The 72,089-nt window shown below is 33.1% G+C and overlaps 5 protein-coding genes and 1 pseudogene across 7 annotated transcripts in view; 3 read left to right on the top strand and 3 right to left on the bottom strand.

Moving 5' to 3' along the window:
* Nucleotides 1-5,329: 5,329 nt before the first annotated feature.
* On the bottom strand, nt 5,330-7,685 carry LOC132044426 (protein TERMINAL FLOWER 1-like). The gene is made up of 4 exons (XM_059434903.1): nt 7,362-7,685; nt 7,159-7,220; nt 6,362-6,402; nt 5,330-5,700 (listed from the first exon to the last, which is right to left on the bottom strand). Exons 1-4 carry the CDS (start codon nt 7,560-7,562, stop codon nt 5,474-5,476), a joined length of 531 nt encoding a protein of 176 aa, XP_059290886.1. The 5' UTR covers nt 7,563-7,685; the 3' UTR covers nt 5,330-5,473.
* A 17,667-nt stretch (nt 7,686-25,352) lies between these two features.
* On the bottom strand, nt 25,353-28,017 carry LOC132044422 (F-box/LRR-repeat protein At1g67190-like). Its single transcript, XM_059434899.1, has 4 exons — nt 27,821-28,017; nt 27,636-27,686; nt 26,291-27,301; nt 25,353-25,929 (listed from the first exon to the last, which is right to left on the bottom strand). The coding sequence occupies exons 2-4, from the start codon at nt 27,660-27,662 to the stop codon at nt 25,684-25,686; spliced, it is 1,284 nt and encodes a 427-aa protein (XP_059290882.1). The 5' UTR covers nt 27,663-27,686; nt 27,821-28,017; the 3' UTR covers nt 25,353-25,683.
* Nucleotides 28,018-32,869: 4,852 nt separating this feature from the next.
* Nucleotides 32,870-41,657, top strand: LOC132044450 (cell division protein FtsZ homolog 2-2, chloroplastic-like). Of its 3 annotated transcripts, XM_059434928.1 has the most exons (11): nt 32,870-33,111; nt 33,397-33,432; nt 33,708-33,792; nt 34,016-34,723; nt 34,940-35,239; nt 35,913-36,003; nt 39,147-39,271; nt 39,846-39,938; nt 40,699-40,764; nt 40,883-41,014; nt 41,120-41,657. In XM_059434928.1, the coding sequence occupies exons 4-10, from the start codon at nt 34,106-34,108 to the stop codon at nt 41,012-41,014; spliced, it is 1,425 nt and encodes a 474-aa protein (XP_059290911.1). In that variant the 5' UTR covers nt 32,870-33,111; nt 33,397-33,432; nt 33,708-33,792; nt 34,016-34,105; the 3' UTR covers nt 41,120-41,657. The 3 variants fall into 3 exon arrangements, with proteins under 3 accessions (XP_059290911.1, XP_059290910.1, XP_059290909.1); XM_059434927.1 differs by lacking the exon at nt 33,708-33,792; XM_059434926.1 differs by lacking the exons at nt 33,397-33,432; nt 33,708-33,792.
* Nucleotides 41,658-43,151: 1,494 nt separating this feature from the next.
* LOC132044445 (pentatricopeptide repeat-containing protein At3g57430, chloroplastic-like) lies at nt 43,152-46,733 on the bottom strand (annotated as a pseudogene).
* Nucleotides 46,734-52,685: 5,952 nt separating this feature from the next.
* Nucleotides 52,686-55,287, top strand: LOC132044429 (cytochrome b-c1 complex subunit 9, mitochondrial-like). Its single transcript, XM_059434907.1, has 3 exons — nt 52,686-52,972; nt 54,026-54,073; nt 55,008-55,287. The coding sequence occupies exons 1-3, from the start codon at nt 52,853-52,855 to the stop codon at nt 55,056-55,058; spliced, it is 219 nt and encodes a 72-aa protein (XP_059290890.1). The 5' UTR covers nt 52,686-52,852; the 3' UTR covers nt 55,059-55,287.
* Nucleotides 55,288-68,897: 13,610 nt separating this feature from the next.
* Nucleotides 68,898-72,089, top strand: part of LOC132044420 (serine/threonine-protein kinase D6PKL2-like) — a 5,711-nt gene continuing 2,519 nt past the window's right edge. The window contains exons 1-2 of the mRNA XM_059434896.1: nt 68,898-69,061; nt 69,884-72,030. Coding sequence (XP_059290879.1) covers nt 70,100-72,030 — 1,931 coding nt within the window. The 5' untranslated portion in view covers nt 68,898-69,061; nt 69,884-70,099. The remainder of the gene's footprint in view (nt 69,062-69,883; nt 72,031-72,089) is intronic.

The raw sequence follows: 72,089 nt of genomic DNA, 5'->3' as shown, positions 1-72,089 counted from the left end.
TCTGAGCAGTTAAGTAGTACTGACACTTCACTAATCCTTCTGGACTCTTCCTTTTGCAAATTGGGCTAACCTAAACAGTAGAAAAGCCTGGTACAACTCTACTAAGCCTATTAATTCATGCAGATGGGCTTTCAATCTGATCCAATTGGAAATGAACTTAACAAGATCAGCTCCATTTGTTTCATATCCCAAAATTGATAAGCTTTACTCTATTATTATGGGGTGCCAGATTCGGTAAAATTCAAAAAGAGAAAAACATATCCTGCATCTGCATGCACGAACTAAGATAAGACTAAAGAGTCTTTTTGAGTTGGTCAATTAAAAGTAACTGAAAAACATTAACTGTTGAATATTACTTTTAGATGGTGTAGATTATTTTTGTAAGTAAATAGTCATGTACTTAATTAAAATGGTTTAAATTAATAATAAATAGTTGATTGGTTTGATAAAAGTCTCAAAATGTCGTGTCTTAAAATGTATTCCCTCCGTCTTAATTTATGTGATATTTTTCGCTTCTCGAGATTCAAATTGTGTGAATCGAACATTTTAAAATGTATTTTTCATTATATTGACATGGAAAGAATTACAACTTATAAGTTATAATACTTATCGTTAGTTTTTTTTAATATTTAAGTTTTAATATTAAAATGTTGATCTAATCCAATTTAGTATCGAAGATTAGTCAAATTCATAAATTGAAACGGAGGGAGTAATGCTTATCGTTAGTTTTTTGAATATTTAAGTTTTAATATTAAAATGTTGATCTAATCCATTTTCAGAGGCACATGTTACAACACAGTGTCCTATATTTTTTCACAGGCACATGTAGCATTACAGTGTCCTTTATGATGGAGCTAGGAAACACTCGTGAGTACTCGATCGTCAAAAGATTTCTATAAAGAACCAAAAGTGCTTCTTATCAATTTGTCAAAAATGTGTACGATGAATTCATGGATAATTCAATGGTTAAGATGTCATAATTTATTTAATCTATATTATTGCGGGTTCAATTTAATAGCCATCCAAAATCCAGTGAAATCTTCCTCTTTTCTCATTAACAATCTATATTTAAAAATTGAAATCTTCTTCTTTTCTCATTAACAATCTATATTTAAAAATAAAAATCAAACAACATAGTACATAACTGGTAATTCGTCTAAAAGTTTTCAAAAGCTCAAGCAAAGCAGATTGGTTTTCAGAACAAAAATGGTTTTCGCAACGTGCAGTTCATAATAGTCATCTTGACAATAATTAAAAGCCTGACTGATGTACAATCGTAGAGAAATTTCTCCCCATAATAGTAATAATAATAATAATAATCATAAAAGACAAATTAATGAGTCATCAAAATTCAAAGATATACTTATCGCCTTTAATGGAAAGGCTAGACTCGACTGGTACGTCGTACAAATAAGGAAGGAATCTCTTACAACTATGACATTATTTTTCATGGATTCAGGGTAGATCCGTGGGATTATTTTTCATGGATTCAGGGGTAAATCTGTGGGCGATCCGTGTCGGTCCGATATTTTCAAATGTCCGATTCTAATAATTCGATAATTGAAAGTAGAGTAAATCTGTGGGCGTTCCGTGTCGGTCCGATATTTTCAAAAGTTCGATTATGATAATTCGATAATTGAAAGTAGATAGCAAATACCGAACTTTTAATGTTCGGTCTGGTACATTAAATCAAATTTGGTTACGGTAACTCGGTAATATGCATTGAAGAAGAGATATTTTGATAAGATATGTTCATAATTTGTCTAATAATTGACTTGTTAGCTTTTAGAGAAATCACATATAGAGGTTAGATCTCCACTCTCAAGCCCATTATGAATTTGGCGTCATAGGTCAATCAAGACATCTAAATCACTCGTTAATGTTACTCATATATATGGTAAACAATTCTAGGGGTGGCCGTTCAATATCGGCTTGGTATTTCCAAATTCGATTTCAGTAATTCGATAATCGGTAATTGAAAATAGATACCAAATACCAAACTTTTAAAATATTCGGTCCAGTATGATAAATCAAACTTCCGTACGGTAAATCTGATTAAACTTGGTAATTCAATTTTCCGTTATTTATGTCCACCCTTATCAGGGGCGGATGCACCTTAGACACTAGTTATTCGTTGGATACTTTTACTAATTATATTATGAATATCGTTAAAACATATATATAAAATTAAAGAATATTAATCATATTAAAATGTGATTTATGAGATACTTTTCACTTTTCGAGGGTCAAATTGATTAAACTTTGAAAAAATTGGAATAGATATATAAGATTTGAAAATTACATGAAATATATAAGTTATAACTTTTACCATATCAATTTGGTAAAAAAATATATTTCAAGACCCCTTATCAAAATTCATGCGCACCACCCAATGTTAGGAGAAGTGAAAAGTCGATACATAAATTGGGATAGTTAGGAAGTTTAAACTTTTGTATCCAAATCAAGCATTCACCAAACTTACAAACTATCAACACTATGAATAATTCAAATCATTCAAGACAAATAATTTTTTTTGTTCCAAACATAAGTTTGAATTCAAATTCAACCTCCATTAACTCTTATTTTGAATTATTTGTCCTTGAGAAAACTTCTCATCAACATTCTTGATCTCCTACTCTACCAAAACCTAGTGTTGAAAGGATAAAAAAGAAAAAGATCAAGAAAGTCAATCACCTTTATATCATAATTATGCAAAACAACATAAATCAAGAAACTAAAGATGTAATACAGATTATAAACATTGAAAATTTTAAGCAATGAAAAGCAAAAGTAAGGAGGATGTTTGGAGAGTTGGTTGATGGCATAGATAGAAAGATTCCAGAAATTTATCACCCTTTTTTTGCTTAATAGTTTGCAAAAACATAAATATAATAATTATGTATCATTATTGATTGATATTTTATTATTTCATACCTTATTTATGTCCCGTATCATTTTTATAACTTCCAAAATCCTTCTTAATGAAGTTCTCTTTAAATCTCTCTTAATTTTATGTAAGATTACTTAATTATCTCCACAAATTTCGAAATTTTCAACTCATATAAGGCGTCGGTTGTTTTTTTTTCTAATTAGTGATTGTTTTTTTAATTATTTATTTAAATAAGATATAGGTTAGATCTCCACTCTCAAGCATAATAAAAGAGAATGCAAAATAAAAATATATATAAATAGAGAAAAGCCGATATAAAGGAGATAATTTTTTAACCATTTTTCCACATAAATATATGGCTAACTACTTCAAATTCAAGACATTGAATTAAACATTTTAGAATTTATAATCGCTAAACTAAATTTTAGGGGGTATAATCAATTTTAAATTTTTATTGCATTATAAATTCATTACAAGGATAACCCAATCTACGGGGGGGAAATTCTAATATTCCTTATATGATGATATTTGAATTGCACATGTTTTAACTTTTAATTCAAATTCAAATTTTTTATTTCAACCGATTAAATATTTGTATTAGAATATTTTCTCTATATAGAAAGAGAAATATAGAAAAGGAAATCGATATTTATTTATAAAATTTAGTTCATCGAGCCATAAAACTTGTTGATTTGATTCTTACTATATTTGAAAAAAAAATCTTCTTCTTAAAACATATATAAAAAAACTTTGATGTGTTCATTTTTTTATTTTTAGGAAGGATAGTCATTTGATTAGTTTAAAAAGGTATATATATATTAATTCAAATCCTATTTTTTATTTATTTATTTTAAGTTTATATATTTATATATATATAGTATATGAACTTGGTTTAAAATTCAAAGTAGCATAATTTGTCTAATAATTGACTTGTTAGCTTTCAGAGAAATCACATATAGAGGTTAAGATCTCCACTCTCAAGCCCATTATGAATTCACATAGTCAATCAAGACATCTAAATCACTACAATGTTACCATATATGTGGTAAACAATTATAGGGGTTTAGCGTTCAATATCGTTCGTATTTCCAAATTCGATATATTGGATGTATAAATTCAATAATTTAAAATTGAAAATAGATAAATAAATACCAAACTTTTGATCTCAAAATATCTAATTTCATCCACTAATTACAATAAATCAAACTTAAAATTTTTGATTAATGGTTATTCGTTGGATACCTTTACTAATTATATTATGAATATTGTTAAAACATATATATAAAATTGTATGTATGAATTAACATGGCGGTAGATCCGATAGTAACAGAACAAGAAGTCGTACAACCTAGTAGAGGCAGAGTTACAAGCTTTAGTCTACGAGTTCGACGGAATTTATTAGCTTTGGTCCATACCTTGGACGTACTGGTGTTTAAAAATTCACTTAATATGTATAAATAATCTGTCTAAAATTTATAAACTCAAAATTCTAATTTCATCTCTGCAACCTTGTAGGCTGATGTTGTTTTTGATTGCTAAAGGCTGGGTGTTCAAGTCTTCCTGAATGTGCTTTTGTAGTTTTTTAAACCTAGCCTAATTAGCTATTTGTCAAAAAAGTAATTAGTTGTGGAGTGTCGAACCAATCAATGCTCTAAACCATTTAAACGGCAATTGAGCAATAATATATTTATTGAGCTAAAGTAATAGTAATAAGTCATTTCAATTTTATTTAGCATCATAAGTAACGCTATTGTGAATAAATTTCTAGCTATGAAAACTTGTCAAAGAAAGTTATAGTAATGAAAACTTGTCAAAGAAAGTTACATACTTTTTGGCGAAACAAGGAATCAAGAACGCAACAGTTAATCACCATGGTTGCATCAACAAATAGGTAAAGCCAAACAAAAAGAGCATTATATCACTAAAAAAATCTCTTCTTAATTATATCACTAAAAAAAATCTCTTCTTATGTAAGTCATAATCTAGAAAACATGGTAACTTTTAGAGTGAGTTAGAGTTCCATATATGCACATTGGTTGGGAAATAGATTGGTGGTCTATTTATATGAATTCGAACAATCCTTCCTTCATAATCTAACTTTTGGGATTGAGTTAGGTCCAAGTGTCATATTTTTACATTATATCAGAGTCAAGTCCATCCGTATTTGGGTTGCCGAATGCTCCAGTTGGCTTGGGCGTGAAGGGAGTGTTAGAGTGGGTTAGAGTCCTACATTGATTGGGTTTATATGGTCTTGGACAATCATCACCTCACGAGCTAGCTTTTGGAGTTCATTAGGCCCAAATATCATATCTTTGCATTAACCTTGGCATTATCTAAAGCAATGTAAGGACTGCTTAATATCAATAAATAACTCTTTAACCAAAAAAAAAAAAAAAAAGTACACTAGAATTATGCTTTTTAATATGATGTCATAGTGATTTTTATTTGTTCATCTTAACATTAATGCCGCTTATAAAACATCCTGCATATCTATTAATCATATACCACCGAACAAAATAAAATATATAAGTCATACATCCGATGTTTATATCAAACTTATTAGGGACAGAAAAGCAAACTGCGTTAGCGCTTCCTGGAGGCTGTTTCTCGTTGTGCATTGAAGAAGACGACGGCGACAGGCGGACCGAGATCGTTAACGTTGGCAAAGTTGCGAGTGTTGAAGTGATCCCTTGAAGCAGCCGGTGATGGGCTAACTACTGATTGTCTGCATTTTTGCTTAAAGAGAACAAACACAAACCTATGTATTCCAATATTAGGCTCTGGGGTCTCATAGCTGACCAACTCTTTTCCTGCTCACATTTAAAATAAGTATACAATATCATGTCAAAAATCAACCTAAAGAAACCAAAAAAGAAGTTGAATTATATAATCCCTCCTTTTAAAATCAATTTATGTATCTTTCTTTCATTTTTAGTCCGTTTAAAAAATATTGCGTCTTCTATGTTTAGTAGGCGTTTGGCCATGAAAACCAAATATTTTTCACTTTATTTGGTATTTTGGATTTGGAGTTGAAGTTGGAATTGTGTTTGGTTATAGTTTTTGTATGAAAAAAGTGAAAAATAAGTTTTGGTTGTTTTTCAAATTCCAAATACAACTTCAAGTAGTATTTGGAATTTTTATGGCCAAACACCATAAAGTGAAAAAAGTTTTCGGAATGACACTCCGTTATAGGAGTGACGCGCATGTTGAAGATCAGAAGATTCAAAGAGTGTTTTTCTTATATGTTATACAAATCTTTTGTTCAAAATTACATGATTCAATTTTTAAATTTTATTTTATATTCTTAAAATTTGGTACCAGTGAAATTAAAACGCATAAAATAAAACGGAGGGAGTAGTAGCAGTAATATATAGTAGTAATGATACTACTACGATATCCAAGCACGCATCTTCTTAATCGCTCTCCAGTTGTAATATACTATCGAGACCAAGATAGTGATAGTGATGATACCGAAAGTGGAATCTGTTGTTCCTGGAATATCAGTTACGATCCTGCAAATTATAATATAGTAAAACAGTATCAACAATTATCCTTCTGAACTGTGGTTCCATATATAACATAGTAAATCCTATAACATATTGTTCCCAATTGAGGCACTCTTAGATTCAACTTATATACTGACTGTGTTAAAGAATTTTCACTTAGGGGTTCAAAAATATAAAGAAGTAAATACACGAAGAAGTCAGGGGTTTCAACATCTACTATATATACATAAAAAAATAATTTTAATCTTGTATATACATATATATTTTTTTGGCTCAAAAATAAGATTTCAATATCAGGATGAACCCCTGGAGCCTACCTAGCTCCGCCCCTGCTTCCCGAGTGTATGATAAATTATACCATCAATGAGACTTAATTTATATACACTAGTAGTGTTAAAGAATTCAATATATCAGCAGTATATTATTTTTAACTTGTACCAACTCTTATTTTTTCAAGTTTCGGTTCCCATGGGGATAATAACGTTTGTGTGACTACAAAAGCTTAAAATGTATCATTAATGTAAAATGAAAAGTTACAATCAACTATTTTCAAATATTAAAATGTATCATTCTTTTTGCAATGAGCTAATAAGAAAATAGTATCAAATAAATTGGTACGGAGAGAGTCCTAGTTTATGATGAATAACAGGCATATATGCAGCGGAGTTATTCTAATCTAGAATTCTAAATCGAAATTCCTCTTCTTTTTTGGCTTATTTCGTCTAGTTTTTTTTCATAGATTTTCTTGAACATAGCACGTACCAGTGAAGGTGTTCTCTTAGGAAAGGATCACTAGGGCCAGGAACATCAGGGTCTGTCATGACCTACAACAATATAATAAGGAAATTATGATGATGGATTTATCAAACTATATGTCTAAATATATATACTATATACACATATATATATTTAGACAATGAGAAGTACTCATAGAAATCTCCGGATGGAAAACTTAGAAATGTTACCAAAGTGAAGAAAGTTCTCAAATCAGCTCCTTGAACCTCAACCCTAGGTCTAGCAATGACTACAGAAGGGAAGAGCTCTTGGCCACTGTAAACTTGTTTATTGTTGTAAGTTATTGTCATTTTTAGTGTGGGAGTGAATGAATCAACAACATCTCCTATTACTCTCCCCAAAACTAGAGTCTCTATATTCTTAACTGCCATGAGAGAGAGAGAGAGAGCTTTTTTGGATTGCTAGGAACTTTGAGAGAGATTTTGATTGAATAGCTACTGAAATTAGAGCCTCCTTATATAAATGTTTGGAGTATCTACCCTGTATAGTTTAGTCCAGCCTCAAAGATATGGAGAAATCAACAACAGTAGCAGCCTGAAAAAAAAAAAAAAAAAAGGAGAAATGAAATTTGCGTTTGTTTTATACAGTACACACGTAGTAAGTATTGAGAATATATAACTAAGTAAATAAAAGTATCTCTCTCTAGCAGCTTAAATTTTTAAATGAGATATGGACACACATTTTATTCAGCATAGTATCAGAGTAGGTAGAGGTCTTTGGTTTGAGCCTCACTATGCCACACATTATTAAAAAAATGGATTTTCATGTGTTTGGCCCATAAAAAGAATCAAACCTGAACAGGGGCGTGCTTATAATATATAAATGAGTAACTAAAAATGTGTTTTCTAACATTCAAGCTTTTAGATAAGATGGTCACATAGAGAATGTCGTTTTGAGGTTGAAAATATACATTACAAATTCTTCTGGGTAGTATACTGTAATTCATCTTGGTACATGTATTCCTTATAATCATTTCCTTTTGCTACACCTTAAAATTGAGTCATTCTTCTTTCCTTAAATCTATACACTATATGTACACATAAATTTGATAACTCTAAGTAGAAGTACATATAAATTTCAGTGTTATAAAAGGCGTTTTTGGGAGAGCTCTAGAGACCAAAAACGTAGAGGCAGACAAAAAGGGCCGTAAGCCCCAACCTTCGGGGCGTTCGCCTAGGCATAAGCCCCAACATTTGGGGCGTTCATTTGGGGCGTAAGCCCCGGGAACTTTACAAATTTGAGCCAAAATTGCTTGATATTTTTTTAAAAAAGTTAAATACCCAGTAAATTCTCAAACTAAATATCTCCAAAAGTCAAAAGTTTTTTCTAATCGTTTATCCTAAATTCATAAGCTTTTCTCATTGTTGTTTATGGAATAACATATACACTTTACACCTTTGTATGCAAAGTAAACTACAAAGCAAATACACTACAAGAGAACATGAAGTTAGCTACGGCATTTGTCAGTAATCCCTAGCTAATCCATCACTAAATAGCTCCTCGCTAATTAGATTTTTCTTATAATCCGTTGCTAATCCGTAGCTAAATGATATTAGCATGGGATTTTGCTGTTTAGCTACGAAATTTTGTCCATCGCTAATTCCATGTTTTCTTGTAGTGATAGTTTTGTCCTCCAATTCTTACTATCTTCCATGTTTGCATTTTCCTTCTTTATGATTTATTTTCTTCAAGATTTTCTTAGCATTCTTCAATTTATCTTTTTCAAGATAGTTTTTAGTTTTAGAATTTCTTTTGATATCACTCTCTTTAGATAATGTTTTGAAGACTCTACTCACACTATTTGTATTATAATGAGTATTAATTTGTATCTACATTTTAGGTTTTAAAATAATAACTTTATACTATTGTCAATTTTATCTTTGAATTATTAGGACAGAGTATCGTTTTGTCAACTCTAATTATGTTTCATCATAGTCATGTTATTGTGTAATGCATCTTTACATTCACTTTTTCAAGATTTTTTTAATAGTTCATGCATATGTTAGCATGTTAATAATAAATATATACATTTTTATAATAATTCTTTTTGATTTATATAATTTTAATATATTTTTTACTTATATTTTTATTTTATTAATTTAGAAAATATTAAAAATTAAGTACACATGGGGCTTACGCCCCGTTCCTTAAATTTATAGTACATTTACACAAATGCAAAATGCCTCGCCTTACGCTTGCGCCTTTTAAAACACTGATAAATTTAGCAACTCTAAGTACAAGAAGAAGTACAGTAAGTTCCTTCCAAAATTTTGTGAATGTCAATGGTCTTAATTCTAATATAATAGTGAAATCCTTTTGATGAAGATAATATTTTCAACTTGATTAATACAACACTTTTCAAATCTCTTCTTCCGTATGTGAAATTAATCTTTAGCTCTGAATATTGAGGAGTTTAGTGATATACTGTATTGTATTTTATAATATCATGTCAGTTTTCTTTCATACCTAAATGAAGTCCTTAGAATCGGTCCATGATTCCTCGTTCAGCTTAATTATGTAATAGTTAAAACTAATCCATACTTTTTTCTCTCCAGTATAAAAATGTCAGATGAAATCCTTTGCATGTGGACCCAACTAAGCAAGTTGTCACATGTTTTGCGAAAAATAAAAAGCATAAGGACCAAGGCAATCTATTGCTTTTTCATTTAGGGTAAATCCTAAGAAACAAATCTTGAAATTTGGGCTCGTCATCTTTCCTAAATTATATGTAAAAAATACTCTCTCTGTTTCAATCGATGTGAATCCATTTTTATTAGTCCGTATAAAAAAAAAATAACCTCTTTCTATATTTGGAAATAATTTACCTTTATGTAATGATTTATAGTCATATAAAATATATGTGACTCATTTTATACCACAAGCTTAAAAGTCTTCTCTACTTTCTTAAACTTCATATCTAATCAAATAGGTTCACATAAATTAAAACGGAGGGAGTATATAGATGTTAGAAGTACATTAGTTCTCTCAAGTGATATTCTGATGGAGGAGGATGGGCACACTGCTCAGAGTATAAAGGGAACTCCTGCATACTTGATTAATTTACAGACAATGAATGGACAGTAAGGGGTCGTTGCTAGTTAGGAGGTAACACGTTTGGTATCTTATTCATGTATAGAATCAATACGGCGTTTGGTTTGTAATTTAAAAAATTTGCGTAACTAATATATGTGTAAATTATAAGAAAATTTATGTATTACTTTATGTTGTGATATATAACAAGGTAGGGGTCCACGCCAAACCCCCCACCACCACGGGAGGTGAAAGCATGAGTGGATGGTTTAGCTAAAAAAAAAAAAAAATGTATTACTTTACATAGGATAGAATATGGAGTAACTAATTCCAGCATAAAATAATACATAAATTTTCTCAAAACTAATCCCTACATTAGTAATACTTGCATAACTCTGACTAGCTATTAAACGACCCTTCAAGAGCTGGGAGGTCGTTTGAGATTATAGATTAAGATAATTTGCACTCATAATTCCTGTTATGGAAACTAAATTACTCTGTTGCATACTAGATAAATTAAGATGATTTGCACCCATAATTCCTGTTTTGGATGGAAATTGTTGAGGTGGTAATATTACTATAATTAGAATCTCATATTATATATATATATATATATATATATATATATCTGTATATCGTGATTCGTGAAGTTCAATCCAGTTTAAAACACACCACATTTCCTCTTCACCTTTTTCACTTTCATCAATATATTAATCAATTTCACTCCATACTTAGCTACAATTAGTGGTGCAGCGAATACAAAATTTTCCATATTGTGGCGAAAAAAAAAAACGGAGATGGCATGTGGGACTTTGTCTAGTTAGAGAAAAATAAAAGCATAAGGACCAGGCAACTTTTTTTTCGTAGTGACATTAAATTTAGGGGGAACTTTGGGGGGAAATTTGGGCTCGTCTCTGTAAGAATCTTTCCTTTGGGGCTCTCTCTTTTGCAATTTTTCACTATGCGGCTATCCATTTTTATTAGTCCGTGATAAAAAAATGACCCTTTCTATATCGAATTTTTTTGTAAACATATATATATATATATATATATATATATATATATATATATATATATATATATATATAATCTGAAAAGCCTCAATATGTATATAAATAAAATTAAATGACACTCTCAAGTTATTCTGAAGAAACACTGAGCAGGTGAACTCCGCACACTTGATTATTTTACCGACAATGAATGACAGTGAGGGATCGTTGCTTGTCAGGAGGTAACACGTTTGGTATCTTATTCATGATGCTCAGCAAGTGTTTGGTTTGTAATTTAAAAAATTTGTGTAACTAATATATGTTAAATTATAAGAAAATTTATGTTTTTTATATTGATATATAACAAAAAAAAAAAACACTGGTGAAAGCATGAGTGGATGGTTTAGCTAAAAAAAAAAAAAAAGTGTAACTTTATATAGGATAGAATTCGAGTTGTCCAGTTAAATAAAATAAATTCTCTCAAAACTAATTACAATTTAGAATACTTGCAGTAACTACGACATTAAATAAACAACCCTTCAATGAAGAACTAATTTGACACAATAATAAATTACTCTGTTGCATACTAGATAAATTAAGTTGATTTGCACCGTCATAATTCCTATTTTGGATGGAAATTGTTGGTTTATTACTAATATTCAAAGTACTTGCATTCTAGCTGCTGTCGTTTCGTGCAATTTTAAAACACACCACATTTCCTCTTCACCTTTTCACATTCATCAATATATTAATCAATACTTATACTTCAAAAGATGAAAAACTAATGGTGGCGAAGGAACGGGACGGAGATGTAATAGGACTTTATATGAATTATGTTTTATTCACACTTCGAAACTATATTAATATAACATTTTTATATATATATATATATATAATCTGGGCAGGGGACTTTTTTTTTAATATCGACATTTTTTAGAAAAAAATTCAATTTAGAAATAGTAGACATTAAAATACTTCTCCAATGAAGAACGACACAATGCTAAACGTCAAAAAGTAAGTGGTTTTTTCGTCCCCTCTACTCCCAAGGGGGACGGGATGGATTTATTCATTTTTTTAATATCGACACCGCTCACGAGACCCCACTCATGGGGACGGGGACGGGGACCGGGGGGATTTTTTAAATTTATTTAAATATTTAATTTTAAAGTACTAAATAAACACAAATTTTATAAAACTTCAAACTTAACATTTAAATTGATAACATTACAAATTCAAACATACAAACGGCTAATACATTGCAAATTTAAAATTCAAAACATAGAAATGAAACGTAAACACATTGCAAATCATAAAACTTCAAAACATACAAATTGAACGGTTAACACTTAACATTGATACAGATAAACTTCAAAGTTCATCTTTTATTTTGTGGCATTTCTCCATGTGTTTTCTTAACAGTCCGGTAACCCCCATGGGGGAATTTGTTGGGATTAAGCGTATGACGATACAACTTTTCACACTTGTTACAATGCACATTTCCTTCGTCTACCCACTCATAAAAATTCCATACCCAAGAAATTCTTCTTTGAGGAGGTGGTGGAAGAGGAGGATTTTCCATGAAAGTTTAAACTTTAAAGTAGGATAGTTGAGTTTTAAAATTGAGGTAGAGAGATAACTGTGTGAAGAATGAAGTAGGATGGAGGGGTATTTATAGTTGAGTTTTTATAATTTTAAAACTGTTATTTTTTTACGACGGTTATTTTTTTGAACTTATAATGGCTAGTTTTTTAACTTATAAGTTACTATTAAATTTTCAAGTCTTTATAAAAAAATTTAAAGACTTGGATTTATTTTTAGGTATTTATAAAAGGAGAAAATAATTTCAAGTAATAATTATTTATTTTTTATAACTTATAACTTTACAGTCTTTAAATGTATTTAACAACGGCTATTTTTTGAACTTCTATGGGCTATTTTTTTTATTATTTATTAATAATATTAAATATACTTTCAAGTCTTTATAATCTTTATAAAGAATTGCATTCTTTTTGTAGTTATGTAAAGAAAAACAATTTTAAGTTAGAACTTTATGTTTATTTATTCAAAATAGATCTTTTAAATTTCAACTTGACTCAAAGTCTGAAATACAAGAAGAGCATCTAATCTATACAGTCACCTTGTAGGAAGAGTTCTGTTTCAATTAGGTCTCTAAGTTACAATAAGGTCACCTAATCTAGACAGCCACCTTCTAGGAAGGGTTCTGTTTTAACTAGGCATCTAAGTAGTTAATTATAAATTATCACACTAGAACTTGTACGGATCTATGTATATTTTTTCTAAATGTCGTATCGCTTCCGTTGCATCCAATTCCTGGAATTGGTATATCTCCTTGACGGTCCATAAGTTCCATGCCATTATCGCTATTAGTGTTGATTATCTCTTCATATTCTTCTTCTTCTTGATGGGTTAATTTTGGTCGCCTACAATTTCTTCTTTCTGTGTTGATCAATCCACGAATAAGTTGATCTCCATATCTTGTGCTAATGAATGTACAAAAATCTCCAAGCTAGATCTTACGTCTAAAAGCTGCCTCCAAATCTACTGATGATGATTGAATAGTTAGGATATCTCGAGTCATTTTTGAGAGTAATGGAAATGCCTTGTCAAGCTCCCTTCACCATCCTAACATGTCTTCATTGTCGTCGTCCTCTACAAGATCACTTTCATTTTGAGTATTAGCAATACCAGTCATGCAACATTGATCTATCAAATTTTCTATTTCAAATTTAGCTTTATTTTTTTGTGAAGGACGTTGATTTCCAACATACATTATTTTAGCTTTTAATTCTATGCCACGTTTACACTCTTCAACATTTGGATGTTTGTTAGGAGTAATATCTAATTGCAAATAAATTTTGTTAACATGTCCTTGAGCACCTCTTAATTTTAAAGACGGATCAAGTATACAAGCAATCAAATAAATATCGGGAATAGGAAAAAAAAATACTTTTTAAATTTGAGAATCATTTCATCAACGGCTTGCTCATATTCGTTTGATTCTCTATATAGTATAAAAAGTCCACAAATATAAAATAACATTTGTGCAATTGTAGGATAGTATTGATCGGAAAATGCTTTTGTTGCAATATAAAATTTTCTAAAAAAATACATAGTCCTTCAATTTCATTCCAATCACTATCTTGTATTTGTTCATGGGGATTATAATGATGTGCATTAAAAATATATTGAAGGGGTTTTTGATATTGGTGAGCAATAGGTAGTATTTCATATAAAGAATTCCACCTAGTACAAACTTCTTTTGGAATTTTTCTAATAGGCAAATTTTGCTCAACACATATTTTTTAAACAAATTAATTCTACTTTGCTTATGAGCGCTAAAAACATATTGACAAGCATATCGTATTTTTTGTAGAGAATCCTCAAATAAATCAAGACCATCTTTTATGACTAAATTAAAAACATGGCATGCACATTGCACATGAAAAATATCAAGGTTAATTGGGAAAATTCTTATAGCCATAAGTTCAGCACTCTTAGTCATGGGAGAAGCATTATCAAATGTAATAGTTAATACTTTGTCAACAAGACCATATAATTGCAAAATGTCAAGAACATTTGTAGAAATATAAGAACCTGTTTTTTTTGCTCACCAATATATTTATAACCAAGTATAAGCTTTTGCATATTCCAATTATGATCAATCCAATGTGCCGTAACACATAAATAATCATTGCCATTAACAACAAAGACCATGGCATATCGAAGTTTCACACTCTAGTATCTAAGTGATGGAACACACAACGCATATATTGACAATAATCAATTTGAAATTTAAAAACGTCGGCTCTAACAGTGGATCTAGGAATGCCTTGAAAAGTAGGGTTATACATAGCTCTAATATAATGTTAGAAGGAAAGCTAAAAACAAGCCACAAACCGCAACCATTTTAGCTAGTTTTTCAATCTCTATTTTTATTATAAGCAATTTGAGTGACATTCGAAGGATTTAAAGTTTGTTGGATCATATTAGATCCCCCAACGGATCTTAACTAGCATTACTAGCATCTCCGAGTCAATAGAGCATCGAAGTATGGTTTTCCAACACATGTTCTCAAGTGTCTATCTAAACCTCCCGCCCTCAAATTTTCGTGTTTTTAACTCCTTTACATTTGTGACAAATAGCACCGAGGTTTTAGTATCTCTAAAGTCATTTTTCATACGAGACTAGTTCTAGGACGTTGCGCCCACACACAGGAGGTTTGGGGGAAGATCGGCTCATTGAGATGTAGTCCGAGTGAGCTTCAAGGGACTAGTAGTTGTCTCATTTAAATCTAATTCCTCTCCTTCTTCTACTTCTAAATTTTCAAATTCATCAAAATCTAAATTACCATAAGCTCTATCTAAGGCTTCATTTTGTAATTCTAACTCTTTTGGAATAGGAGGAAAACCAGGGGGAGAAAAAGATCAGTTTCATCAACATAAGTGAAATCCTCCGTATTGTTTCTAAATTGAAAATTAGATTTACTAGAAGAACCGTATTAGAAGAACCGGACTTACCCTTACTACTCCGTCAAAAAAGGATATTTAGTTTTACCTAAAATCTTAATTTTTTTAGACATATTATCAAAGTATAATAAAATAAAATATGAAAATTAATTGAAAAAAAGACACAAGTAAAATGCAAGAATTAAATGAATTAAAGGATGGAACTAGTGTACCAAACGTCTGCATAAAAGCAGACGTAACCGTAAACCTTGAAATTGAAATTATGTTACTTGAAGCTGGAAAGTTGCTCCAAAATTTAAATATTACCCACTTCACCAAAATAATAATAACAATAATATTTCACCAAATATTAGAGAGATATAATTGATAACAAATATTGGAGAGAGAGATAATTGATGGATGATTTGTGTGAAAATTAATAAAAATGAAGAGGTATTTATAGTTTAGAATTTAGATTAAAATGCAATTTATTAAACTTTGGGGGTATTTATTATTATTATTTTGGGAGAAGGGGACTTCAACGGCTGAAAATCAGACCGTTTGGAGTCCCAACGTTAACATTTTTGGGAGGCTCCCAACAGTCAAAAGTCTAATCACTTAAAAAAAAATCAATTTTCCAGCGGGGCGGGTCCGGTCAGCCGGTCAAGTACCGAGCCTGACCGGAATTTCTCCCCCCGTCCACCCTACCCCCTTTGCCCGCTCCCATATTTCGTGTTACGGACCGTTCTTTGGACCGGGACCCGTCCCGTCCCCATGAGAATACAAATTTCTCACATAATAGTCAATAAAATAATATTTAAAGGTTAAATAGTGCAGGTGCATTTAGTAAATTGTGAAATAGCATAAATTGCTATATTTTCCATCATAATTTATTAACTAAAATTATATATTTAGATCACGCTTATGTCTTTCAAGGGACATATAGAAAACGATGATTATAATTTTAAACAAAGTAATAATATGACGGTGATAGTTGCTTACCTAGAATTTTGATCTGTCTTTCTTCTCTAATTCCAAATAAAGGAGCTGTCTTTTTCCCCCGTTTCTTGTATCATTATTGGAGGAAAGGGAACAAGGTCCTACATCTAAGATAGGAGAGAAAATTAAGGCTTTTGATATGGATTTTAATACTTGAGAAAGTACAATTAGTTAAACCATAAAAGCAATAATTTTTATTGGACCAGTAAGATGCTTAGCTAAGAAAATCAATGCTCATTGAATCATTTTATAAAAATCTGACGTTATGCGTAAAAGAGTTAAACCTGATAGCAACCAAAAGCTACAAAAACAACATAAACTTACATAGATAAACTATACTTTGAATCCTAACTCCTGAATCCAATTCCATTGATCTCAATTTAGCATACACAAATGCCACAAGAATAAAGCTTGCGAAAGAATAGACATGAATAATCTTACTTCAGCGGCCAAGCATTACAGAGTTACGATCATATAAGATGGACCATTAGGTGAACCAAGTTTTTCTTTAATATCACCCTTTTGCCCTTGCAAATTGCTACTCATTAAGTTTCACAACTGAATATATATATATATATAGTGTATCTTCATTTGTTCTATGCTCATTTAGACTTCATATAAAATCATCCATATTTACTTTCTCCTAGAAGGAGTGAAACTGACGAGAAGTGAAAGAGTCAATTGCATTATAGATGAGTTTGATCGGGAATACAAAGATTTCACAAGTGCTAAAGAAACTTCATGCATATATATATATATATATATATATATATATATATATATATATATATATATATATATAGAGAGAGAGAGAGAGAGAGAGAGAGAGAGAGAAATTTGATTAATGACCCAATTTAGTATAGGAAGTTGGAGAGATTAATGTACCTACTTGAATATGCTGATTTTTTTTTCTTATTTTTATTAGAATGTATGATTTTATATTCATAAAAAAATACTTTTGTACAATTTTGTTTGAAGGGTGAAAAAATCATTTAACTTTTTGTGGGCAATGAGGTCATTTTCCTTTTTCAAACGTGTATTGTAGATGAATAAAATAATTAAAAAATTTACATAAGAGTCCTTTAAAAATTGTGTTTGAGTAATTGCAAAATTTAAAGAAGGATGGTATTTTTAACACTTATGTCTATGTACGTTTAGAACTTTCATAAACAACTACCTATTTCCTAACAATATATAACTACAACTTTGCATTTAAAAATCGTAGCTAGCTTTGCAATTTTGACTATATTTTCGTATTTTTAAATACAACAGAAGGTTGCTATCAAAATACTGATTGAATACACCAAATACATATGACATATATCGACCAAATACTCGTTCTAACATTTAAATGTTAGGTTGCTATTCGAGATACACCTCAATACATCAAATACATATTTGGTGCAACCAATTTTGTTAATACAATACGAGCACATGTGTACTCTTATATTTATAAAGAAACGGACATTTAAATACAAACCTATAAAAGATTATCAATATAAATACAAAAATAGGAAAAAAAATACTTTTTTTAAATTTGAAAAGAATCATTCGAACACCGGGAGTGCAAGGGTAAAGCTTCCTCATGTTACAACGTTTGATTCTCTAAAATGTAGCTACGAAATGTAATAGTTTTGTTAAAATTCATAATTGCAAAGTATAAAATGTAACATTTTCCAAATATTTACAGGATTTAGCCCATATTTCCATTAAAAGAGGCTTTTGTCTTAAGAAACATAAACTTTTCATTTTTTTCACTCACTCTCAACACCCACTTCTCTCTCTCCACCCACTTCTCTCTTCCTCTCTCTAATTCATTCTAGATCTAAATCTTTAAATTTCTCTTCACTTTTTCTTCTCTCAAGCATAAATGGTTGTCTCGAAGAACAATTTTCACTATCATTGCCGCGATTTGTTCTATTAACAGAGCTATAGTAGCCACCGACGAAGTTGCACCGACTCTAACTTCATCCGTCAGATCTATCTTCTGAGCAATTGTGTAGTATTTCTTCATCTCGTATAAGATCTGAAGTTCTATTTCTAGTTCATTATTTTTTTTTTCATTTGAGATGTTGATTCTGAGGGGAAAAAAAAGTCTCATGTGTTTGACTATGTATAGGCTATAAATTTCTTCTTCTTCCTTTGTGTGTGTTGTGGTGATTTTGGTGTTGAAGTAAAGATGGAGTTTCTAAAGGTGTTCTCTAGTACAATATATATAATCAATGTTTGACACACTTTTTATAGTGTAGATACATTATTTAAACATCATATACATGTGTATATATCGTATAATTGTATAATATGTATAAGAATGTACATATATCGGTATAAGGAATGTAAAACAAGCACCCCGAATTTCATACTTACAACGTTCAGAAGAAATTTTTTTAAAAATATATTCACAATAATTTAGTACCAGAAATAGGCTCATGCGAAAAAGGTTTAAAGGTGCGACATTTTTTTTTTCTTTTTCATAATACACTTCGTAAAATCCCTTAAAGAAATGCAATATCAAAGTATCAATTTAATGTGGTAGCACCCTTCTTGAATGATCAAATGTTGAATCAACTTCCTAGAGAAATTATATTTTCCATTCAGTACCACTGCAAGTTCATATTATACACAAATTTCAACTAATACCTCCTTTGTACATAATTACATGGCAAAATGTAAATTTAGTACATGATATGACTTGGGTTATTAGCACACCCTAAAACAGGAAAACAAGTTACCAAGTTTAAGTTACAAGCTTATGGTCTTGTGGTCCACCAAGCCTCCAAAATTTCATACATGAGTGTAACATATGGATCATGTACAAATCCCAAAACTATACAAAACCTAAATGCATATGCAAATGTGATCTTCACTAAAGCTCCCAAAAAGTCCACTCCAAATAGACATCTTCAAATCTCTTCCCGTACATTACCTACGATAGAAAACAACTATCGCTAAGCATAAAGCTTAGTGGCATATAAACTTTGGGCTTGGAGCCATTAGATTCTCCAATTCCTTATGATAGGAGCTTTGAGAAAAAATAAATCAAGTAAACAAGTATATCAAAAGTACCAAATATCAAATCTTGAAGAGTTTCCAAATATCCATATCAATATTCGAAGGCTTAAGTGTCAAGAAAGCTTATAAAATCAATTCTAGAGAGTTTTCCAAACAACAATTTTAGCTCAATATGTACGTCATACATCACATCAAGCATAATCAATATCACGATGGACCGAAGCCCCAAATCAAGTAAAGTCGAAACCCAATAATCAAGAGAATCGTGAACCATATTAAAGATAGCTTTCTAGTTCATACTTAACATAGAGAAGTTCCATAACTAAGACGAACCACAAATTCAAGTCAAGTTGGCAAAAGATTAGTCAAGAGGCATGCCGATGTTGACAAAGTCACAACCACAAGAAAGACAAAGTCCCAACAAGAATGCAAAATGATCAAGCAATTCGTACAAGTGGGCGATTTAGCGAATATCTTGCAATATTTGAGATAATAACCATACAATGATATAAAGTGAAGAGAAAGGAAACAACACATCAAGATACTTCAAAAATTCCAGAAAGTAAAGATATTCCAAGTTCAGATTAATACACAAATCTTGGCGTTTTACCACACAACAAGTTCTACCACAACTCGAGGAGTTCAAATCGTCTATGCCATAGACCAACCAAATTTGCCCACTTTTTCAACCAATTCCGCTTAGCTTGTACAAGAGTATATATACCTTAAATACACAATCAAATATCTATTTAAGTTCAGTGGTTTTAGCATGTTGAAACTAAACATGATATCGAGTTGAAAATCACCTAAACTATCAAAACAAATTCATCTTGTATTGTGGTTCAGTTTTGAAGGGGTAAACGGTAAAAATAGACTTTGTGGTCCCTATAAAAGTTGTAGATATATGTCTTGGGGTTCCAGAGAAATTTAAATTACCCCAATATCAGTTTCGTACAAAAAGATATGCTCAAAATACTAATAGTAGCACATGGAGGGTTTGTAAAAAAATCACAAAGATTTCCGTACTTCATCACCCTTTTCGAGTAAATACAATCAAAACTAGATTTTGGAGCATGAACAAAAGTTGTATATCTATGAAATAGATTTTCAGATCATTTTGGCTCACTTAAAATGAAATTTTATACAAGAAGATATGCTAAAAGTAATAACAGTTGTCCAGTTCAAAAACGGGTTTGGTTAACTTACCTCAAAAGGGTGGAGTAGCTTGTGGCTCAACCAAAACAAGTCTTATTGGTGATTTAGTAGGAGAATTTGATAAGAGGAGAGGAGTTTTGGGGTTTTAGTCTTCTGGAGAAAATGAAATTTGAGGAGGTGGAGAGGATATGAGCCCAAAAGGTATTATATATATGCCTTGGATAAGGATGAAAGAAATGGTGGCTGCCCAAACCTTTATGTTTGGGAAAAGGGTCAAACACCCCTCTACTTTGGGTAAAGGGCTAAAAATAACCTTTATTACAAATTTGGGTCAAAAATATCCCTCCCGTCATTAAAGTTTTCAAATATAAAAGAAATCCTCAAAATAATGCGACATTAAACCCGTTCCATTAAACTTCCCAACTAAGTAAAAAACCCGTATGTTATCTCGGATAGTGGCTCTGATGTAGGACTCGGGAACAAGTTGATCGCATATGGATTTTTTACGTAGGTGAGTCGAGTTTAAAAATGAAATCGGATTATTTTGGGGGATTTGGGGATTTCATTTAAGAGGGGTATATTTGAAAACTCTAATAACGGGAGGGGTATTTTTGACCCAAATTAATTGAAAAAAAGATATTTTTAAAATGCAAGAATAGAGGGGCATTTTTGACCCTTTTCCCTTTATGTTTGGATTAATTAATAGGAAAGGTTTGCTGCCCAAACTTGATATATGTATTCCATTTCTTAATTTAGTAGTTTACATAACTAAACCATAACACTTCAAGAAGTTCCAAATATCGTCAAATTCACGTTTAGGAAGTGCGAAGTAAAATATACCCTTACTATCAAGATATGGTCAATTGAAAATTCAAGTGTTATTTTAAAAATTTCGGGGTGTTACAGTATACATAATGTATCTTAGTGTATAGGCTATAAATTTATTCTTCTTCACCTTCCTTTTTTTTTTTTTTTTTTTTGAGGGTGTATATGGTAATTTTGGTGTTAAAATATTGGAGAGAGAGATAATTGATGGTTGAAAGGTTTCTCTAGTACAAATGCATATAATCAATGTTTATACACACTTCAGATACATTATATACATGTGTGTATATTTTGTATAATATTGTATAATCGTAATTATATCAGTGTATAAGAATGTATACACAATGTATCTTAGTTTATAATTATGTATAACTGTATAAGAATGTACCCGAGTTGCTCAAGTTCAAACAATAATAGTAGTGTGCTCTTTTTTTTTTTCGAATTTCAGACAAAAAATAAGCATGAAAATAGAAAAATAATGAAACAAAAAAAATGTAATCTGATTTAGGAACGAAAAAATGAAGAGGAAAACAAAAAGAAGAAAAAAAAAAGCAAATTATGTGGCAAGTGTACTGTAGAGAGGGGAAAGAAAAAGTTGTTGGGTGAAAATGGATGAAATCTCTAGATTTGCAAGAAAAGATAAGATTTGTTTGGCTACAAAGATGTAATTCTTTTAATTGGCTATGCGAATGAAATTTAGCTCGTTGAATTGTATATTTGTGTAAATTCCCCTTAATCTTATGTAGCTAATTCAAAGGAGGAAATATTTCGCTATATTAGTTATATATTTTTCTTAAATGGCGACATCAGTAGCACAGAATAGATTCATTGGATAGAGACATAGAGTTGCTTATTTTTTTGTAGCAATCTTTTAAATTAACATTTGATCAAAGAGAAATTAAAACTAATCATATGCTATTATGATCTGCAAAAAATGCATTCATATCTTGCATGTCATTTTACAAAGGAGATATTAATTTACATAATGCTATAAAATTCACAAGAATATAAAAGAACTAAAAATAAAATAAAAACAATGGGAAATGAGGCACTTAGTCTTCAAGAATCACATTGGAAGCCCAATAAAGTTTATCAACTTGCTTAGTCTAAATTTAATGCCGCTGCTATTCAACTTCTAATCAACATCTTAGCACAAATTTTTGACACGAATCTCTTTTTTCGGCATTGTTTTGATGCCCCTATAAATCTTCTGCTGTGATCTCTATATCTCAACTCATACTCCCCTTCAAGTGCACTTGCCACTAATTATACCACAATTCCTAGCAAAAAGGTAAAAGCCTGATAATAAGAATAATTTGGTGTTCATTTTATAAGGCTTCTTTAACAAAAATATTATTGTTTTCCTCTTTAGAAAGTTTTCTTATATGATTTGCTAGATATATTGATTACTGTAATAATTTATCAATCAAATAAAATCAAGTCAGATGGATTGAAATGTTGAATGTTAAGATAGACCAACTAAACATTAAGAAAGAAAAATAAATTTAATTATCATACAAAATTAATATTCCAATAAAGTTTGAAGGTTACCTGCGATTGATTTTGCACCAACATGGTAAGATGAAATGAAATGAAATTGAAAGGAAGAATCTAATGGTATTGTTGAGGTAAAAGTCCATTTATATAGGTGTTGATAACATTCTTAACTAATGAATAAGGCGTGGTTACAAAGCTAATTGAAAGTACTTAGGGGGGAAGTGAGAAGGTGTACGTTTATAATTGTAAATAATTTAACATTTAGTATGACGGTGTGAGCAATTAAGTAGTAGCAAGTAATACTGGTCCACTTCCAATTGAGTTTTTTTTAACTTAAGGGGCAAAATAATGCTCCTATTTAATTAATTAAATATTTAATTAGATATTAATTTAGTGTAGGGACAAAATAGTTATCTAACTTTGAAGATAGGAACTTTTCACTTTTAATATAATATGATATCATATACACACTATATAATCAATTTCACCTTTTTCACTTTCATAAAAATGTTAGCAATGAGTAAAATTCGATGGATTTCCCCAGGAAAAATTGTCTTCTTTTCTAGTAGCGAGCTTCTGTTAATTCTTGCCATTGAAGAAAGCCATTATAAGCTTACTAATTGGCAAAGGGATTGCTAGTAACCTGTTACTGCCCTATCACCCTAGGACAATATATATGTTGTCCTAGGGAGTAGAAACAGAAGATATAGAGATAATTAAACAATATAAAGATAAACTCTCAAATAATAAAAAGTTAGTAAATGAAGCAAGTGATTTACCATTAATTTTTCTACCAGACAAAAGCATCTGTCAAATTGAAATTTCAAAGTAGTAGTAATATAAAATTGAAGCTTTGAAGCCATTGTAGTCTTTTCTAGGATAATGAACTTAAATTATGTTCTAATCCTTAAAGATAGCTCAAGAGTGAGGTTATCCAAAACTGTACAAAGAAACTACAACTCATGTCCTCAACCAGTTCCTTTCCAGTTTCCACACCAAGTGAATGTGATGGATTTAAAGCGTAAATAACATAACATGGGGCTCATCACTAAATAGCACCAAAGCATAGTTCTAACTGTGATAATACCAAATTAACAAAATCAACGTCGAGAACATCCCAAAAATCATCATATAAGGTGATGATTGTCGAATACTGCATAAAGAGAAACTTTTGTAGCCACACAAATGTTACGGCTATGAGTTTAACTTTTGGCCAATGACTATGGCTGCAATGAGGAACTTAAGAAGTCAATGCTGATACCGAGAATACCTGGAAGAAATTAGAAAATGCAAACCATTCCAATCTCTTGCCCAAATTTTCAAACTGAATCAATGGAGAAAAGTACATTTGCCTCCTATACTTTCTCCAACTTTAGGAGGTTCAAAAGCTACATTTACTCTTCTTTTACTTACAAAAGACGACAACATAAATAATTTCTAACCCCCCCCCCCCCCCCCCCCCCAAATTTACCCCTATTTACCTCTATACTACTTATCTTACACTTGTCAACAAATAGCTTATAAAATCAAAGTAAAGTCTCTCTTTAACATAGCACAACCTCACAAGTTAGACTACAAGCACATTCATTGCCTTAGTTCATTCTCCTGTTAAAAATGAAGCACAATGTTCCTCCTGCAATGGAGTGGATGTAATTCGAGAAAGTTGACTTCCTGTTCAGCATGATCAGGTCAAAGAGCAAACTTAATTGAAATACAATTCACCAATTCTATTCTTCACTAAACAGGGTCAGAAACAAAAGAGTACCACACAAAGGAGAAGGTGAACACAACTCTATCAAACAAAAAGAAGGTCAAAAAGCAAAAATAATTGGAATATCACTTCTCATCTTCACTAAGGATATTTCCCTCCTTATCATATTTTATAAACTCTGCATTGTCACTCATCAAATACAACCACCCTACTGAGAATATACAACACGTTCATAAGTTGTACTATAGCAAGTGGAGTGAAAAGGTCCGATGAAATGATTAACTTATGGCACATATGGCTCCACATTTCACCTTAAATTAACCTAAAGCATCCTAAAAGATGCAATAGAAAAAAGATCTGATTATAAGAAGGATGGCGCTTTTGCCAAAGATCAATTAGATGTCAGTGTTCTTTTCCTCGTTTCTTCAGCGAGTATGTAGTTGAATTAATGCAGTCTATAATAGAAAAGCTAAAACATGGACCAAAAGACTAAACTTCATTACAACCAGATATAAAACAGAAAAGCAGGAGAAAAAGAAGAAGTTTTTCTTTCACTAGGAATGGAGTGCGTCAAAACACTAACCTAGTAACAATAAGAATAACCACAACTGTGAACACTATGTGAACTTGAACAGAAAGAGTAGGGGTAAGGTAAGTTACAATGCTGAAGCGCAACTTTAACTAAAAAGGGAACATCATGGTATCCAGGTAATAACAGAAACAATCACCACAAATGATCGTGTACCTCCTTGAGCTATTGACATTTGACAAAAATGTGAATTCCAAGGCAAGGTGCAGTTGCTCGAATCTAGTCATATTCAAACTGAACATCTATCTTCGAATACTTCCTCATTAGCCTTACAATAAAGGATGTGAATTTGGCTAATGTCTCACATTCTTCATGTGTTTTGGTTTCTGAAACAACTCCATGAATTATCAACTTTCTCAGATTAGGGCATCTTTGCAATAGCCCTGCTACCCATTGTGAGAAAAGGTCACTAATCACTGTCCAACCAAGCTCCAATACAACCACATTTTCCAATTGAAAAGAACCCTGCAATTAGAGGTGGTAAAATTAGCCCATGAAAACATGTCCCGCCCAACCCGTTCAAGTTGGGCTAGTCATTGATCCGCCCATTTATTAGCCCAACCCATTTCAAAAAATTGGGCTGATATGTACCCCAAATTGACTAATGAGAAATCTTGTCAAAATATTTTCAAAAAGATATTTTTTAAAATATGTTATATATAGTCATAATAAAGAAAAAGAAAGTTTTATTAGGTACTAAAAAAGAACAAACAAAGAAATTAAAACTTAATAAGAATTGGGCGGTTTGGGTTATGACCCACTTTTTAGCTTTAGCCCATTTTGACCCGCCCAAATTCAGCCCAACCCCTCCATTTGACACCCATACCTGCAATCCATACTGAATCGCTGCCTCTCTTAGTTCATAGCTCAAGGAGAGATGACTTAATTGAGGAAAGCAAGAGGAAATCGTCTCGATATCAACAACCTCATCATCAAACACAACCGCCCATAGCCTTAGTCTTCTCAGTTTTGATGATTTTGCTATCATATGATGGAACTTGGACCACATGATCGTGAAATTGCTGACATCCACAATCTCAAGATTCTCAGCACTGTCACCAATATCAAGATGGATAACACTAACATCATCGATCTTAAGGAGTCTTAACTTCCCTTTACTGACAAGCTCAAAGAGCTCGAGCGTACAATCTTTTAACTGCAACTTCTCAAGACTATCAGCCTCCAAAATGATTTTATCCAAACTAATGGCTTCAACATAGATATCTTTCAAAGAGTTAGTATTCAGCTCCATCGAGGCATGTGGATCAGATATAACAATATCCAGACTTATAAGGCTCAAGACCTCAACTTTCGGGCAAGCTGTGAGAAATATACTGAGGTCCAAAGCTGATACACTGACATAGCTAAGTGAAAGAGACCTCAAACAAGGAAATTTTTGGTAACTAGGTTCTACACCGGTAATCGTATTATGTGCCAGAGCCAACACTTCGAGTCTCTGTCGACCACATATCTCGAGTATATTAATGTTAGGGGTAGTCCTAACATTATAGTGTAACTCACGCAAGGTTTCTCTCGTATACATTAGCCAAGCGATCACCGGAGCAGCAGAGAACTCGTCCACATCATCCATCATAATCGAAAGACAATGAAGTCCATTAGTCTGGAAAATTGTTTGGGTTACAATTATCTCTAGTCTGCTCCTTGTGAGCTCATGATAAAGAGGCCAGTCATTCGAATTAAACGTGAGCGTGTGAAGATGATTTCTCCAAGCTTCTCGCCATTTACGGCAAGTAGAAGATGCAATCACAACATCTCGTGCAGCTCCTAGACGGGACAATATGTTGCCAATCACCTCAACAGGAAGGTGCTCCATAGCCTTCATACAGAATAATAACAAATCAAAAGTCCCCCAGAAGAAAAAAAAAATCCTATAACCTAACAAATCCAACTGAACCACTAAATGACTAAAACCTCCAAACTTCACAGCTACATTATCCAGGCACGATTATCTCAATAACTAATTGAGATCCAAAAGCAGATGAAAACAACTCAAACCACACTGTTCAAACAGTAAATCACAGACCAATCTTCAAGGTATAAACCAAAAAACTATCAAGCGACCCAATTAGTGACCCAAAAAATTAAAATTCAACAATGACAGATTTTCTTGATTTCACCATAACTTAGTTCAAAACTCAAAAAGATTTAACCTTTTTGGGGAAAGGTAACAATCCCATTAATACTTCATCAAATTTCCCATCCTGCAACCAAAAGATCAAAGAAAATTTTAATTTTTTTTCAAGATTCTCTTAACACATTCATAGAGAAAACAATACTAACATGACATATGTGATGAAAGGAGATTTTAAAAAATTCAAGAATTTGGAAAACTTACAACAAGAATGAAGGTTAAGATCACGCCCCAAAATCAAGAATGGATCGATGAGGCAATCAATTGGCAGCACAGACACACAGTGAGTGGTGTGCTGTGTGCAAAGAAGGAATACACGTGAGAACCACGTCAGTCCCTCCAACGTTTCAAGTAGCAAAGTTTTGTGCCACAAAAAGGTGAAAATGATCAAAATGGTCCTTAATGTATGTGATTTGGATCAATTTGGTCCCTACTATATAAATAGTCCTTATTGTATGTATTTTCTAAAAAGCTTACTCCTTTCTTTTTTATTTTATTAATATTAAAATTTAGACTTTATTATAGGTGTTCATTATTCGGATCTATTTAAACACATTAAATGATTGAGAAAAAGAAAAATTAATTTGATAATTGAGATTTGATTTGTTACATCTCAAAATTTTTCACATCGTTCGTATCATAAGTATACTAATCTGAGTCCGGGGAAGCCATGAAACCCTGACAAGGCTAAGGGAGGTATTAAACAAGTGTTAAGCATGTACCACAAAGTTTGGGGGTTAAACAATCAAAGATATTATAACCCGTACTTTCGGGGTAAAACTAGGAGTGATTAATATGTTAAGGAGGTCGTGTTTTAAGGTATTTGAATCATATAATATTCATATGTTAAGTTTTGAAGTCAAGTAAGTTGTAAAACAAAAGTCGGCAAAAGTTATCACAAGTTACGTTCATAAATTTTGCTAAAATTTGGGTCTAATGTCACTAAGCTTTTCTCCCAATATACTTGAAGTTACGGGGTGTTCCACCCACCAAATTAAAGGACTACGAGTCTAGTTTCCAACGCATTATACCGTCTAGTTTCCAACGCATTATACTGTTCATCGATGCGACGTCGGAATAGAGATATTTGCATTTTCGCGAGACTGCATAAGCACCCCATTTTGGGACCCACTATGGCGGTGGCTAACTTAGTTGTGTTTTAAATCGGTTCAAGGCTTCCTTTTGACTCATTTTCAACTCATACCACTTCTCACACCTCCCACAAACCCTCCTAACATATTTCTAAGGTCTCAAGGTGATTCCAAAGAGATTATACCATATTTCACCATCAAAAGCTAATTTTAACAAAGAACAACACTTCTATGGTGTTGTGGTGACTTTGAGGGTTGGTATAAGCTAAGAGGAGTTTGGATTGAAGGTTTTGGTTGTTGTATAAGGTATGTATAATACTCCGCTTGTTGTGCTTAAGCTTTATGTATAATACTCCCCTTGTTGTGCTTAAGCTTTTACTGGTATTGATTTGGGTGGTTTGGATGAAGAGAAGTATAGTATAATTGTTAAAAGTGAATATTATTGATGTTGTTGGATTGTTGTGAGCTGTGTTTGGCTGAAATTTAAAGTAATTGCTACTGGTTAGGTATGTATAATACTCTACTGCCTGTTCCTGAAGTTGTTTGTATGTTGGTTGCATTATTTGAGCAAGATACTACAAGAGGGGACTTTGAAATAGTTTGAGATGTTATTGTTCTTCATGGACTGTTTTAGAATGGTTGTTTCCATGAACTTTAAATGGTTGTAAACCTTTGAAAATGACTTCTTTATGATGTTTTTTATTATGAATATATTTTCTACATGCCGAACTTGCTATTAGTATTGTGAATAAGAAGAGAAAGGACAACATAACAATGGAAAGTTGTGGTTGTTGTTGGATTGTTGGGCTGTTTGAGTGTGAATTAGGAGATGAATAGGAGGTTGGAAGTCCTCCAATTGTTCTAAATATCATGTTGGACATGTTGTTAAGTTAATGAATGAATACCTTTGGGGGTTAGAGGGTTCAAAAGGGATTCAATCCGAGCTTGTCGCTTGCCGTGAGATATATATAATTTCTTGTTGTTACATGGTGTCTTGTTATTAATGTCCTTGCTTGCTGGATTGCTCTGGTTGTCGTTGCTGTTATGTGGTATTGAATGAAGTCCTTGTTACAGGAGAGATGCTGTCCGAATTTACGTAGACGAGCTACTTAAGTTAGAGCTTAACCTCTACTTAGCATTGATCATGAACCTCTTTATGCTATTGTAGATTGAGTCGTTTGGAGGATTGCTTAAAAATATTAAGCACTCAGTGGGATTAAGGTATGTTATGGCTATTCCTTTCTCTTGGCATGATCAAAATGAACCAAACGTAACGAACGATATCCATAATAGCTCTATTCTTAGGAAGTGTTAGAAGACTATGTTCTTGTTCCCGTATGATGGTTCTTATGTCATCTTATGATTCATTGATCCTTGAAAGTAAGTTACGTTGATGATGCTAGTTCCATAACGTTAATTGGAGGCGCAACGACCTTACGTCACTCCGATATATATATATATGTATGTATGTGTATGTATGTATGTATGTATATGTATGTATGTATGTATATGTATGTATATGTATGTATGTATGTATCTATTTTATGACACCGAGCCGCGCTATAATCGGCCGGGTATTACTCTTATTGTGCACACCACTGCAGTTGGGTACAGTATGATGATGATAGCCCCAAAGAGTGGCTTAATGATGATGATGCAGCCCCACAGTGTGGCTTATATATATGTATATGTTTTGAAAGAAAGCATGCATGTCATACACCCTCAGAGGCATTCAGATGTACAGGTTAACTCTCTTTTATCTCATATTACCTTCATGTCTTTATTATGTTGCTCCTCATGACTTACATGCTCGGTACATTATTCGCACTGACGTCCTTTTGTTTGCGGACGCTGCGTTTCATGCCCGCAGGTCTTGAGATACAGGTTGACGACCCACTCAGTAGGATATCAGCTCAGCAGACAATATTGTTGCACTCCACTTGTTCCGGAGTTGCCTTGTAACTCTGTATGGTTATATATATGCATATGCATGGGTATGGCGGGGCCCTGTCCCGACCACGTTATATCGTACTTCAGTAGAGGCTTGTAGACAGTTATGTACAGTCACATGTTGTATGGCCTTGTCAGCTTATGTACTATTACATAGTGTATATAACAGCCTTGTCGGCCCGTCCAGTATGTCCAGTTTGTTATGCAGTTATGTCCGTACGGACTTGTGTTATTTCAATCTATTACTTTTGTGAGTCAGCAGGTTATCTCATGGCGGTCCTAATGGCCCACCTATGCTTGTGATTACATTACGGATGTATGTTTGGTGGTACTCGACAAGTAAGGCCAGGTGCCCGTCATGGCCCTCTAGTCTGCGTCGTGACATGATTGATTAAGATTCAGACATACAAAACAACCATTTCAGACATACAAAACAACCATACTTACCAATTGAGATATTATTAGACACGCATCATGTGAAATTAGTCGAGGTATGCGTAAGCTGGCCTGGACACCCACGACTATAAAAATAAATTAATTAAGATTCAAACCTTCATTATGTATGATGAGGTCTTATTGCGTATCATTCAAATACAACACGATCAAACATTTAGATAATTTATATAGTAAAATTCCAATATGAAGTTGAAGAGTTACTCTATATTTCAAAACTAAACATAAAACCATTTATATTAGAAACCTCATATAATAATATGGGGTTTAAGGTAAAATACTTATACGCATAAAGTGTTTATACCAAGCAAATTTAACATGTGATTTATTTTTCCTTAATACAAATTGTTGACACAATATGCGTTTCTAATTGTCAATCAATCAAAATGTTTTCTGTTCCTTTAGGTCAGAGTAGGGTTGTTCAAAACCGAACCGTAACCGATAACCCAACCGCAAAATTGGCTTATTGGTAATGGGTTATCGGATTAACGGTTGGTGAACAGATTAAATTTTTATAGTCAACGACTTATCGGTGCGGGGGCGGATTACTCAATTTCCTTATCGGGTTAACCTTAACCCGTTAAGACTTATCATATTTACATTTTTATCCCCTATGTATATAAAGTATCCATCGTAAATCTTAAATCTTAAATCTAAAGCCTATTGAGTATCCTAATATAAAGCTTATTGAGTATCCTATTCACCTTTGTCAAGGGAAATAGAAAGAGAGATTCATGGCAAAGAAAAACGCTAGTCATGTGTTAATGGTCACTTTGTTAATAGTAATATTCATGGCAATTTGCCTTTACAGTGGCAATGACTATTCTACGGAGTGCAGCGGCTACTGTCCGAAAGGCTATAAGAGACGATATGGAGTATTGTCTCAATGGCTGCTGCCCATAAAACGTTGATAATTACAAAGATTTCGGTAGAAATTGGATCACATGTTTGTGATTTTAATTTTCATTGTCTCTTAGAGTTAGCCGATACACCGCCCGATAATTGTTAACCCGATAGCGAGCCAACCGATATGAACCAACCGATATCTTATCGGTTGGCTAGCGGATTAATACACTTAAAAGCCGAAAATCGATAAGCCGAACCAAGCCTAATTATTTGTCCTATTAAAATGATAAGCGACTACTAGGTCGAGCTATTTTAACTTATGATTTTCTATATTCAATGATATTGAACTGGTCAAACTAGTACTATGAAATTTAAATCTGAAAATATTTAAGGAGGTAAAGTATGTTTCAAAATATGAGGATATAACCAAGTAATGAAAATCTATTAAACTGAGATGATCAATATAAAATAGAAAGTAAGAATGAACAAATTATATATATACACACACACTTTTATGAAAGTTTATAAGAAATATATAATTTTCATTTGCACAATAATCAAACTAAATAATTAACTTTAAGAATTAATAAGGCGAAGTAAATTCATATCACTAAATATAATTAAGTTCTAAAAATATATACGCAGCACAAATATCTTATCTTAGGACCATATTTATTAGCTTAGTGTAAAAATTTGATGCGCAAATAAGTTTCTACCATCTTATGATTATCAATTAAAAAAAAAAAAAAAAAAAAGAGAAAGAAGCTAATACTAAATTTATTTACCAAAACACAAAAGCAGAAATGGATTTTGACTACAATAAATAAAAAGAGAAAAAGAAGTAAGTAAAGTTAAGGGTGATTCTCAAGCAATTCTAGTGAAATGATTTAACAAAAAGTTTTGGAAGAATGTGTAGATATTTATCAAATTGGGAAATGGGGTTCAACACTCCCTCAAAAAATGGCACCAAAAACTAACAAAAAAGAAACAGAACTTGCCAAAATCTAGCAGCACTACTATAGTAACAAACACCCAAAAATCCCTTCTTTTGTTTTGCAACACCCTAGCTCTAGCCTACTAAAAAATTCAACTCTCTCACTGTAAATGCTGCTTATATTTCTATATTTGTTTCCAAGAATCTTACAACTCTACTAGGTACCATTTTCTTTCTCTTTCTTCCTCAAGTTAATGGCTTTACCATTGTTTTAGAATCTTGCTAATTCTCTTTGCAATTTGAAGGTTTTCAATTCTATCTAGAAATGTTTGCTTTGTTTCAGTAAAAATGCTAGTAATGTATGCAGTTTTCAGCTTTCTCTGTTACCTTTCTTGTTTATGTTATGTGTTTTTCACTTTGGGTTTTGTTCTTTTTATGGATATTTGGAGCCCTTTCACAAGTTTCCCCTGATTATATCTGTTTCTTGTTTTCTTGTTTTTTTTCAGTTTGGCAGGTGCTTAAAGAAAAAATTGGACTTTGAGGTTGTCATATTTATACCATTGTTTTTAGAATCTTGCTACAATTTCTGCAATTTTAAGTTTTTAAGTTCTATCTAGAAATGTTTCCTTTGTTTCAGGAAAAAATGCTAGTAATGTATGCAGTTTTCAGCTCTCTTTCTTGCCTTTCTGGTTTATGTTATCCTTTTGCTGCCATTTTAATGTGGGTTTTTTTTTTTTTTTTTTTTTTGGGAATTATTGGACCCCTTTCACAAGTTTCCCCTAATTATATATGTTTCTTGTTATTTTCAATTTGGCAGGTGCTTAAAGAAAAATTTGGACTTTGGGGTTGTCATATTTATACCATTGTTTTTAGAATCTTGCTACAATTTTTGCAATTTGAAGGTTTTCAGTTCTATCTAGAAATGTTTGCTTTGTTTCAGAAAAAATGCTAGTAATGTATGCAGTTTTCAGCTTTCTCTGTTGCCTTTCTGGTTTATTTTATCCTCTTGCTGCCCTTTTTAATGTGTTTGTCATTTTTTTTTTCTTTTTATGGATATTGGAACCCTTTCACAAGTTTCCCTGATTATATATCTGTTTTTTGTTCTCTTGTTTTTTCAATTGGCAGGTGCGGAAAGAAAATTTTGGACTTTGGGTTGTCATATTTTTGGGGAATTATCAAGTTAAGTTGATTTTTGATTCTTGGAACTTTTTGGGTATGGCTAGTTGTACATCAGCTGTCTTTATGCCTCTCGATACTCGGTTGCGTAATGGGGTATTAACTGTTCTTGGAAGAAGAATTTGCCCTATGAAAATGCAAGATGACAAATGTGGATTTTTGGGTGCTAACCAAAAGGGTATTATTTCAAGTTATCCACAGTTCAAGTGTTCAGCAGCTAATTCACATAGGTTCAATAATTACCAAAGTAAAGACTCATTAATTTCAATGCTTCAAGGTGAAGGAAACAATACTTTCACTACCCCTAGACAAGAAAGCTCCAGTGGAAGTGTTACTGAGAGCTTAATGGACAAATCAAGCTTGAAGAATTTCAATGAGGCTAAAATTAAGGTGGTTGGTGTTGGAGGCGGTGGATCAAATGCAGTTAATCGTATGATTGAGAGCGCTATGAATGGTGTGGAGTTTTGGATTGTGAATACCGATATACAGGCAATTAGGATGTCACCTGCGTTTCCTGAGAATCGATTGCCAATAGGGCAAGAGCTCACGAGAGGACTTGGTGCAGGTGGTAATCCAGATATAGGGATGAACGCCGCCAAAGAAAGCAAGGAGGCTATTGAAGATGCAGTTCGCGGTGCAGACATGGTTTTTGTGACTGTAAGTTCTGCTTCTATTGTATTGTTACTTTAAATACAATGTATTGATGTTATTGATCACAATGTATATTATCCAGAAGCTTTGCAAAAGTTAAATACGGAAGATCTGCATATCGCTGTATTCAGAATTAAATTTACTTTACATTTTTGGTCTTGCAGAAGGCGTTACTTAATTTAATTATCCTCCTCTGTATGTGCTCGAAAATGTTATGTGCAGGCTGGAATGGGTGGAGGAACAGGGACTGGTGGGGCTCCTATAATTGCAGGAATTGCCAAGTCAATGGGTATCTTAACTGTTGGTATTGTCACAACTCCCTTTTCTTTTGAGGGACGAAGAAGAGCAGTTCAAGCCCAAGAAGGAATTGCAGCTTTGAGAGAAAATGTTGATACACTAATCGTCATTCCTAATGACAAGTTACTGACTGCTGTTTCCTTATCAACCCCAGTAACTGAAGCTTTTAACCTGGCTGATGATATTCTTCGGCAAGGGGTTCGTGGTATTTCTGATATAATTACGGTATGAATGCTGAGTTCTCCTGCTCTTTTGTTTCCATTCTGCCTTCTGCATTGTTTGCCAAGAACTTGGAAGTTAAGTGGCTTTTCTCAGTCATATTTTACATCTAGTAACTGGTCCTTAACTACAGTCCAATATCTTTTTTTTTTTTTTTGGGGGGGGGGGGGGGTGGGGGGGAGGCGGGGGGGGGGGGGGTGGAGGAGGTTTCTTGTTGTGGTTACATGGGGAATTCACGCTTAACTTCTCTCTAATCTTCATGTTTGTGCAATTGAACATTTTCAACTAGGGGAGGTCATCATTCACTCAATTTTATGCTAGCAATATCAACGTTTATTCAATTCTACGCTAGCAATCGTTGCCGTTTCACCTAGAGTTGGTGGTCGTTTATTCTGTTATATCCTAACAATCCATGTCTGTTACCAGTGGAGTGCATCTTAATTTGTTTTTTAATTTGGTGACGTCAAGTAGTTGATAAGACTGTAGTGCTTATTGCTGTGAAATATAGCTTTAAAGATTGACATATACATCCAATTTGAGATACGCGCTTTGTAAGTGTGAGAGGAATCTATTCTTTCCTTATGGATGGACTGAATCCACTTTTAAACCAGTGCTCTTGTTAAGTGGGTGAATATGTTAGTCTGTATTATTTATTCACGGTATATCTACATGAATTCAGATTCCTGGACTGGTAAATGTGGATTTTGCTGATGTGCGTGCTATTATGGCAAATGCTGGTTCCTCGTTGATGGGAATAGGAACTGCTACAGGTAAGTCCAGGAAGCTATTTTATTAGTTGTCGGGCCATCACTTTGTTGGTTACTGTTTAATTCATAGTTTTACGTAGATGTAAGGTGACTACGAATGTGATGATATGGCCTTATGAGACACATATGGAACCTATACCGCTGATATCATTATTTTTTTTTTTTGATGAAGTAAGTGGTTGTATTGAAAATCATCAAGTAGATGCAAGAAAGTTACAGAGAAAAAAGTAGGTGATAACTCCAGAACACAAAAAAAAAAAAAAAAAAAAAGAAAGATCTGGGAGTTAAAACCTATAGCAAAAATCAAGGCTGTTAAGCCATTGAGAGGGAACTAATGAAATCTAAATGGGAAATTGCATCATTTACAGGGGAAAGATTGCTCCAGCTAAAAAGATACAGTAAGCTTTTAGATCTCAGGGAGCAGTTAGGAGTTGAAATCCCTTCATGACACCTGCTGTTTCTTTCCATCCAAATACACCAAAATATACAGGCTGGTACCATTTGCCAGATTTTCTCGATGGATCTATCCACTTTCCATAGACTCCAACTAGCAACTGCTTCTTTTAGGGTGAGTGGTGTTGACCAGCTGATACCAAAAACTGCACTATACATGGATCAAATGTTTGTTGCCACAGGGCAATGTAAGAACAAGTGATTCACTGTCTCATCTGTAAGGTGGCACATGAAGCATCTACTAGCTATCTGAATACCCTTCTTCTTGAGATTGTCTTGAGTGAGAGTACCATTTAGAAGAGCTGTCCAAATGAAACATTTGACTTTTGGAGGGAGATTAGTCTTCCAGACCAGTTTCCAAGGCCAATGGTCAGTTAAAGCATTTGTCATGTTAAGTCTGCTGTAGCCTTCCTTGACTGTGTAGGATCCTTTGCTTGAACCATTCCAGTTGAGACTGTCTGGGATGTGAGGGTTTACTGAGCAACCTTCTAGCAGACTGTACAAATTAGTGAGCTCACCCAACTCCCAATCTTGCAAATTCCTTCTGAAGTTTATGTCCCAAATGTTGCTAAAGTCAAAAGAGATTAAACAAACAAAAGTCGTTGTGTTGTAGTTGTTCTAAATCTAATCACCCATCTCAGAGTTCCGTGATAGCATCATTTTAACCAAGATAAACAAAAAATGGTATTTTCGGTACAAACCTAACCTAAGCTTATGCTTGCCTGTTGCTCGATAAGAACGTTATCATAAGATCACTTGTGCTCTCATTCATTCCTTCCCTTTAATATATGCATATCCACTCTCCTTGTTTCCTTTCAATATTTGGACTAGTGGAGCCTCCCTAAATGAATAGCAATCCCAATTGTGGACCACCGAATCACATGTTTTGCTTACTTTTATCCTAATATTTTCTTACAGTTCCTTGAGTTAAGTTTCCTGAGATCTTCTTTATCAAAAAAAAGTTTCCTGAGATGTTAGCGAGCTATTAAATTCCCTGAATCGCTTTAGCCGATGACGAAACATATAATCGGAAGTAATGTTAAAGAAAAATGGCATACTTGGTGACCTAGACGGCTGCAATGTTGGAAATATGAAATGAAAGTATTCTGTTGATCTAATTATTTCTTTTATCTTCCCCTTCCAATTTCAACAATGTCTTTGCCAGCTGCAATGACAAACACTGGACTACAATATTTTCCTAGTCAATCTTTTGTGAAGATAAATGGAGTAGTATCTTTTCCACAGATGTTAAATGCATATAACCTAACGTAAACTTACATGCACTCCCATAACTCACATCCTGTCACGCCACAATGTACATTGACGTGTTTATATTAATTTTACAATGTTATGGATGACTGAGATATATCGATGAAATATATTAAAGAAGGAAGCTGTCAAGACAGTCTTTTCAGCAGTGCATTTCTTCTTGTTTGACAGTGCAACCATTGATGTATTTTTAGGCTATAACAAATTGCATTGCCAAGTTGATTATAGATAACCTCTGTTTACCAAATTAAGGAAAATAATAGACGAGCTCAGGTTCAATTTCTGAAGATGTTTCAGGATCCAATTTGAGCTGTATTCTGCCTAAGATATAATGTGATATCAATCAACTATGCCTCAACCCCAAAGGCCCAAACTAGTTGGGTCAGCTATATGAATGAATAGTGTACATCCATTCTGCTCTATTTACTTTCATTTCGTTCCTATGATAGATAATTTGTTTTTTAAAACAAATTAAGGATTCTCTAACTAGATCATCTCTAAATCTCGCACTCAGAAGATAAATTTCATATGGGATAGCAGACAGATGTTTGTGACTGCCAGCTAGTATCTGAATGTAACAGCAAGTTATCCATCTATTTACTATAGAAAGACCCAAACCTTTACTGGTTTTATATTTTGGTCTTTTAAAATATTTAATACAAGGAGAAAGTCGAGTTGCGAAGGTTTATTCAATTGACATAAATTTCTTCTAGCAAATCTCTCATTCCCATTTTTTGTTTGTTTTTTTTTCTACTACATTTTCTAGAAGTTGTGTTCGGCACCACTGCATTGTATCCTCATTTTTCCTATAGAAGTGAGTTATCAAAAGAAAAAAGGAAGTTCCCAACAGAAGTAGATTGCAGAGAAACCATCTGTAAGAACCTTCGCTGAGCGGCTACGGTTACATTGCAATACTAGTTTGAGAGTCTTCAATATAAGTGGTGAAAGAGGTGGATAATATCACGGGCATAAAATGACGGTAGTAGGAGACATAATTAGGAGAAGAGTGGTTGACTACTTGCCATTATGACCATCCTGTGATAGTTTTCCCTATTATTAAATATTTGGCTTCCTTGACTCATATGGGTCTTTTATGAACCTAGTTTGCAGACAGAAATGATTGTAAGCTTGATCTCTGCTGGAGTTGGTTTCTAGCCTTTACTTCTTTTTGAAAGTGCGTATTTTTATGTATGTTCCGTCCTTGTTTTGGCCAAGATCCAAAAGCATTATATATCAAATTAAAAAGCAGCTAAGCTTATGAGTTGTAGCAGGTTACACAGAACAATATGCAGATCAGTATACCAGATATATATATGGCCACACACGGTCTTTCTTACGTCTCAAGTAGTTGGCCTGTTGCCAGAGAAATTACTTGTATTGAGAATGTGTACAGTAGATGTGATATTATTGGGTTGATATTGCAGGGAAGACCAGAGCCAGAGATGCTGCTTTGAATGCTGTTCAATCTCCTTTGCTGGACATCGGCATAGAGAGAGCTACTGGAATTGTGTGGAATATAACTGGTGGTAGCGATTTAACATTATTTGAGGTACCCGCCCAGCTCCCCCAGCCAACCCCTAAAACTTATTCACATAAGGCAGACAATACTTTGTTCACTAGCAAGTTTTTACTGGCGTTAATAAAGAAAATTCTCTATGTTGAACATATTGTGTATAATTAGTTATATGAGTCCTTTTCATTAATTTCCCAGAGTGATTATTTTCTAGAAATGGAAAAGAACAAAGACAATAATGATGCATGAGTGCTGTTTCTCTAGAAATTCAGATGGCCTATGCTTCTGGTCTACCTGTCTGCCCTATTTGCTACCTCTCTTCAGCTGTGATGACTGCTTTTGAATCGAAATTTCATATAGCCACAATTCATCATTGCATCCCTTTCATGTTATACATAGTGATGGTCAGATGAGTCATCCAATTATGGAATCAAAGCATTACCATTATTCACAATTCGCAGGAAGCTATGTGTGTATTGGAATTAGGCTTTAATCGGATGCATCACAATATTTTATGTTCGTAGACACATTGGGGATGATGTTAATTCATGACTTATCCAATTTTTGACGTCTTCTCTTACGCTTGCATGTTCCTGTGGCACTTCTCTAGGTAAATGCTGCAGCAGAGGTTATATATGACCTTGTCGATCCAAGTGCCAACCTCATTTTTGGAGCTGTGGTAGACCCATCATTAAGTGGACAGGTACATTAATATATCCTGTCACAAGGATAATATTGCTTTTGTTAAGATGATGCTATGCTGAAATAACTAGCAAAGATCTATATGTTTAAAAATTACAATGGACCTGGTTTTGACTCTCAGAAGCTTCTAATACTTGAAACAGCATAAAAGTAGGCTCCGACCATAAAAACTTTACTGTGAGTGATAGGGACGGTTGATTTCCCTTACTAAGAGAAAGCATTAGCAGTCGAATTCTCTTGCATAGCAAATCTAATTCTGAATTTTCTTTTGAGATTATTCTTTGGAATTATGAGAAGGCATACTACTTAAAATTTCAAGGGACAAGAAAAGGAAATTAAGAAAAGCAATTGGTCAGACAGTAGAACAACTTGAAAGAATTTCTCATGCAAAGTTAGAACTTCCAAGAAACAGCTTATCAGGTCAGAAGTCAAATATTGACCAAGTATAGGGAAGGCTTTCTTTCTTATTGCTAAAATCAATTTGTTAAACATAAATAAAATTGCCTTGTTCTTGATGATGCATAATTAGTGCTCCAATGAATAGATGCATCAGTTGTGACATTGCTTTTATTTTTCCACACCAAATGCTTGTCTATGTTAATTTTATGGCAAACACAAATAGGTTGTAGTAATTTTACAGCATTCATGAGGATTTTGTCACTTGTCAGTTCTCAATTCTCATTACTCCTCTCTTTCCCGGAACCCTTGACCAATACTCATCTTGGATTATGTTCACTCACGTCGTTATTCTCATGATGCAGGTCAGTATAACCCTAATTGCCACCGGTTTTAAGCGGCAAGAAGAAAGTGATGGAAGGCCCCTCCAGGTATTCCTCTCTTCCACGTTCTCTTTGCATATGCCTGCACCCGTCATATATGTATCCTACTCACGCCGACCCTGTGTATAGGTGGACATCTTGTATAATTTGTTCAATGGTGTTACAGGGAAACCAACTAGCACAAGGAGATGCCAACCTTGGAATTAACCGACGACCTTCATCCTTCGTGGAAGGTGGTTCAGTAGAGATCCCTGAGTTCCTTCGGAAGAAAGGGGGCTCTCGCTATCCTAGAGCTTAAGTCAGTCCTTGCTTTTCTTGTATATATATAAGTTTTTCACCCTTTATATAATTGTATCTTTGTTTCGTCTCTATTTCTTAATGTGATAATGTCTTCTATGTACAGGATCGGGTATGCTTCAAATAGTGACGGTCTCAGGGAACGTGTTATCCGATACCCATTTTTAATACATTAATACTTGTTCAGTTTTTCACTAGTCATGCCCGTATATATCACTTCTTTGGCAGTCATTGGTATAAGCTGGAGCTTTTTACAGCAAGATATGGAGCACGATCAGTCGATAACCTTGTCATACATGAGTATACTCTTTAACATATTTGATGTGTGTGTCTGTGTGCACGCGTGTTTTAGGATCAGTTATTCATCCATAGGGTATGTGGAATGCGTCCGATCTCTATTTTTGCCACTTATGGTATGTGGAAATATACTATATTTGGTCTGGAGTTGGAGGACTGTTTTCTTCATGTCAACCCAAACGGAGTCCCTGATTTAAGCCATTTTCTGTTTTAGTTAAAAGATGATTATCCACTGTTAGGGAGAACTACAAAGTTGAGATATAGAAACAATATATTTGTGAAAAGATGAGTTGTACATGGAACGCTGTTTCTAGTGCAAGATATTAAAGGATGATTTTTGCACAAAAGGGATGCTTTTGCGCTTCTATTTACATCTTGTCCCCAGTTTAGACATTTGTGCCGAAATAACCATTTTAAGTTTAATGAAAAAATTTCGAACTAAAATATCCTTGAGTGGCAGAGATGGTAAAGTAATGGCGACAACTGCGGCATGCAAGTCATGACATCGGTATGACTTTACGCTATATTCAACTTAGCTGGTTTTTGGATTAACAATAAATCATATCGAATCGTCATATACTCAATAGTCCTCTTTTAGCAGCAAATGGTTCAGTTGGCTTGTCATTAATTTATAACAATTGAACAAGAGGTTGATTTAATGCAGTTCATAATCCATTTGACAATAATTTCATAAAAGTTGAGTTATCTCCACGAGAAATTACTATAGAATGCTTATTAGTTATAAGAACAGGTCTGGATTTATGACTTATTGAGTCTATTGCTTATAATTAAAGGAGTTGACATATTTTAAGTGGTTAACATTTCTACATAATGGACTTGAGAATACGTGCAGAACTTTTTTCAAAATTTGAAGCGGAATTGTTTAATAGGAATACTTTATCATGTGTTTAGGTGTTCGATTGAAACAAGTTGTAGTTTGAGTGTCTAAATGCAAGTTTAAGGGACTGTCAATGTATTCTGCCTTCGTAATGTTATTTGGGTGCATAAAACAATTGGGAAGACCACGTCCATTTGGCATTTTAAAGCATGCTTCTTTTACTTCTTAATGTCTAAATAGTTGCAACCAGAGATCTATATAAGAAATCAACATACTGACTCGATAAACATTTAGATACATTAAAGATGAAGCAGTTCTGCTAGAGATCCTAGTTTTCAACTTCACTCAATATTTTTCCTAGTAACAGCTCTTCCTAGTTAAACATTATATTGACTGTGTTCAGGGAAGAAGTGCATTTCTGCTCTAGGCTTGATTCCAAGCTAAATGATTTGCATACGACTAAGAGAACATTATACTACAACTCATAAGCCAAATAATTGTAGGTTGTCAGTGTCTAGCTATACTTCATTCATCCAGAGATCCTCTTCCGACCTTAACATGTGTACACAAATATCGAGCAGAATACAGAATTATAAAGCAGTGACAAAGGTACGTAGAATGTAATTTACATTTTTAACATAATTCAAGTAACAACCAAGCTTCATATCACAAGATCCTCAAAAGTACGCTAATATATAAAACAGAAATCAACAGTACTGGTCATACCACATGTGCCTGATAGAAGGCCGACCAAGTAACTCCTTCATCTGCAACCTTGACTTATGTCATCTCCCCTACCCACTTAATTACACACAATCACATCAGAATGCTTAAGCAGCAGTCAGAAGACTGTACATGTGGAAATGAATTTCATTTTCTCTGTTCAGGTCTAAGCTATTCATCGCAGAACTGCAGCTTAAAATCAGCTAACAATTCTACTTTGGATGATTATTTCCTCTAAAGCTTATCGAAAGCAACCTCCTGTGCCAGTGCCCTGTCAAATATTCCACAGGGGACTTATGGTGAAAGAGAAGCTTTACGGCTATACTACTGACCAAATAACTTATGAAAAACTGAGGTAAACACTTCAGTTACCTCAGCAAAGGATCTTGTATCTCAGCAGCAGTCCAGTAATTGACACGATCCATAGGTCTGCAGCTATGAAAAGACCAATCAATAAGAATGCTGATGTGACATAATGATTGGATTGAAATTTCTATGTCCAGAAACAACAACAAAATAGTAAAATACGTGAGAACAGGAAATATGTTATTCAACTTAATCAAGAAATATGCTTAGCTTACACAAAATATCTGAATCCTGGTGAAAGTTTCCAAGCTAGTCTTCCAGTTCCCTTCACTGAAGAGAAGCCTCTTTGCAGCCTAAAATATCAAGGAAGAAATTACCCTTTAAGATCATCTATTCTATCAAATTTTTGAAGGAAAAAATCATTTATCTAAAGCGACAATTAAAAAGGAGACAGAGAAAGCTTGAGAGAGTATTAAAAATTTGACAATTTGAGACAGGCATGTAATGAAGTCAAGATAGAGAAGAGATATTTCTATTTTTTTCCAGCTTCCTTTCTCTCCTCTTGACCGCAAAACCCTTCTCTTGAAAATAATTTCCAGCCCTTTGGTTTCATATAGTTCATGTTATACAGTAAAGAAGAAAAACAATAAGTATCAGCTCATAGACTACCTTAGCTATCAAAGGATCTTGTATCTCAGCAACAGTCGAGTAATTGACATGATCCATAGGTCTGCAGCTATGAAAAAGCCAAAAAATAAGAATGCTGATGTGACATAATGATTGGATTAAAATTTCTATGTCCAGAAACAACAACAAAATAGTAAAAGGAGAATGTTCTTCTTATAAGGCGTAGAAGGAGAATGTTATAAAGTGGTTCAGAGGCTCCAGAAGCTCCTCTTTATTTCAGTAAACCGTCATCAACAGTTCTTCAAGAGTAATCAAAAAGGTGTTACCACAAATTGCATCCTGAAAGCAACAATTGATTAACTTCCATTTCAACGCCGTAAAGATTAACTAAATGATTGTTTCAATATCTCTTGAGCATCAGCAGAAAGACAATGATTTATGCCATTATCTGTCAATAAACAATCAAATAAATTTATTGCAGACCTATGGATCATCATATAGGTAGGCATGGCCAGTGGTACGCCTTCAAGTATCACCAGTAATCCCCACATGAACAAGGGTGCCATGTTTAAAATGTTGGAACCAGTTAATATCTCTAATAATGATCTCCCTAGAGACTATTTTACAAATGAACTTGAATGCTGTATGGCAGTCCAAACAAATCCGAAGGTTCTTCTGTACTCTAATAGGAGCACCAGGAGGTGTAGCAATCAGCCCAAATGCAACAACTAGTTTCTCACTGTGATAGGAGAGAAGAATCTCCTTTTGTCTCCTCTCTACATCATGGAGATCTTTAGCCATTAGCTATCCAACTCCTCCAGTTTGGCATATATTTCATCACTTCGCGAATGGCTTCTGTCTCCAACTATAATTGTGTAAATACTATCTTTGACTTCAATACTCATACCAGGTTCCTTTTTTACTCTATTATCCTTCATGAGTCTTCTTACTTTTGCGACATCTCCCCACAACCCAACTGATGCATAAATCTTTGCAAGAAGAACATGAGTGCCAGATTTCTCTGGTTCAAGATTAAAAAGCATCTCAGCGGCATGTTGCCCTACCTCTACATTCTTGTGGATTCTTGCAGCACCAAGAAGTGCACCCCAGACAGATGCATTAGCTTCAAAAGGCATCTTATTTACGAGATCAATTGCGTCATCTAATTTTCCTGTTCGGCCGAGGACATCAATCATGCATGCATAATGCTCTTGAGTTGGTTCAACCTCAAACGAGTCTTTCATTGTTTCAAAATAATTCTTGGCTTCTGCAACTAAGCCAGCATGGTTACATGCATAAAGGACACTAACTAACGTTATGTGATTTGGAGATACACCATCTTTCAACATCTCACCAAATAAATGAAGCGCCTCTTTCGCATGTCCATGCTGCGCAAGTCCTCCAATCATTGCGGACCATGAAATGATACCTTTCTTAGGAACCTCACAGAAAGCACAGCTAGCATCCTCTATACTTCCACATTTGGCATACATGTTAACTAGAGAGTTACCAGCAAACACATCTGACATGAACCCAAACTTCAACACATGAGCATGTATTTGTTTCCCCAGTTCGTACGCTGATAGATTTGCACATGCATTTAGGAGAGAACTGCAAACAAATGAGTCTGGCTTGAGAACCATGTCCCTTAACTTCAGACAAATGAGTCTGGCTTGAGACCCATGTCCTTTAACTTCAGATACAGTTTCATGGCTTCTTCACCTTGACCAAGTGGAGCATAAGCTGTTATGAGAGAGGGAGGAAAAATCCAGAGTAGGGCACTCATCAAAAATTCTAGCTGCATCATCCAGCTGGCTACATTTTCCATAACAATCAACAAGACTGTTTATGACAAAGGACTCACACAGAAATCCCGACTTGACAGAGAGTGCATGGGCTTGTTTGCATACGTTGGCAGCCTGCAAGCCTGCAGCAGAGTTGAGAATGACAAGTAAAGTTGTCTGATCAAATCCAACTCCTTGGGTGAATGTCTGAATAAAAAGGTCTAGACATGTATCGTCTGCCTCATTCTGTGAGTAACCAGAGATCATAGCATTCAACGTTATTAAGTCCTTCCCGGGCATCAGATCATAGATCAACCTCGATTCCTTGGTTAAATCACACTTGCAGTACATATCAACAGGTCCAACACTCACAAATGGATCCAATATGATATCTTTCTTTATCAGAAGAGAGTGTACCCCTTTACCAAACTCAGGGAGCTCTAGTGCAGCACAAGCCTTGAGAGCACTCGATAATGTGAACATATTTGGCCAAATTCCCGACCTTCTCATCTGATTCAACATATCTATAGCCTGGCATTGCCATTCATGAAGAACACAACCAGCAATAATATAATAGCATTCCATGAAACAATATCAGGTACCACAATTCCCTCAAAAACTGTAATGGCATCCTTAAGATCTCCCAGGATCTCCCCCTTTTGCGTACATGTTGACGAGTGAATTAGACGAGAGAGAAAGGATTGGAATCATAGCCGAGCTTCACCAAATACCCATGAATTTTCTTTCCTTCAGCAATATCTCCTAAACCAGTACAAGCATTCAGTATGTTGGATAAACTATATTCTTCAGACCTGACTCCACTATAAATCATGTCATGAAACATGCACATTGCCTCACTGGAAAAATCATTTTGTGTGTAACAAGAAAACAACATTCCAAGAAACAGCATTTCTTTCTGGGATTTCCTCAAACAACATCCTAGAATCTTGAAGCTCGCCACATTTCGCGTACATAACAACCAAAGTATTCACAATGAAAACATCATACTTAAATCCTGTGATCACAACAACCCCATGAAGCTGCTTACCTAGAAAAAGTTCCTTCTCAATAGAACATGCCTTAAGCACACTAGGAAAAGTGAATTCATTACAATTATTCATTTTTTTCTGGAAATTTTTTTCCACTTTTTTCAAAAATCGATGTTTGGCCATAAAAATTCGAAATACAACTTCATTTGAAAAACAACCAAAATCTTGTTTTTCACTTTTTCCATTTTCTGTTTTGGACCGTTACTTTTGTTTTTCTGTTTTCAATTTTTAGCCTAGAAGGTTTTATTCCTATAAAAAGGACACTTGAAGTGTTTATTTTTACAGCTATTTTCATAAAAGTTTTTCAAAGTATTTATTTTTACAGCTACTTGGTTAGTTCTTGTTGGGTTTTGTATGGAGTACAAGTGCAAGGTGGGGTTGCTGGGTACGCACCGGTTATGTTTATTAATTGCTTTGGGTGATTTTGCTAGTTTTTAGAAATAGGGTGTATAAATAATATTTCATGTTTTTTAGAAAAAGTATTTCAACAACCAAATAATATTTAAAAAAACTATAGCCAAACACAACTTAACTCCAACTCCAATTTCAAAAATTCCAAAAAAAGTGAAATTCTTTTTGATTTGTATGGCGAAACGCCTACATAAGACCTAAAGAATGCATTTTTAAGAAAGCCCAGATAGCATATTTACCAGGAATAACCAGAAATCAATGATGACCAAGAAACCAAATCTGGTTGAGGACTTTCATCAATTAGTTTCCATGCATAGTTAAAAATAGGGAAAATGACCTAATAATACTACTTAAGACTCTATATTACAAATTTTAAGGATACTTTTCCTTATTTACAAGATATACATCTAAAATTACTAAATGTATCAGATTTGGGCTTAATGTGAATTTATATGATTTTGGGCCTTTTTTTTAGGAAGAGAATCTGAATTTTAAATGTTTGCTTAATTATAGGATAGTTACGATTCAGTTTGTTCATCCTTATCTAAAAGATTTTTCTCTCTCTTCCCTCTAATTCCTCAAACCTAAATTTCATCTTCTATCCTAATAACATACGATTTTAGCTTCATGGCGAACAATTCTACTCCAATTTTGATGTTTCTTGGCTGATAGCAACTCTTTTCTAACCTACACTATTTTATTTTTAAATTCATCTTTACTGTTTGAAACAATGAGTAAAAAGCTTCAATGGAGACTCCTACTCGTAAAAGCAACAGGCTCTTTGCCTCATCAAGCCCAAAAATAGGGTCGGACCCCAGATTTGCATGCACTCAGTCAAACTCCTGTTAAGAAAGGGGGAAAACAACCTATTGTTACCCCAACAAAAATCGGCTACCCGAAATGATGCTAAAAGGAAGGGGAAATAAATTTCGCCCAGAAAGTCCAATGAAATCATCTACGATTCTGATTCTGAAGTCGAAATCAACTGTCCAACTACTAAGAAAAACAAGGTTGACAGTGTTGAAACATCAAAATGGAAGAAAAAAATTGAGACTCCTATTGTTATAAAAAAAAAATGGCGAATCATTAATGTTTCACCTTCTTAACCCCCCCCCCCCCCCCCCTTTTTATTTTTTATTTTTTATTTTTTTAATAACAATAGGAGCCTCAATTTTTTTCTTCCGTTTTGATGTTTCAACACTGTCAACCTTATTTTTCTTAGCAGTAGGACAGCCGATTTCGACTTTAAAATCAAAATCGTAGATGATTTCTTTGGACTTTCTGGGTGAAATTTCTTTCCCCTTCCTTTTAGCATCATTTTTGTTGAACTACTGTCGGGGTAACAATAGGTTGTTTTACCATTTCTTAACAGGAGTTTGACTAAATGTATGCAAATCGAAGCTGGGTTCCGGCCCTATTTTCGTGCTTAAAGAGGCAAAGATCCTATTGCTTTTACGAGTAGGAGTCTCCATTGAAACTTGTTTACTCGTTGTTTTAAACAATAAAGATGAATCCAAAAAAAAAATGTAGGTTAGAAAAGAGTTGCTATCAGCCAAGAAACATCAAAATTGGAGTAGAATTATTCGTCATGAAGCTGAAATCGTATGTTATTAGGATAGATGATGAAATTTAGGTTTGAGGAATGATGTTTATGAACTTCTATAGAGGGGAAAGAGAGAGATTGAGAGAGAGAGAGAAAAAAAAATCTTTTTGATAAAGATGAAGAAACTGAATCGTAACTATCCTATAATTAAGTCAACATTTAAAATTCAGATTCTCTTTCTAAAAAAAGGCCTTAAATCATGGAAAGTCACATTAAGTTCAAATCTGGTATATTTAGTAATTTTAGTTGTATATTATTCTTATAATTTGTAATATAGAGTCTTAAGTAATATTATTAGATCATTTTCCCTGCAAATTAATTAAAAGGCTCCGATGTTTAATATCATTAGATAATCCAGGGCTTGAATTTGAAGACATAGGCTTAAAGACTTTGTTTGGGAAAGTTGTGACATTTTTTTGTGCGGATTGCCCTTCTTTTAGCGTGGTCTTTAAATTTTGCCCCTTATATTTGTGGTCTTTAAATTATGCCCCTCATATTGCTGGTCTTTAATTTTTGCCCTTCGCATTGCAACTCTGAGCGTTCACGCAGAAATCATGAGGTTCTGAGTTCGAACGCCCGCTCAAGCATAAATTAAAAAAAAAAAAATTGTAAGGCAAGGTTTGAGTCCCGTGTATGCCGGACTCGGCATACACTTGTTAAGGATTTACCAAATTCATGCCGGATCCGGCATACTCATGCCTTATGGGCAGACTTGGCATAAGTATACCGGGTCCGGCATAACTTTGGTAATTCCTTAACAAGTTTATGCCGGTGGGGGCATACTTTTAATGGGTAAACTTTTATGCCGGACCCGGCATAAACTTGTGAAGGAATTACCAAAGTTATGCCTGGCATAAATATGCCGGGTCCGGCATAACTTTGGTAATTCCTTCACAAGTGTATGCGCAGGGCATAGCGAAATTTAAACTACGCCTTGCGATTTTTTTTTATAAAATTTTGACAAAGTGGGGGTTCGAACCTGGAACTCATGGGTTGTAGCCGAAGAGCAAAATTTAAAGATTTCAAATATGAGGGGCAAAATTTAAAGACCACCCCAAAAGAAGGGCAATTCTGCGAATCAGGAGCTTCGTGTAGGGAAAATAGCTGTTTTTTATGCGGAGTGTCCTTCAAATGCACAGGTCTTTAATTTTTGTCCCTCAAAATGGTGGTTTTTAATTTTTGGCCATTTCACTTAATATCATGATGTTTGGGGTTCGAATCCCGGCTCAGTAAAAAAAAAAAATTATAAGGCAGAATTTGGGCATGCCTGAAGCCAAAACTTTACCTTAAAGTAGAGTTTCAAACTCTACATGAAACTCTACCTGAAGGTAGGCAAAAACTCTGTCTTGCGAATCCAAACTCTGTCTTGCGAATTTTTTTTAATTTTTGATTGAGCGGGAGTTCGAATCAGAAATCAAGAGATTCCAACGAAAGACAAAAATTAAAGACTACCAATTTAATGGACGAAAATTAAAGACCACCCCAAAATCAGGGTCCAGCGAATTGCCCGAATAATAGCTACCCATAGCTACGTAAAATATTTACTTTTTATTTTTTTTTATTTTTTATCCAAGACAATGTTTGGTTTTTAGAGAAGATTAAATGAAATCAAGAAAAAGGTGATGAAAAAAATTCCTTTAATAAAAATATGACGAAAAATAAAAGAAGAAGGGGTTCAGTAATTTCAGATGAAACCCAGGTGTACAAGTTAAGATTAATTTGATTAAGATTAAAGAAGAAAGTGAAGAACAACGTAAAACTATAAAGAAACTAAATAAGATAAAAATAATAAAACTGAAAAATATTAATTTTCAGCTTACGTAGCCATTAGAAAAATCTTATGTGGCATAATTTTTTTCAACTCAAGCGTCATTTAAAAAGTCATCACAAGTTCTTTATCATAGTTTAAGCTAGCATTTGGCCATGGATTTCCATAAAAATTTTGAAAAAATTGATTTGGGTGAAGTTTTTCAAATTTTGAAAATATGTTTGGGCATAGTTTTTCAAAACATATTTTATTTTTTTGTTATGAAAAACATGAAACATTACTTGAACCTATAAATTCTAAAAACTATCAAGAATACCCAACCATACAAACATACATACTTGCTAATCCCAAATTATGCAGAACATGATATTTTAATAACTGCTAATAACACATTTACTAGCTACTACAATTCAAATTACAATATAAAGATTCATCCGTGCAAGAAAAAAAACAATAGTAGTGAATAGTTATTCTTTAATTTAATCTTCCCACATTGTACGAACAATCTCTTCACGATGAGAATGCATTTCCAGATCAGATGACTGAGAAGACGAAGCAACATTATTACTCTGAGTCTATTATTCGTCAGTTTCATCAACAGGCATATCATCATGTTCATATTCAATGAATAATGCATCACTGCTTTGGTGTTCACGCAAAAAATGATGTAATACGGCACAAGCAAATACTATTTTCACCAGCATGTCAAATTCATCGTTGTTCATGCCTTGTTGTAGTATTCTGAATCTACTTTTTCATGCACTAGAAGTTCTTTCAATTACATTGCCTACTGAGGCGTGTCTATAATTAAATGAATTCCCAAATATCTATAGACACGCCATGGTACTGTAAATGACATGGTTTCCCGTGGCAAATGAATTCTCAAATATTAATCCAGTATGTCATAATCTTTAAGCTGTGGCAAATGAATTCTCAAATATTAATCCAGTATGTCATAATCTTTAAGCTTGGTGTATCTGTACTGCTTTAATTGTGGAAACATGATAGATACGGCTTTAATAGAAGAACATGTTAGATAGAATTACTTGGGTCATAAATAGATGGGGCTTTTTTGGAAAATACAAAAGTTTGGGGTAGTTTTTAAAAAATTTGAAAAGGCCAAAACATAAATCTTGGCCCAAAATACAAGTTTGAACTAGAATTTGGGATTTGAAGATTTTTTTTCAAAATCTATCAAAATTTTATGGCGAAACAAAAATTTGAAAACAAATCTTCAAAGTATGCTCCCAAAATCTATGGTCAAACGGGAGCTAAGGGTAATAGAAACGCTCGATAACTTAATTATGAAATTTTCAAATTACAATAGCACTTTAGGAGCTTGTTTAGCCAAGCTTCTAAAATCAACTTATTTTGAAAAGTATTTTTTTAAAAGCATTTTTTGGTGAGAAGCCGTTTGTTCTTCGGCTAATCAATTTAAAAACACTATTGAGTAACAACTAGTATTTGGTCAAGCTTTTATAATCTATTCTAAATGTATTTCTCAAAAGTGTTTTTCAAAAAATTAGCTTGGGTAAAAGCTGTTTTTTAGCTTATGAAAACAACTTTTACTACTCCCTAAAAACACTTATTTTCTCCCAAAAATTTCTCCAAATGTCCACTTTTTAAAATGAATACTTTTTAGAAGAAAATAATCACTTTTCACCTTCCAATAACTTTAAAAAAAATGCTACTCTCTCCGGATCAAAAAAAGAGTCCACGCCATTTGCACACCCCTTAAAAAACTACGCACTCCAAAAAAAATGTAAATGGACTAAGCTATCCCTAATTATATAGGCATTGTGATTTGATCACACAATACTTAATAGGGGTAAATCTGAAAAGATAAGGTAAATTATTCTTTGATTTAATAAGTGAACTCTTTTTTTGACCTAAGAAAAATAAAGCTAAGTGAACCCTTTTTTTTGTCCGGATGAGTATAGTTTTTTTAAACATCAACTCTTTATGTAATAATAATGATGTTACTAAAGTGGTTCTTTCGCAACAAAGCTAGTACTCCCTCCGTGTCAATTATGGGTCAACATTTAACTTGTCACAAATTTTAAGAAAGAAAGAAAGACTTTTAAAATTTATGATTGAAAATAAATTTTAGATATTTATGTAACTGTAAATCATCTCATAAATATAAGTTATTTTTAAATAAAAAAGATGGCATGTATCACATAAATTCGGACAGATGAATGAATATTAAAATGGAGGATACGTATGTTTATTTCCTTCAAATAATTTAAGAACTTAGTCGTAACATTAACACGCGGAACGATTTTGGCATATTCCCTGCTTACACCCCTTATTTTCACTCTTCGAGTCTCTTCTAAGTTCTACCAGTTCGTCATCTGCATCCTGAAGTTTCTACACTCAAAATAAAAATAAAAAACAGAGAGTTACATTGGAAGAGAGAATAAAAAAAACAGCATGGAAAGAGCATATAGGAGGAGTAGAAAAGAGCCTCTTGAAGGCCTATACAGAGTACTTATGCGTCGCAATTCAGTTTATGTAACATTTGTCATCCTTGGCGCTTTCCTTGGTGAACAGGTAATTCCAACTCTTTAAGGCTTACTTTCAACTTCTAATATGGTTATCGTGCCATTTTTTAGCCTTAAAATACTTCTGCCAATATTAGACCAGCATTTGTGCTTGGCCAACAACAACTTCTGCACTTATTTGTTTGCTAAAAGCTTGGTCAAACAACTCGAGCTCTAAAGTAAGCACTTTTTAGAAATATAATAAGCACTTTTGACTTTCTAGAAATTCGCCAAACAGGCTATCTTTTAGGGAGCAGAGGAAATGATGATATTAGAAGAAAGAAATGGTATTTCTGAGTGAAGGAAAAGTTTATATTTCATTCAAAACAGAAGTATTCCCTCCTGTTCAAAATAAGTATCCACCATGTCTTTTTCATATAAATGTACTAAATGTTTTTAATATCTTTTACTAAATACTAGTATGTCATCTACGTAAACTAATACAAATCTTTTATATTCTCCAAATATATTATCCATTTTTTTTTTGAAAAATTAGTGGAGCTGTTTTTAATCCAAATGGCATTACTAACCGGTCAAAATGCCCCTCAAGATAAGTAAATGTTTTCCATTCTATACTGTCTTCAGGTAAAAAACACTAAGGTCAAAATGCCCCTCAAGATAAGTAAATGTTTTCCATTCTATACTGTCTTCAGGTAAAAAACACTAACTCCTAGAAAAAAATAATAGGACTAAAATACCTTTAATTAATTCGACTCTTGCCTATTTATTGCCTTGAGTAAGTAGGGATGTAAGTCGACACTTACTTTGAACCGGATGGAGTATCTCTTTTCCGTAATTTTCCTTTAGGTTCTAACACCAGCTGATGTGTCATGTGCGATCAAAGAAGTTTCTTTAAAAACTGGTACGGTTGAATTTCAATAAAGATCAGAAAGCTGTTTATATATAGCTAAACTAGTAAAGATGATTTAAAATATAATCTTGTTGCAATATTTCTAGATTCATCTGCATTTTGAATTCTGTCTGATTCAAATAAGCATAGGAAAGTCGAAAAGTCCGTCAAATGTTATGCCATCTTCAAATTCTTGCTTTTTTATCGTTGCAGGCTGTTGATTATGGTGTTCGTAAGCTTTGGGATTACAATAATATTGGGGTGAGCTTTCCTGAAATTCATACTATTTGCATTCTCTTTTTTCCTTTAAATGCTGGTTTACATGTATATTTGCTGCTCTTGAGAGTTGGCAGAGTTTGTGGAGAACTCAGATTATACATGAGATGATGAGAACCCTTTCAGATACCTAGCAAGATTTATTTAAACTGATTTTTTTTTAACCATTGGAGACTCTGTTTGCATGAAATAAACTTTTTAAAAGGAAATTATTTCCTCAATCATTTCTCCGGTTGGTCACAAGAGTTGGTCGGATGTGATAGTAGGCAGGGATAGTGCACAGAAAGTGATGCTTAGAATTAGTCGATTGTCGTAAGTAGTTAAATAAAATCCCCTTCAGTCCTTGGCTATTGTTTAAGGTTTTTGCCCACCTATTAGGTAAATCATTTGAGAGCATTAGTCCTAAGGGTATTTGACTAAACTAGGCTTTTCTCTTCCGTAAATGAGTAATCGATCGTACACCTTCTTGGATGGAGTAGTAAGACTATAACTTGGAGAAAAAAAAAAAGTAATGCCTTTATTTTCTAGAGTGAAGTATATTGGACCAAATCTTGGCTAAAGTGATAGATAAAAAGGACCAGAAGGAGTATTTACATGTCTATATGGTGTAGGAGAAAATGGTGCTGTGAGGGAAGCTGCAAACTCAATGTGGAATCAGCATTGCTTTCCCGAATATAGAAATTTGTAAGTTATGCGCACGCGCACACAGAGAATGTGAAGCAATGCATATGGCGCTTTTTCAATATTACGTTTTCAAACTTTGGAGGACGGGTGTTGCATGCATTGCTGGCTTTAGAATAAGTGATTAGACAGTCTTCTGGCTGAAATATTCTTTTGGTTTTTGCATAGTGGAACAATATTTTCTGTACCGAATCTAACTATGACCCAGAATCTGATCTTGGTGCTTCTACTTCTGCAGAAACGGTATGAAGACATCCCAGTTTTGGGGCAAAGGCAATCTGAAGAATGAATCCCTCTTTCATGATGACTACATAGGTTTGGAATTTTGTCCAATGTAATAGAAGCTATATGCATGTATGTCTAATCTCTTGAGCTCCGTGCTAGGCGGGCTATCCGGGATCATATGATCACTTTCTCTGTCTAGATATGATACATTTGTGTGAAACTTGGAGATCCTTAGATCTGTGTGAATAGTTTGTTATCGTTCAGGTTTGCGAGGATGCAGTACAAATGTCTTCTATTACTTGTACAGTTACCAAGAATGGCAGTTGGAATTTCTTAAACCTGGTTATAGTTTGATTTCCTTGTCTATTCTCTTGCCTATGAGTTAGCAAAACACACATTCTTCTCAACTTGCATTGCCTTCCTGCGCTATCTGATGAATCCAACAAGAAATGTCATTTTCCATTGGATGCTTAGCATCATCCCTAATGTTCTGCCGAATGACCGTGATATAACTTTCATTTTCAGCAGTTTAGAAAATTTTGCTATGATAAGATTGCTACCTAATAATTATTCACACATACTGCAGCAGCGAATTGGGAAACCCTCGGGCACTGTTACCGTAAGTCTATGGTCATTCATCTCAGGTTATTATTATAGAACCAACACAAGACAATAAGTAGGAAAATCACTTATTTTCCACGGAAACATTTTATTGTAAAACATTTTCCGTCATACCACACACACCCTTAGTTCTATAATATTGTTATTTTGAGCAACTATGCCTTGGGGTTATTACCTGTGTCTGTTAAGCTTAAAACCGTGGACCTCTTTATTTCAACTCAATCAAAGACTGAAGGTCCATATCCTGCTAGTTGAAATTTAACTTTCATATTCTGTTGTCTGATTGGAAGCATGTATCATGTTTGAATGAGGTTCCCGTTAGTATGATGATAGATGCTTCTTTGTAAAGAGTAATACTCTTGTCTTAAGATTTTATATCCTTCGTATACAGATGTATCGGTAGATTTATTCTTTTTTATGAAAAAAGTGTCAAGTATTGGTGCACAGAGTTACTCAATATCAGATCGATAAATATGAAGAAATAATACGCTTTGTGGAATTAAAATGTCATTCAATGTCTAACTCAAATACCATGATTATAAAAATAATGTTTAGAGAAAGTTGAGGACAAATTCTCTATTTCATTTGGTATAGTTCAGTAGGTAGGTACTGGAGGAAAATTCTGAATTTCATTATCTTTTCTTTCCTACTTTTCAAGCAAAGCATAAAAGATTATGACTTGGGTTAAATAGGTCGGTCCCTTTCAGTATTGTGTATCCCTTTCAACCACATGTTATGTATCCCTTTCAACCACATGTATTTACTTTAGATATTCTTATAGGTCACAAGCCAAAAATCATTAAATTCACAAGTGATGGACCAGAGGCAAAACCTTTTCATCTTTGAGCCTTCTAATTCCTCCCTCCTTATTTGACATATTGCCCAGCAAAGTGAACACAGAAATTAGCTACTTAAAAGTACAAGTACCAAACCCCAAATTTAAATTTTAATAATTCAATATTGCAGGCTTTTAACCACAGTGGCCCAGTTTATAAATGTGCTTCATTGTCCCCAGAAAACAGTTGAAATCATATTTACATACCATATCAAACTTGTCCCTTTTTCTCTGTCCAATTCTATATTCGAGCCCGTTTGGATTGGCTTATAAGTTGCTTATAAGTTGTTTTTAGCTTTTTTGAGTGTTTGGCTGGCCAGCTTAAAATCATTTTGTGTTTAAAATAAGCTTAAAAAAATAATTGAGCGCTTTGTTTAGTTTATCTAAAATTTCAAATTTATAAACCCAAAAAAAAAAGGTTGAAAGCTTTACCTCAATTTTTTTTTTTTTTAAATTTTTATGTTCGTTTGCTTATAAAAATGCTTAAAACAAGCCTATCCAAACGGGCTCTTAGTCATATAAAGGTGTTTTCAAAAGTTAAAAGGGGAACATTAGTTACTGTTCTTAAATAGTGACATTCTTTTAAAATGGGAAGGGACAATGTAGAATTCAGAATTTTAAACATTTTAGAGTGTTATGGCAGGAGAATGAAACTTACTATTATGTTTTTAATATTGTGAATAAAACTTTCATTATTTGATATCTTAGTTCTAAAATTTTATAAATGCATGTATGGTAACTTTTTCTTTGTGAGACAGAGAAGAAAAATAATCTACATTTCACATACAGATAAAAGAAAATGTTATCCGTTTCCCTAGCTCTAAAAGAATTAATCTAATTGACAAAGAATCATTCAGAAAACTAAACACATCAGGAAGTGTGTGAATGAGAAAATACATTCAATTATACTATGCTAGACTAAAGTGAAAAATTATTAATAAGTAATAACAATTCAATAATTTTAATGATTAATCAAAGAAAAGAATCAGAAACAAGAATATCTGGTTTCAACTGCATTTTGTTTAAAATGTGTATTTTCATAGAATATATTTATAGGAATCAAACTTACTAAATAAACAGATCAAAACCAGTTGCTAACCACTTGTCCCTGGCCTACAATATTATAAGTACTAATCAAGTGTATCCCTAATACTGTGTGTTTTCTCAATACTAGACCAAAAATCTACAAAATAAAATAATTTATTACAAAGATTCTAATGTGTAGACGTAAATTTGAAATTAATCTGTTCATCGATCATTACACATTATTATTCAATCGTGATCTGTAATAAACTATCCAAGGATCAATTACTATCACCATTATTTTTAAATATTTTAGTCTTTAGTTAGATTTTAATAATTCACACAAACATGCTGCAGCAGCAAATTGGGCAACCCTGAGGCACTGTTAGCATAAGTCTATGGTCATTCATCTAAGGTTTCTTAGCCTTTTGTGTTCTTTTAGTTCTATAATGTTGTTGTTTTGAGCAACAATGCCTTGGGGTTATTACTTGTGCTTGTTAAGCTTAAAACCGCGAACCTCTTTGATTGAGTTGTTGTGCTAGTTGAAGAGATTTAACTTTCATATTCTGTTGCCTGATTGGAAGCATATATCATGTTTGAATGAAGTTCCAATTAGTGTAATGATAGATGCTTCTTTGTAAACAGTAATTTTGTCTTAAGATTTTCTATATCTTGTATTCTCCTTGTATACGGATGTATAGACTTATTCTTTTTATGAATGAAGTGGCAAGTTTGAATGGAAATAAAAGGAAAGCATCTGATGCCAAATGCTAAAGTTTTATTCATCAAGTTTCTTTACCAAATAGCATAGGTAAAGTATAATGTGGTTTATGAACAATTAATCAGATAAATGAAATTGATGATGAGTTCAGAGAAAGTTGATGAGGTTCCAGGTTTCAATATCGGCAGGGTAAAAAAATACTATGTGACTTTTTTCTTATTTGTCCAAATTTTACTGAATAGAGTTACCCGCTACCTATACTGGTGGGAGGTAGCAGATAACCGTTGAATCAGTCGAGGTCCGTGTAAGGTAGCCTTGTGTTGGTGGAAGATAACAGGTATTCTGTAAAATTAGTCGAGGTGTGCGCAAACTAACTACCATAATCATTTAAAAAAGAAAAAAATTCAGAGAAAGTTGAGGACAAACTTCTATATTTCATCTGTTTTATATATGACTTTATTTATGTTCAGTAGTTAGGTACTTGAGGACAAATTCTGAAGTATGAAGTTGGGTTAAATAGGTCAGTCCCTTTCAGTATTGTGTATCCCTTTTTCAACACCTTTAATTACTTAAAATGTTCTCATAGGTCACAAAAGCCACAAGCATTAAATTGTCAAGTGACGGACCACAGGAAAAAACTTTTTTTCTTTTAGCCTTCTAAATTATAATTCCTCTCCCTTTTTTTGACAGAGTGCCCAGCAAAGTGAACACAAAAATTAGCTAACTTAAAAGTACAAATACCAAACCCCAAACTTAAATTGTCATAATTCAACATTGCAGGCTTTTACCCTTTTTCCCTTTGTCCAATTCTATATTTGTCATGTTTCGTGTTCTCAACAGTTAAAGGTGGGGCAACAGTTACTGTTTCTTCTGAAATAATGACATTCTTTTATTAGAATGAGAAGAGGCAATGTAGAATTCAGAATCTTAAAACTTAATTATATGCCTTTAATATTTGTGAATATAACTTTCACTATTTGATTATTTCTTATTTTAGTTCTACAAATATACAAATGCACTTGAGGCAACATTTTTCTTTATAAAATATAGCAGAAAATACCTCACATAAAGATGATACAAAATGTTATCCGTTTCCCTAGCTCTTATACTATGGTAGCCTAAAGTGAAAAAGAGAATAATTAATGACAAATAACAAGTATCATTGATCAAAGAAAAGAATCAGAAACAAGAACATCCCGTTTAAACAACATATTGTTAAAATAAATCTGTTTCCATAGAATATATATTTATGGGAATCAAACTTACCAAATAACTGATTGAAACCTGTTGCTAAACACTTGTCCATGGCCCATAATATAGTCTATGATGTGATAATACTAATCTAGTGTATCCCTAATATTGTTTGTTTTCTCAATTCTAGACCAAGTATCTACAAGATAGAATAATTTATTGCAAAGATTCTAAGGTGTAGACGTAAAATTGAAATTAATTTGTTTATCATTACACATTATTATTCAACCGTGATCTGTAATAAACTGTCCAAGAATCAATTATTACCACCATTATTTTTAAATATTTTAGTCTTTAGTTAGATCTTTCCTTTGATCATATTAAGATTTTGTACTTAAAGTACCTACCTACCGAACATAAGTCATATATACAGATCAAAAGTTGCAACAAATAATTTCCTTCTCCTCTAATTAGCTGTCCGCTGTTTATTTTAATGGTAAAATAATTTTTTTTGGGTCTGTTTCTAAACCTACAAGTATTCTATCTGGATTTTGTATTTCTTGAGGGGGGACCAGCAACACTATTGTTAAATACAGGGGCACAAACAAACTATCCCTTTCGTAAGTGAAATTCCTACGAAAGTGATAGTTGTTCTACTTTTTCTTTTGACAATTGATACGTTTAGGACCACAACCCACGACTTTTTCCATTTTCACCCCAAATATTAGGTCAACTAGTAACAACCTTTGTAATAAATTTAAATCCTTCTTTTAAAATGTCTTTAAAAAAGTTTTTTCCATCTTTATTATCATGTTCAAGATATTTGCTGTTTTCTTACATTTTGTATTGACTTGTATTCTAGCATATTTATTCTACGTATATTGTTATGATGTTTATATAGGTAGCACCATTTCTTTCATATAAAATTCGTTCTACACATGCATGACTCTGTTATATCAAGAAAATCACATTTACTGTTGGAGTTAAAACATGCACAAACCTCCTCACATTATTTTCCGTTGCGTAGTGCCAAATGCGTTCTTTTTTAGTATCTTCTTTGATCGTATAGTTAATCACTTAAATCTTTCCATCAAAATGCATGATATAACTCTTATCTAAAAAGAAAAAAGATTGAAAAATTGAACATCTTTAGAGTTTCAAATAAATCAACACTTTATCAAAAACTAATTTCAATGTACAAAATTCTTGCAAAACTAATTCTAGTTTTCTAAAAGTAGTTTTAGTAAAAGTAGCTCAAAGTTTTTTTTTTTTTTTTTCCAACTCAATATCCGGTACACACTTTAGAACTTAACTAATTTGAATTTAGGTCAAAAAATTCTACTTTGAAAAGCAAAATACTCCCCGTCAAAAGCAACTCCATTTCAAAGACTTGAATCTGTGAATTCTGATTAAGGATGAATTCCGAATTTTTATTACCCAACCTTTGGATTTTGATGTTAAAAATAACTCAAAAGCTACGCCACCTGTATAATATAATCGAAAACAGCCGAGCTAGTGGGTGATTCTTATATTTTAATGGATCATAGCCCAATAAATCTATAGTACATATATAATTGTGGAGCTTTTACTTTTGAATTTTGAAACTACGCATTATTTGACCTTGACCTTTAATCCATGAAAATTTGAGCCACTGCGCGGCTAACTGCCTTGGGATAAGAATTTAGGAGGTAAAGAAGATCAAATAATTATTTTTTTGGGTTTTTCCTCTTTGGGGATTTAAACATCATTTTCTTCAACATGGACGTTTCAAAAATCATTTTCTTGCAACTTTATTAATCATTAAATATTTTAATCATATTGACCATATTGTTCCTCCCTTCATGCATGGGACATGCATGTTCAACAATCAAAAGAAAAGAAGGATAATGAATATTGTAGCCTCAAAAACGAAGAATAAAATGGTATAGCTGTATAGGGTTCTTTTTTGGTTTCTCCTTAGACATTCAGTATCCGTTTAGTGATCTGCCTAAATTAGATTAACATTGGAAAATTCTACTTTACTGCGAAGCTCTTCCTAATAAATGTGACTTATTCCCGGTGCTCGAATGAAAATTCCCAACTAAAGATGAAGAGTACTTACCACGGTCACCATGATTGGACCTAGGGGTTAGCTTTCTTGACCTTTGGTTATGATTTCTATCTTTCCTTTTTTCTCTCTTTATCAACTCTTCACAGTGGTCCTTAGCTTGTTATTGAACTAGTGGCTCTAAAAATTCCAAATCTTTTTAAAAAAAAAGAGCAATGTAGTCACTGATCTCCAAGGAATTAATTTACTCCTGCAATACTCTTTTTATTTTTTTATTTTATGAAAGATGTTATTCTTGTCACAAAGATTTGACCTTTTATTGCCTAAAAACAGTATGTGCACCCTGACTTCATAGTTTGTTTTGATTATTGGGTTTGTAATTAAATGTTTATATATCTTTAATGAATTTTTTTTAATACAAGTATAAAATTCTAAGCAAAAGTTAGTGAATCCCATATCTAATCTCTATAGCTTCGCCCATGCTGATAATGTAAGAGATCTTAAATTATCACTGTAATTTAACTTGTTATAACACTCTATTTTTATGGTTACCTAATCATATCTATTACAAAAATTACCTATAAATATTACAGTTGTAAGTTAATCTAATAGTGTAAAAATATTAGTATACATAATTAATGCATAAAAGCTGAACTCATATCTCTGGTCAAAAATAAACCTGAACTACCACTGTTTCGTGAGTTTCCTACAGGAACTATCAGGTGTGCGAGTTTACTATCTGAACTACTACCAACTATTTATCAAAACACACCTCAACTATTAGTTATTTACATGCGTGTTTTTTACCATTAACTCTATATAATTATAATCTTGAAATGAGAATGTCATATTTGGTACGCAAGCTCTTATCCCAATATAACTTGCTTCCAAATCTCCTTTCCAATAACACAACCTCATACATTGACACATGCGCAAAAAATGGTAACAAAAATTGAGGTGAGGGAGCAAATGTAGACTCCAATTGGATATGAAGCAAGAGAAGAAGACATTTTAGTAAACCAAAAACATAAAAAGATGTTCTGAATTTTGATATTTATAGGAGAAAACCCATCATTTTTGTATTTTAGGAATAATACGGAGGAGGCAACAACATTGGTGGAAGGAAGAAAATTTTGAAAAATGACCTTGGTCCATTACTCCACATGCTTAGCAAAAGGTATATATTTGTCTCTCTACTTTACGAAAAGGTCTAATTTTGCAAGTTTGACTCATTTATGTACTCGTCGTTATAATTCTGGATCGAAATTGCTCTTAGTCGCTAACGGCACAATTATGATCGAACCAAACTTTTAACCATAAAGGCAAATTTTGATCTTTTTTCTATTATATATTAATTAGTCTCTAATTAATGTGGACTAAAGTGCACTTAAGGAACAATAAGGACATTATTTTAAGGAGTAAAGGACTTTAAATGGTATTTTCTCCTATTTATTGTATTCAAGCCTATGTATATTTTCATAGATCTGTTCAATTAGGATCATTCACTTACAAGTTGACAAAATGTAAGTAAATAATATACTAGTGATGGCACATCGATATCATCTACTATAATTTCTTGTTTGAATATTTATTTATTCTTTTGGATTTTTGAGACCTATGGGAATACACACCAAAAGGTCACTCTCAATGCTAATAAAAGTCCAAAAACAAACAGTATCTGAAATCTGACAGACACCTAAGCTGCTCAGCTGCTACTTCCCACATGGTTCTTTTCGTATTTATTGATGCCAATATTTAACTCATCAAATTATATGAACCACTCATTTACTAGATTAGATTATTTATCACCTTAAAAAAAAATACTTGTATGGGATTTACTTCATCAAATTTCCATATCATGCACTGCTGGACAATGTGGTACGAACAAAAAAAAAAAAAAAACAGTACATGAATTATTACATCTTGCCCTAACAAAAAAATGACAGTTCGGAGTACAAAAATCAACACATACAATTTTTAATGTGAATTAAATATAAATTTCTTAATTCTATTAGTTGAAGTTCATATATATAGATGCTATATAAAGAATACTCTAAATCATACTAGTTTTTTTGGAGTTAGATATACATATTCGTAAGAATGTTTGGAATAATCTCAATGAGAAAAAAGATTGATTGACTTTTCACATAATAGAAACTGTCATTTTTCTTCAGACGTATGGAAAGAAAGGGGTGAAAATAGTAAATACCAACTTTTTGGATGATTAATTTAGCTTTTGCCAGTATTTCAAAACTATTTAAAAGAAAATAATCACTTTTTGGACATTGTAATTTGTATTTATTAATTTAGAAGATCTTGTGACTAATTAAACACCACCAATTTCAGCTTGTTGCATTTAACTCTAAACCATAGGAACCAGACAGGTCCTTAGTATATGCTAGAATAATTGCAAGCAAGAAGGTATCCACAGACATAATATTAATAATTTTACAACATAATTTGTGTAACGGAATGTTTTTTTCCTTTCAGATCCATTTTGCCGACAATCCTTCAGGAGGCACAAAGGACTAAGTTCCAAATTTCACAAATATACCAAACTTATTTGTTCAATTATTATCCATTAAATGACATATATATTAGTCCCTCAGCATCAAAAAGAGTGTCCACTTAGCCATTTGCACACCCTTTAAGAAAATACTAACTCCTATTAAAATATTGTTAATTTGACTAAATTGTCCCTCATTAAATAGATATTGGGATTTGATCACATAAAACTTAATAGGGGCAAATCTGGAAAAAAAAAAGGTTAATTCTTTCTTGATTTGATAAGTGAACACTCTTTTTGACCCAAAAAAAAGAGGCTACGTGGACCCTCTTTTTTATCCGGAGGGAGTACCATCAAATGGTGGGGGTTAGGTACCTCCAAAAGCGACGATAAAGTAGAAGGTACGGGTTCAACAGAATCCATTAACTTTGATCAATATCATATATTTATTTTAGGTTATTCATTTTTAATTATAATTCAGTAATTGCAAAACTAAAATCAAGAACTCATAAACGTCAATTTTGGGTTCGCATGTGAGTACTCCTTCATCTTTAACCAAAAAGTTTCAAATGCGAGCTTTTGAAATTGAGTCACCTTGGTAGGGCGTGTTTTACCCCCAAATTGAAACTTTCGGGCACGAATGTTGCAAAACAGATTCCGGAAATCAGGTGAAATACAAACAATAAAATAAATTAAAGATACACACATATATATCCTATGGCAATAAGCAAACGTTTTTTGGTTTGGTAAGTATTTCTTCAGATCATCACTTTTAGCTGTCATTAGTGCATCTTTAGTCCTTTCTTTCTCTAGTTTTTTATACTTTTAATGGCCTACGTTTCATGTATGCATAACTCCCTAAACATAACATAAAACAAGATGTCGAAGGGTGTGTTCATTGTTGAGCTTTCATTCATAAATTAGTTGTCCCTTTTTCGATTGCATTCAAGTATGACGGTATTGGTCATTTTCCATGGTATCAAAAAACGAGAGAAAAAGGCCAAAAGGCCTGATATGAAATTAATTCAGGTCAAGTGATTGTGACTTAAAACTTCTTATTTATTTAGAGTATTTATTTATGAAGCGTGGAGATTCGATTAGAGGAAAGAGGGAAAAAGACCCTATAATAAGGATCAATCTTGCGATTCTAGAATCTTTAATGTAGTACTAATTAATTTTCTCCGGCTTACCGAAAATGAAGGTTATAGGGTTATCGTTCTCATTCAACAGGTGTCGGTAATAATTTTACAACTCTTAATGATTAAGAAGGTTTAGTAAAATTTATTTTAAAAGTAAACTCAAAAACCCTTTAAAAATCGTAATTTCATCTAATTTTTCTGATTAATTAGATAGTCATGTCAAGAAATAAACTAATTAATACACTACAAAAAAGGGTGTTGGAATGATTGGAATCCTTCTATTCATAATTAGAGGTCTCAAATCATATAATTAAGATTAAGAACCTTCATGTAAGGATCACACTTTCACACCTCCCTAAGTGAATATCTTTTGTGCGAATTTGAATTAATCTAGTAGTAGCTTAAAATCACATAGACTTATAAGTAATACTAAGTTGATTATATATGTTGTTTCCGGTAGGGGATAATTACGATTGTTCCACCAACCTATCAACTTTAGAGTTAATCTTTTCAGTGCTAGCTTAAGCTGCTAATCATTTTAGTTAACAATTAATCATAAGCCTTCATCATCATTGTTGCTGTTGTTTTGGGTAACTATCAATTGCTTTACACTCTTCCTCTTTTTTCTTTCAACGTGATTATTACTCAATCTACTTTTTTAGTAAACTAATAATATTACAGTAAATATTTCACCCAAAATAGCACCTTCCCATGTCTGATGGCACAAATATTTCAACAAGAAGCTAATCTTAATCGAATTAATCCTCCAAAATAGTATATAACTCGGATACGTTACTACCAATTTCTGTAAATTTTATACTTCCATAGAATAAAATTTAATTTAACATTGTCAATTCCCCAAAAGAAACAGCATAAGTAAAAAGTCTTCAGCCCTTCTGCATTTTCATAATTGGACTGTTTACTAGCTCCACCTATTCTGTATATTGAAGTGACTTTTACTATTCTATTTTTTTTCCCCTCAAATTCAGGGATGAAAAAAAATAAAAAAAATCAAAGATGTCAATAGTGGTCTCCAACTATTTATAGAATTTTGAAAAGCCCAATAATTGCTTTCCTTAAACCAATAATTGTTAGGCCTCTGAGTCACGTATTCTCTATTCTGCAGGTACTTAAGTAAAAGTGTCATATTTTCCATCAAAAGTAAAGTGGATTAATTCTTTGAATAAAACAGACTAAAAAATTGTTACTTGTGAAAAGAAGTATTGTCAGGCAAGAAAATAAGAAAATCATAAAGCATCACGCAATAATATTTCATTACTATAATGTTTAGTACATTTATATACTTTATCCGTTTATTTTATTTGTCTTAGCACGAAATTTATAAAGTTAGAATAACTCTTTGAAACTTATAGTTTTAAAGTAAAGAGTTGTATAATATATTAAAATGCCCTTTAAATTTTATCATTTACTCATGCCAGTCGGGATATTAGAATAAAACAGTTATAACTAAATATAGAAAGTGATATTCTTTTTAAATATATTAAAAAGGAACATAAGACACACAAATTAAAAGGGGTGGGGGTGGGGGTGGGGGTAATATATCCAACATTTAAAATTATAGTTTGATAAAAATATCAAAACATTGAAAGTCTTACCGATAGTGATAGATATGACACTTCTTACCAATAAGGACTGTGGTTGAATGATATCTACGCCTTTGTTCTTAATAAAAGATCTTGCATTGGCGAAATATGGTCCAAACACGTGGACAACGCAGAAGTCATTGTCGCTTGGCAGCGCAAGTCTAACCGGATCCAAGTCAGCAAAGATCTCTTTGGCATGGTATTGAAATAATAGCTCGGGAAATTTGATCCAAGCCCAGCTCCCAGCTTGTTACAGACTCATTCATTGCTACGAGACAGTCTTGCTTTAGAGTCAAATGATCGGTCAACCATCAGTGATCATATATGATAAGCTTCCCATATCAACTGCCCTAAAATTTCAGGATCCACTACATATCAGTGTACATTACACAAGGGACATGCAAATAATGATTATTATGAGGCATGTAACAATAGTGAAAAAGATACTTTAGGGTTAGATTATAAATACACCCTCTCTCCCTCATTTGTATCCCATTTGGTTTTGATCACTTACACCGCTTAAGCTCTCTATTTGTAATAAGCAATCACTCTTCTCACTTGTTTTATGTCCTGGTTACTTTGTACTGCTATTTCTTACCATCACAGACAGGTTCACAAGATCTAGAGGTTAATTTTGATTATTATAACTCACTTGACACTATTTACAAATTCAATTGTTAATCCTTAATTTTAATTTTAGATTAAACAGGTCTCATGTTTTGAGTCTGGATATGACGTCGTCTTTATCAGGGAGCATTTTACTATCAATTTTGCACTTTCTGGTGTGAATATAGATTTAATCGAACTCCAGTACGAGTATCAGATATCGAGGGAAAATAAAAAAGAATAAATATGAAACTTCTTAATAGTTAATGATTGAGAAAAGACTTATTCTGGGAAAAAAGAGTCTCTATTAAAAAAGTACATTGAACTTAACATAAATAATTAATTAATAAAAAGTTAAAGAAAGCAATTGGAGAATCCAAAGCAAGTAAGATTTATAGTTAATCAGTTATATAATTTTTTAGGCAAGATGTTACAGGTTAAGCACGTTGTAAAGACGTGCATTGTCCCCAGCCCAACGCTCAATGAGGAATTTTCAATTCATTTTTAATTAAAAATTAATTTACAAGCAAAAATAGGTTAAACATTAAATAACTTTTAATAAGATAGCATAGTCTTTCCAAAATTATACTCTTGATATCCCAATTTAACCTGTCTCTCTTAATGTCTCTAGATTTGAATTATTTCATTTCATTGAATTAGTAATTTGAATCTATACAACTTTCATAATTTATAAAAATATAATTTTGTTTAACTAATTAAATTAATAGTCCCCATTTCAATTTAGGCGGCGATCTTCCAATTTCGAGAGTCAAACAAGTTTTCTTTAACAATAATTTTTTCATATGCTTTTGAATATTTTAAATTATTAACTATTGTGACTTATACTACTTTTTATGTAATTTTCAAATATGCAAATTTATTTTAAAAAAACTTAAAGCTTTTATGTCACGTTCAAAATTAAGAAATTGGACATTCAAAAATCCGAACTATGCCACATAAATCGCCCCAGAGGGAGTATTTACTACCCGTTTAGCCATGAGAATTATTCACTATTTTTTGATTTTTTTTCATTGTATTTGAAAATTTGTGTTTGGCCATGAAAATTCCAAATACAACTTCGGACACCTAAAATCTTGTTTTCACTTTTTTCACTTTCACTACATTGAAAATGACTAAATAACTTTTTGCCAAAAATATAACTAAGCACAACTTCAAATATTTGATTTCTCAAACGCCTACTTACTATAGTAATTTTCTCAAACGCCTACTTAATATACTCCCTCCGTTCACTTTTATTTGTCCAGTATTCCAAAAATATATTTTCTCTTTGATTTGTTACTTTTAACATATCAAGATAAGACAATTTTTTTTCCCCATTTTTCCCATAATATTAATTACCACTTCAAATCATTTTTCAAATCTAATAAAAATATGCCCTAATTAATATGGGTAGATTATGCACTTCATTTATTATTTCTTAAATAGCGTGAAAAGTCCAAAGTGAATAAGTAAAAGTGGACGGAAGGAGTAATAATTTTCTTGTTATAAAAAATAAATTTTGAAATTATACCTAATATATTTTATAGGGACCCACTTGAGTACATGGAGTGGAAGCCCACATGTCCTCTATACAATCCAAGAAAGGACCATTGATGTTAGAAAACATGTAAACAGAAATGAGAAAAACTGAAACAACACACACACACACACACACTCTTTCTCTCTCTCCTTTCTCTCTCTTTCAAGCATTTCTTCAGAGTATAGTTTGTGAAATTATAGAGCTTTAGATCTCTGTTTACAACATTTTTTCAAGGTAAATGACTTCTTTTTTAGTTTTCTTGATTTCTAGTTGTGTTTTGGTTTGAACTTTTGTTCATTATTGATGGTTCTCTATGTGGGGTTTTTCTTAACTTCATTGCAATGACTTTTAAGTTACTCAATCTCTTCTTTCATGAGTTATTTTAAGTTGTTTTGTATATTGTATTGTACTAAAAATTGCAACTTTTTAGGAAGTTGTGAGAAATGATGGAGGCATTTGAAAAACAAATCCCACTTCAAATCTTTCTTTTTTCCTTGAAAGTTGTAATCTTTGTTGTTTTTGAGTAATGGGGTTGTTTTAATATAAATGGATCTATGTTTGAACTGAGTGTATTTTCATATTTTGGTTTGGCTTATAGGTATAAGATTCATTAAGTTGATGCTTGCTCATAAATTGGGCGGATTGATACCTCATTTAGGGTTGTGTGATTTTATGGGAAACTTTTTATAGGATATCAAGAAATATAAGTACTTTACAATATGCATAAAAAGATTTACTTTTATTGTTTCATACAATGTTGGACCTCAAACAATAGTGAATGCCTTATTGAGGTCATGTTAATGGTTATCTTTGCAAATGTTCTTGGAAAATCCAATCCAACTTGATTTTTTTGAGCTTTCTAATTGCATTTTCTGTTTCATGAAATGCTTGTTCATTCAACTCTTTATTCTTGTTTTGTTGCCAAAGAAGGGTAATATCTGCCTCTTCTGTATATTTATTCTGGTTTAGTACTTTAATATATGTATGATTTGAGTATTAAGGAAGATATCAGGTGTTGCTTTGATTTTCTAATGAGGAATCTAATTATCATTACAGGGACAAGGACGGATTGCAAAATGACTAAACCAAACTGGATTTGCTAGAGCTCAGAAATTTTCGGTCTGATGTGATGTATGACGTTCCACGCATAGTCGAAAAGGTGTTTGGCTTTTGAAAGATGGTTCAAATCAAGAATCTTTTATGTTTAAGCCATTTACCTTTGAAGTGCTGAATTCTTGCTGATTGGTCGATTTACTGCCAAGGCCTTAGGTGATGGGTTCATTCCATGGTAATTGTGAAATTGTTGAGTCAAAGGATGAAGTCGAATTGTTCCAGCAGTCAAGAAAGCACAAGCCTCCTTTGGGTAGAAAAGGAGCCGGTAAATTTGTAGGAGATGACATCAATCAGCTTTTCGAATCAATCAATGTAAGAACATCAAAGAGTTTGGATTTAACAGATCATGTTAGAAGAGATGCCTCAAAAAGGCCAATGAGGGCTGGTGGATCGCACTCTCCGGTAACGGGGTTTTCTGATCCAGTTTCTCTAAAGCAGGCGTTTCGGGGTTTAGCCATTTCTCAGGCAGCAGAAATGGCTGCAATGAAACGATTATCAAAGCCACCTGGTTCTCCTAGTATTTTAGAACCTGGAAGGATTACTTGCTCCTCCCGATTTGCAAATACTAGTGATTCTGGTTTCCATAAGGTGGCCCAAAACCCCTACGAACGGTATGTTAAGTCAGCAAACCATAGTCCCCGTTCTTCTCCCCGATTTGCCATTAAACCATTTAGCATAAGTGAAAATGGGAAAATAGTGCCAGCAGAGAGCACGTCCAGCTCGGTAACTGAGCACATTCAAGAGTCCAGGTTAAAGTCGCCAGGTCAAAGTGCTCTTTCTTCTCCACGATATGCTAATAAACCGAGTATTATTAAGAGTAAGAAGTCCATGTCCAGGCAATCTGAGAGAATATCACCAGCAGAAAATGTTCCAGCCTCCCGTAAAAAGGATTTTCCAACCAGCCAAAGCGCTCTCTCTTCACCTCGAATTGGTGATAAACCAGTAATTAAGCAAGCAGAACCAATTTTAGCTCAAAATGGGAGGACAGGTGGCGTAGAAAGCATTTCAGGCTCTTTCACGATGATCCCTCAGTACCCTAAAGAGCCCATGAAATCCCTAAACAGAGGTCCAATTTTGTCTCCTAGGTTGGTAGCTAAACAGGCTTTAAAGATTACAACTTCCAATCTCCAGAAAAATGAGAAAGCAGTTCCTTCCTCATCTTCATGTGAGTCTAGCAATGTTGTATTGGTGTCCGGACCAAAAAGATCACCAGATAATGTGAAGAGAAATGTGGTTACATCATTTAGAGTAGCAAACAAAACAGCTCTAAAGCTGAAACGGAAAGGCAGAGGCAACAAGGAGACCAAATCGACAAAAGGCACCAGTCGTGCCATTAAGCCTCCAGTCAAAAATAAATATCTTGTCAAGAAGAAATTGAAAGAGGAGTCAGAGCTAGCATCTGGCACTTTTAATCTATGCTATGAAATAAATGGTCCCACAGAATCGCCTAGTCAACTTGTCTGCCACAGATGTCATTGCACTCTCGAGGGTGCGGGCAAGGAATCTAATAAGGAACCTGCAAAGCAAATCTCTAATGGCTATGACAATGGTGGTCCTCCTGTGTTGAAATTCAACAAGACATCAAAATCTAGGGAGCAAGGGGAATTCTCTCAGAGCTCAAAGAGTAGTATCGGTGATTATAGTACTAGCACAACCATCAGTGAAGAGAGCAACCTAAGTGGTTCGTTTTCTGGGAACAGACCACACATGTCTAAGGATGGAAGATGGGAGGCTATCACTCAGGTTAGGAAACAATATGGATTCTTAGGGTTAAGTCATTTCAATTTATTGAAGAAACTTGGTTGTGGAGATATTGGCACGGTGTATCTAGCTGAGTTGCTAGAAACTAACTGCTTGTTTGCAATAAAAGTTATGGATAACGAATATCTGGCAAGAAGGAAAAAGTTGCCGAGGGCCCAAACTGAAAGAGAGATTCTGCGTATCCTGGATCATCCTTTTCTGCCAACGCTCTATGCGCAGTTTACTTCAGAAAATTTATCATGTTTAGTTATGGAGTTCTGTTCGGGTGGTGATTTGCATGTCCTCCGACAGAAGCAGCCAGGCCGATATTTTTCTGAGCCAGCAGCAAGGTATGATGTTCTCCAATGCAGTAGATTTTACTCAACATGAATCATGTTGTAGATGTTGA

Source organism: Lycium ferocissimum, unplaced genomic scaffold (assembly GCF_029784015.1).
Source record: "Lycium ferocissimum isolate CSIRO_LF1 unplaced genomic scaffold, AGI_CSIRO_Lferr_CH_V1 ctg45, whole genome shotgun sequence".
Lineage (NCBI taxonomy): Eukaryota > Viridiplantae > Streptophyta > Magnoliopsida > Solanales > Solanaceae > Lycium > Lycium ferocissimum.
This window is presented reverse-complemented; position numbering and strand designations above follow the sequence as displayed.

Coding starts and splice junctions, on each gene's coding strand:
- LOC132044426 (XM_059434903.1), bottom strand. CDS start 7,562: ATGGCAGTTAAGAATATAGAGACTCTAGTTTTGGGGAGAGTAATAGGA. Junction 6,403..7,158: donor CTAAGAGAACACCTTCACTG/GTACGTGCTATG, acceptor TATAATTTGCAG/GATCGTAACTGATATTCCAG. Junction 5,701..6,361: donor AACAACAGATTCCACTTTCG/GTATCATCACTA, acceptor AAATGTGAGCAG/GAAAAGAGTTGGTCAGCTAT.
- LOC132044422 (XM_059434899.1), bottom strand. CDS start 27,662: ATGGGATTGTTACCTTTCCCCAAAAAG. Junction 27,302..27,635: donor TGTTACCTTTCCCCAAAAAG/GTTAAATCTTTT, acceptor TTCTGTATGAAG/GCTATGGAGCACCTTCCTGT. Junction 25,930..26,290: donor CGATTCAGTATGGATTGCAG/GTATGGGTGTCA, acceptor CTCTAATTGCAG/GGTTCTTTTCAATTGGAAAA.
- LOC132044450 (XM_059434926.1), top strand. CDS start 34,106: ATGGCTAGTTGTACATCAGCTGTCTTTATGCCTCTCGATACTCGGTTG. Junction 39,272..39,845: donor GCGATTTAACATTATTTGAG/GTACCCGCCCAG, acceptor GCACTTCTCTAG/GTAAATGCTGCAGCAGAGGT. Junction 39,939..40,698: donor ACCCATCATTAAGTGGACAG/GTACATTAATAT, acceptor CTCATGATGCAG/GTCAGTATAACCCTAATTGC.
- LOC132044429 (XM_059434907.1), top strand. CDS start 52,853: ATGGAAAGAGCATATAGGAGGAGTAGAAAAGAGCCTCTTGAAGGCCTA. Junction 52,973..54,025: donor GCGCTTTCCTTGGTGAACAG/GTAATTCCAACT, acceptor TTATCGTTGCAG/GCTGTTGATTATGGTGTTCG. Junction 54,074..55,007: donor GGGATTACAATAATATTGGG/GTGAGCTTTCCT, acceptor CTACTTCTGCAG/AAACGGTATGAAGACATCCC.